The sequence below is a fragment of the Talpa europaea genome (genome assembly GCF_964194135.1).
Source record: "Talpa europaea genome assembly, chromosome: 1".
NCBI lineage: Eukaryota > Metazoa > Chordata > Mammalia > Eulipotyphla > Talpidae > Talpa > Talpa europaea.
In genome coordinates, this window is record NC_140073.1 from 41462364 (window position 1) to 41534452 (window position 72089).

The 72089-nt window shown below is 39.3% G+C and overlaps 3 protein-coding genes across 3 annotated transcripts in view; all 3 read right to left on the reverse strand.

The window, feature by feature from the left end:
* Window positions 1–14883: 14883 nt before the first annotated feature.
* Window positions 14884–16095, reverse strand: RBMXL2 (RBMX like 2; the record flags this gene model as incomplete). The annotated part of the gene is made up of 1 exon (XM_084248604.1): window positions 14884–16095. Exon 1 carries the CDS (start codon window positions 16060–16062, stop codon window positions 14884–14886), a length of 1179 nt encoding a protein of 392 aa, XP_084104730.1. The 5' UTR covers window positions 16063–16095.
* A 7860-nt stretch (window positions 16096–23955) lies between these two features.
* Window positions 23956–45422, reverse strand: NLRP14 (NLR family pyrin domain containing 14; the record flags this gene model as incomplete). The annotated part of the gene is made up of 11 exons (XM_084241409.1): window positions 44965–45422; window positions 44055–44234; window positions 41676–43269; window positions 40010–40174; window positions 36611–36778; window positions 31919–32089; window positions 31395–31565; window positions 29836–30006; window positions 26525–26695; window positions 24824–24994; window positions 23956–24088 (listed from the first exon to the last, which is right to left on the reverse strand). The coding sequence occupies exons 1-11, from the start codon at window positions 45263–45265 to the stop codon at window positions 23956–23958; spliced, it is 3396 nt and encodes a 1131-aa protein (XP_084097535.1). The 5' UTR covers window positions 45266–45422.
* A 26350-nt stretch (window positions 45423–71772) lies between these two features.
* Window positions 71773–72089, reverse strand: part of ZNF215 (zinc finger protein 215) — a gene marked incomplete at both ends in the record, with an annotated part of 9412 nt that continues 9095 nt past the window's right edge. The window contains 1 exon segment of the mRNA XM_084241473.1: window positions 71773–72089. This exon segment is cut by the window's right edge and continues 567 nt beyond it. Within this exon segment, the coding sequence (XP_084097599.1) occupies window positions 71773–72089 (317 nt within the window).

Consider the following 72089-nt stretch of genomic DNA (forward strand, 5'->3'; position numbering starts at 1 on the left):
AATCTTATTTAATTAAATATAAATATATATTTAATATTCATATTCTATTAATATAAACAATATTTATATTCATATATATTTATATATAGTGACATTCTTAAATATTATTTAATTAAATAGATACTTAATATAATTGTAATTATATTCTTGAGTCTTTCTATAATTTCAATTTTTCTATAAAATGCCTATTTTATTGAAAGCAGAGAAGAAAGTCAGGCAGAGTCTGGTCTTACCTAACAGGCCCTTAGTTGAGGATACAGAAATCAGAATTCAGAGGGGAGGAGGCTGCTACCATATGCAGGACAGAGTACCAAAGAGAAGAATATGGCACAGAGAGAACTACAGGTGTCTGCAGAGGGTCTATGTAGAGGATCAGGTCAAATATTGACCAGGGCATGTGTATGAAGAAAGCACCATCCAAACGGATTCAAAAGGAACAGTACCGGGTCCTCAAACCAGGCCATGTACAACTCCTCTTGACATAGCAGTGGACTAGCCCTAGAATGAGCACTCTTCTACTGCTATTAATTTTGTAATTAGTGTTCTGGCTAGCCAGCAGTTATATCCAAAAAAAACTGAGGTCTGATTAACTGCATCTCTTCTGGGCTTCATTTTGGGCCAATGAATATGAATGTTTAGAAACATGTGCAAAAGATGATGAGTGTTTCAACAAAGCACATTCCTCCCCCAAGGTTCATAATCTAGCTTTGTTGCTAATCCCTTCCAGAACAAATGAAACACAGAGGAATTAATCCAAATTTATTAGTTACATGTGGAGTGTTTACTCTACTAGAAATAATGAAAATAACCAAAGCAGTATTATTATTGAGGCTATAAAATACACTTGGTGAAAACTAATCTTTGTTTGGTATTTTAGTATATTCAAAATGCTCATAATATTTATGGCTTTCTTACATTAAATAAATGGCTTCTTCAAAGCTTCAAAAACAATTTTTCAGTTCACTTTTGTGATTTGTTTTTGGAGTTCAGCTGTCAAAAATATTTCATTGGACATGAAAAGGGAAATACATAACAGCTTTATCTAGACTCCACTTCAGTCTCTTATTTAGGTTCATTTTTGGCCTTCAATTTTTCTACTTTTCCAAAGCAAAAGCTTGTTTTCCACTGTTAGTGTGAAGTGTTTTCATTTGTACTTTTATATGTGTGCTGAGCAGCAATGACTAGCTTGTATTTTTCCTACACTTTATTGAAAGATAAATACTCAAAGAAGAGATCATAATCAGTATGACATATCTGCATTTCCAGCTCTCAGAACCTGCTTGCCCAGTAACAGGAGTTCAATTAATCTTTACTAAATAAATGAATGGAAGACTGAGGAAAACCACAAGCAGAGCAGTGCCCTTTCACATAGGCTGTATGTCCCTACCTTACTCTTCAATGAGCTGGACATTTTCTCACAAATCAATGAGTGTCAGGGGGAACTGAATTTCCAGTATGCATAAATGTACAGAGTGATTACTGCTCCAAGAACATCTCCCCCTATAAATATCATGCAAATGTTTTCTTTTCCCAGATCTCTAGTTTTCAGGAAAATACCCATTACAATACCAACTGTAGATTCTGAATCTCAACAAAACAGAGAGTAAGATCTGAAGAAAAAGGCTTGTAACAATTAAATTTACAGACTAAAAAGAAGGCTAAAACCATACACTACTACATGTGGTCTCAATAATGATTATTAATAAATAATGATTTGTCTCAACAAATGAAAACAAGAGCAATGTAATGATTGAGTTCTCTGGCATAAATTCAAGACTGGAGATAGAAAGAATCCTATTATGCATCTTGATGCTACTGGAAAAATAAAAGCGATAGTATTTTAATGTAATGGGGAAATCAGAACACCTGTTAGTTTCCAATCGCAATCTACCTGTGAGGTAACTGGAAGTTTTAGATGAGGGCAAGACTGAACTAAAGAGGAAAGTACAAGGAAAAGAAAAAAGGAAAATATAGACCAGTATCTGTTGAATAGTGACACAAAAACCTTCAACAAAATGCTAGAAAATCAAATTCAACAATATTACAAGGATTACACATCATGATCAACCAAAATTTACCCCAAGGATACAAGGATGGGTTAATCTATGTAAATCAGTAAGTGCAATACATTATATCAACAAAAGAAAAAAAGGAAAGGCCCCTTCAATAAATGATGTTGGAAAATGGGGATGCCTCACACAAAAGAATTAAACTAGACCATTATCTCACATCATAAACAAAAATCAACTCTAAATGGATAAAAGACTTGGATATAAAACATGAAACTATAAAATATATAGAAGAAAACATAGATGAAACACTCTATAACATAGGCTTCAGAGATGTTTTTGTGGATTTTGCTCCAATAGCAAGGAAAACAAAAGAGAATGTAAGAAATTAGGATGATGGATGATTGAAAACTAAAACCCATCTGCACAGCAATAAAACTATCACTGAGACAAAAAAGACACTCTACTAAATGGGAGAAAATACTTGCACACTATACATACAACAAGGGGCTGACAGCCAAGATCTACAAAGAACTCACACAATTCAACAAAAAGGAAATAAACATCCCAATCAAAAAAAAAAAAAAATGGACAGAAGAGCTAAATAGGCAATTCTCCAAAGACAGAGAACAGTTACAGATGGCCAATAGGCACACGGAAAAACATGTTCATCATCACTTATTGTCAGGGAAATGCAAATCAAAACTAGAATGAGATGTGATTTCACACCTATGAGAATGGCCCACATCAAAAATAACAGAACCAAGTGCTGATAAGGATGTGAAGAAAAAGGAACCCTCTTATAATGTTAGTGGGAATGGAGACTGGTCCAGTTCCTACAGAAAAAAAGTGTGGAGATTTCTCAAAATATTTAAAGTAGATCTAACATATGACCCAGCAATTCCACTCCTAAGTACCTACCCGAAGAACTCTAATTCGAAGGGAAACATAAACTTCTATGTCCACTGCAGCACTATTCACAATAGGCAAGACAGAGGAACAACCAAAGTGCCCAAATACAGATCTGGAAGATGTGCTATAGATTCATAATAAAATACTACTCAGATATCAAAAAAGATAAACTCTTGCCATTTTCAATAACATGGATGGAACTGAAGGAGTTATGCTATGTGAAATAAGTCAGAAGGATAAAGACAAATAACGGTTAGTGTCACTTATACATGGAATACAGAGAAACCAAACAAAGGGTCAGATAGAGCCAAGCTAACAACAAACCCTTGAAACCTGACTCTGGAACTGAGGCTATGAGAGGGAGAGAAGGGGAAGATGGGGACAAAGTGGGAAGAGCGAACAAAGGACCCTGAGGATGTGTGGTAGAGTAACAACACCTACAAATCCTGTACCTCTCAAACACAATGATGTCAACCAGCATTATCTTATTTAAAAAAAAAAAAAGACCGCCTTCCCTGGTGGCCAAGGGGTTAAGCACTGCACTACGAAGCAATCCACAGCCTCTGCAGCATGAGTTCGATCCCTGGCTGGCAAGGGAGCAACCCACATGGCCAGGCAGACCTCTCCAGTCTCCCCCGCTGCTCCCCTCAGCAGTGTACATCGGTCAGTCTGCCTGTTCTGCTCCCCACTCTGTCTCTGGTGAATCCTCTTACCCCCTGCACCTCTGGCCTGTACCCCATTTCTTGTATGCATAAATAAATCTTAAAAAAATAAAAATAAAAAAAGACAAGATATAAATCATACACCAATGGCTGCAGATAAAGCAACTGGCAAGATTCAGCACCCATTCATGATGAAAACCCTTACCTAGACGGGAACAGAAGGAACCTACTTCAACATAATAAAAGCTATGTATTACAAACCTACGACTAAAATATTACTTGATGGTGGAACAAGAAAAAGATAACCACTGACAACACTTCTGTTTAATTCAGTATCAGAGGTTTTCAGCAGAGCAATCAGAAAATTACAGGAAATTGAAAAGAGAATGGAAAAGAAATGAAACTATCATGTGCAGATGATATGGCATTATATATGTTTGTTATACACACACACACACACACACACAAGATATAGTAAAGACTCCACCAAAAAACTACTAAAAAGAATAAATGAATACAACGAAGTGCAGGTTACAAAACCAACTTTAAAAATCTTTTGCTTAACAAAAAAATCAACAAATAATGGAGAAGAAAAATAATTTAAATAAGTCCATTCATAACTGTATTAATAAAGAATGAAATATCTAGTAATTAGCTAACCCAAGCAGGTAAAGGACTTACACAATGAAAACTGCAAGATTCTAATAAAGGATACAGAATAAGACATAAAGAGATAGACATTCTGTGCTCATAGGTGGGGGCAATCAATTTAGTCAAAATAGCAACTCTAAGGAAAGTGACAAAAAATTAATGCATTCAATTATCTGATTAAAATATCAATGATACTCTTCAAAGAAATACAACAAAATATATTAAAATTTATATGGAGCCATAAAAGGACTCCAATGGCTAAGCAATTCTGAGGGAAAAGGAGAGAAATGGAGGCCTCATGTTAAATTACAAACAATAGCAATTAAAGCAACATGGTATTAGACTAAAAAGATACATGAAACAATAGAGCAGAATAAAAAGTCAGAAGTAAATCCACGCATATAGAAATACCTAATTTATAATAAAGGGGTCAGTTTCCACCCTACTGCACCTGGACTGCACTAGAATATGACTGCAAGGGTCTCATCTTCCCTGTTGTCCTTTGGCTCTCTGGTACCTAGCACAATGCTTGGTACATACAAGATGATCAATCAATAATTACTGAATGAGAAAATGTGACTATAATTTAATGATGCTTCCCCAAACAATTGCTTATGACCTTGTGGAAGAAAAACAGTGTTAATCAAAGTCAAGGTTAACACAGATAAATTATTTAACAATTTTTGTTAGGTGCAAAAATCTGTATTCAAACAAGTATTTCGCATAAGATAAAACAAACAGAACAGGCACATGTAGAGCCATCCACGCTAAGGCAAGTGTGGAGAGTTTGGAGCCCTACTTGCTGCCAAATCAGACTGGTTCAAAGTCACTCAATGCTGCTTCAGAACCCTGGAGGCTGGCAGGCACTCTGGACTCCCAGGACTCACTATGGACACCCTGAAGCAGAAATTCTGGAGCTGGGTGCCCAACTCTAAGTTAATCAAGCTCTCTAGGTATTCCCCAGGCAGCAATGGCATTTGGAGATCACTGAAGTAGAATACACCCAGGGAAAGTTAAAAAAAAAAAAAAAGACCATCCAGAAAAATATCAAATATGGTGAATGTGAATATTTTTAGTAAGCAGTCTCAAATATTCTGTTGTAGGCTGTGATATAACATCAGCCATCAGAGGAACAGATGAAATGGCCTTCATATAATCACTTCTCTGTGCTGGAAGTCCATGTTCTCTAAGCAGTTTTCTAATGATTAGTTTGTTTAAGGAAGTAACTGCAGGCGGGAAAGATTCATTGTTCACAAATAAGACACTCTGTTAAGCTTATTTAGTAATAGTCAGTTTCCTCTGCTCTGATTAAATCAAGATATGGACAAAGAGTCCAATTTACAGTATTTGGAATACTAAAAACAAAGTTAATGACATACTAAATTTAGGCTTATACCAATGAATTAAGAATAAAGGCTCAAAGGAGTATAGGTGGAGGGAAAGGAAAAGAAAAAGACTATGTAAATGAATAGAATACTGTGAGGGATTTTTCTCAATTTACATCCAAACAACTGCCACCAGAAAGTACTTAATATGAAGCCCCGAGATCCCCATAAAGTTGAGCTTGATTCTGGATTTGATACCAAGAATCACTGTAAGATTTTTTAAAAACAAATGCATTATCAATTCCAATTCAAGATTCATTGTGAGATTTCTTAGTTCAACCATAGCTGTCATGATTGAGGGATAGATGTTAATTTTAAAGAAGCTAGTGTTAAAAGTATTTAAGAACAGATAGCAAAGAATGTCAGAACAGTGACCCACATCTTTTCTACAGAGAAAGTGTGACACGTGAGTAATATGTAGATATTACGCACTGGATGAAAACAGGGATTGTATGGAGCTTTATTTTTTTTAAGTAATTCATATACCAATTCTTAATATATTTATTCTCATTAAATATATTCTATAATTTTGAAATATGAATGTGTATTAGATAAGGACAGAATGGCCCCCATTTAATAATTTTTCACAGTACCGAAGGGTGAGAAGTGAACCACATCAAATGACATCAAAAAGACCTAGGCTCTTTTTTAAAGGTAGTAGAAACTAATAAGTAAAATCTTAAGCACATTTAATTGGATTAAAATTATTCTATCAAATATCTGTGCCTATATGACTTTGGACAGATTATCTCCTCTAGGTTTTAATTTCCACATCTGTAATATGAATATAAAAATGCCATCTATTTCATAGAGTTGTAAAAACTAAATTATCCGAATGCCTGCTCAGAGGAATCACTCAAAAAATGTCATTCCTATTACTATCATAAGAGTCAGAAAGCAAATTTAGATGTTATGTAGGTCAAAATTATCTTAACTTTTCTCCATCTCTTATTTTTTGAAGTATACGGTGCTAAATAGGCTAAATGCTTGCATCATTTTCACTAATAAACTAAATATTTAATATCTATATTTACATATGACTGCAGAGACATAAAGATTTAAAGAAACCCCTATTAAAATATCAATGATACTTCTTCAAAGAAACAGAACAAAAAGTATTTTAACATAATAAAATTCATAAGAAGCCATAAAAGGCCTCCAAGAGCTAAGTATATACTTGGATACACTTCTGGTCTTTCCAGCTGTACAGAGCATTCAGTATCTGATTAGATGAAAATTTTCAGTTGCCTCTATACCATTTTCATCATATCCTGAAGGGAGGCTCAGACAGCATTTGGTCATAAAGCCATTAAGTCATTGGCTCTGGAGCTGAAATTCTAGGTAGCGGGGTATAAAGAAGCATGAAACTATAAACCTTAAGCTTTTGGTGCCACCTAGCGGTCTGTTTTCATGAGTTAACCTCTACTCAGAGTCCAGAAACACCTTCCTCTACCCAGCTTTTAAAATCTAATATTAAATACAAAAATGTACGCCTTCTCATATATAGGATAGCCCTCTGCATCCAACCTTCCTCTGAGATCCATCTTTCAAATGCCAGGAATATAACAGCTGAGCGCAGCTTAGATTACCAGTACTGTTTTCAGAAGTGATGGCTTCCAATTAACAATGAACTAACATGTAAACATATTGTGAGAAATATATCATATTATGAACAAATCAACAAAGATGAGGATAATCCTAAAAATAACTACAAATAGAAATAAATGGACCTAGCTGTATTTAAAATAGATGATACACACATCAGAGAGGAGCTTCCTTGTTTTAGGGAAAACGTTGAGATTCAGATCCACTGAAAACCCCCCCTCTGATAGAATTCACATGTTCCCCTACCAGGTTGCCCACCTCAATGCACTTATCTCTGTTTTTCACACTAGGCAGCTTGATACAGGACAATATATTACCTACACTAGACTTAGGTTCCTTAAGGACAAAAGACAGCATGTAATTCATCTCAGATTCAAAAAGAATGATTTTCTCTGTGAAGGTAACTGAGACTTTCTAGCAGAGCATATACAGGGTTGTCCTCCAGACAACCCATGCCTACTTCCTAGTGCCTACAGCCAACCTCCTGATTTTTTTTCCTTTTAATTTGACATCAAACTGCTCTCATATTTTCTGCGTTTCTTATTTTTGGATTCATATTTTATTGTCCTCATTTCTGCTCACCTGGTATGCCTTTTAAAATTGTTACAGATTCATGGGCCTCCCGGGTGGCGCAGTGGTTGAGCGCTGGCTTGTGAAGCTGCCCGCGGCGTCTGCGGCGCCGGTTCGATCCCCGGCTGCTCCCTGGCCACCGGAGGAGGGTCCCACGTGGCGCGCAGACCTCTCCTGCCGCCCGCTGCTCCCCTCAGCAGTGTACTTCGGTCCTTCTGCCTGTTGTGCTCCCTGCTCTGGCTCTGGTGAATTCTCTCACCCTCCCGGCTTCTGACTGTACCCAGTGCATGTATAAACCAACCAACCAACCAAACAAATAGATAAATAAATAAGACATGCCTCTAGAAAATTAAAAAAAAAAAAACAAAAAAAACAAAAAATAAAAAAAATAAAAGGGCCTCCCCGGTGGCGCAGCGGTTGAGCGCTGGGCTGCGAGGCTGCCCGCAGCCTCTGCAGCGCCGGTTCGATCCCCGGCCACAGATGAGGGTCTCACAAGGCGCGCAGACCTCTCCTGCCGCGCCCGCTGCTCCCCTCAGCAGTGTACTTCGGTCCTTCTGCCTGCTCTGCTCCCCGCTCTGGCTCTGGTGAATTCTCTCACCCTCCCGTGCTTCTGACTGTACCCAGTGCTTGTATAAATAAAAAAATAAATAAATCTTTAAAAAATAAATAAATAAATAAATAAATAAATAAATAATAAAATTGTTACAGATTCATCTGTGTTCTTCTACCCTTATCTGGTAGCTCAAATGCCCAGCAAAATGTTGATGTCAAAAAGAAGAGCAATTAGAAAACCACAGCCTCTATATACTGAGTTAACTTTATGTGCCACAGGCTTTAATATATTACCTCACTTGACCCTCACAGCAATCTACAATAGCTCACTCATCTTTCACATCTTAATTCAATCATCACTTCCTTAAGGATGCATTCCCTGACATCCTATACTACACCAAACCTTTGTTCTAAAGTATCTCATAGCACTATGTATCTTGCATAATGCTCATCATAGTTAAAATTTTTAATTTATTAATCAAACTCTATCATCTTTTTTTTGATTATTAATCGCTTCAAGGATGAATGATGTCTACTCTTGTTCAACAAAGAATCTCCATTTCTTACCTAAGAGATAAGGATTAAATTGTCCAAAACTAATCCTCAGCATATTGGCCTCCCAGGTAAGACTGGCCTTATGCAAAACTCAGACGAAACTGTTTAAAGCCCAGTTTTTAAGACAACAATTTTTTTTCAGCTGCACAGCTTGGGTCACAGTTCAGTCTAGAGTTGTGACATTAGAAAAGGGCATTGCTTCTCAGTCATGGATGCTGACGTGGCAAATCCTGTCTCTAGTCTGCCACGTGATTTCAACTGCAAGACTCTGACACCAGCCCTTCCACACCTTAGGTGTTACTCATAGTAACCCTACTTTGCAACTCCCACTTGTATTCTGCTGCCTTGTATTCTTCACCTCTGACAGCTGGGCTGACCAAACACCTACATGAGGAGTCTGTGTCCCATTTTTAACCAGTCTGAAGGAAGAGAGACTTTATTATCAAGGCCTAATTCCTGCAAATTCCAACCATAAGCACTGAACAGCAAGTGGGTTGGAGCTAAGTGTCTATGACACTTTGCTATTTTACCCAAACTCCTAATTATTCCAAAGTAATGGCTGGTACTTCCTATATGATACAACTCAAAAGCCCCACAGTCCAATGTAGGAGTTGTTTCCCCCACGCTGACCCTCAATCCTGATAGATCTCTGCATTCCCTAGATTGCATCTGGGAGGCCGCCAAATGCTAATGTGTGTCTGATTATTAATGAACATAAATTCAACACCCAAGTATATGTGCTACTGCGCTGTTTGCCTTGTTGGCACATTAGCACAGTATTTGACATAGAATGGGTACTGAAAAAATATTCATTAAACATTGGGTATGGTATAATGAGTAAACAGATGGACAACCTCGTAAGATAAGCATTCTTGTCTATATTTTATAGGTGGACAATCAAAGCAGAGTGATCAAGAAATCTGACCAACATCACACATGACTGGATTAGAATTTGAATTCAGGCTAGCAGATTCCATACTACTTATTCTACATCACTAAACTCTATTGCAACTCAGGGAGTTTTCTAGGTGCACCAGGCCCTAGGTCAATTGTTAAGTAATAACAATAACCATCACATTTTTTTAAATCCAGGCACTGTACCAGGTACTTTATTTAAGGGGTAAATTGATTACACCAGAGAATCGTAACTTCTAAACTCTGTAAGATTTGAAAGAATAAAGGTCTTGATAATAAAATCTATTTACCTCACTTCAAAAATTGATGCAGAATGGGTCTCTGAGCCCACTGGTAGAAGTCTTTGATCACCCAAGCTGTCAAAAAGTAGAGAAAGCAGAGACAGCAAAAGTAAATGGGGGCTAAAAAGAATCAAGTATATCTCCAAGATGTCAGGCTGCATGGGTGAATATAGCTTGAATACGGTAATTCACCAGTTGATCTTTTTTGAGAATTTCTAATACATAAGCAATTTTACTGGTCAATGGAAATAATTTCTAGGGAAAATTTTGTGCTGTGTTATGTATAAAATAGTTGTGGTCCTATCACTTTAAAATAAACTCTCACTGCCTTTCCAGGCTGTGTGGCCTGTGCTTTCCATGAATTACCTTATTTTAAACTTTTAAAAATTTGATGACATTATATCATCATCATTTGCCCATGACAAAACTAAAGGGCCAAAGTTTTTAATAAAAGTCACATAAGTAGCAAAATGAGAACTCATAGATATGACCAAAAGATGTCCTTTCTACAATAACAAGCAGCCTCCAAACACCATGGAGAAACGCCACTAATTTTGCCTAAAAGTTTTTCCAAAAATTTCCTAATAGATTCTGACATTTTTCATTCTTCTCAAAATTTTAATAAAATAGTGGAGGGCCTCCCTGATGGCGCAAGTGGTTGAGCGCAGCACTGTGAAGCTGCCCGCAGCCTTTGCAGTGACAATTCGATCCCCACTGGCCTCAGAGCCCACGTGGCGAGCAGACCTCTCCTGCCTTGCCCACTGCTCCCCTCAGCAGTGTATTTCAGTCAGTCTGCCTGTTCTGTTCCCGCTCTGTCTCTGGTGAATCCTCTCACCCTCCCACGCATCTGGCCTGTACCCCGGCTCTTGTGTAAATAAAAAAAAAAATCTTTTAAAAGAAAATAGTGGAATGCATTCCATAGAATCATCATTGCCCTGGAGTTCCTCTACGGTTATTTATTTTTTTTGGTACTTGATTCTCATTTTCAATGTCCCTCATAATACATTTAGACTCAGAATATTATAGAGTTCTTGGATGTGCTACACTGTAAGAGAAATTCACTTCAGAAATGTCACTACAAACAGTACTGGTTCTGAAAGGAATCCCCACTAACAATAGATTCCATGTTAGATTCTATGTTTGCACAGCAAAAGCAACCGTCTGATCCTGCTAGGTGAATTCTTGAAAATGATCCAAACAGCAGAACACAGTAACTGAACCCCAAAAGCAAATTTCTGATAAGGAAAATCATACCACCTTTAAGGTAAAAGTGAGGTGGCAAGAACCCCACATATCTGAAGGTTGAGAAATGTTAGAAAAGGTCCCAAGCAGAAGGAATAGTGAGAGAAAACCTTCCTCTTCTTACCTGGCTTGAGGCTAGGGGAAGGGGGAGCCACTAGCCCTGTAGTAGGAGTCTACCTCCAGCTGTTAAGAGAGCCCCAGGACCCTCCTTAGCCTGAGGCTGCAATTCAGGTTGGTGGGGAAATATTCAATCATTCAGTCAGTTGCCACATAAGACAGTCTGGATGATGCTGGAGTCCTGTTTTGGACAGAGGCAATGTGGGGATGGGGTCTCAGTAGTAGCTGGAGGTGTACTCAAGATAGCAAACACGTGAAACACTCTTTTCCTTAAATTACTCCCAGGTGGGTCAAGTCCTGTAAAATACCTTATGAGGCATTTCTATCATGAAAGCAAATACAAGCAAGAGTTCTCAACTCACTAGCTCGCTTGCTATTTTTCTACAAATAAACTATTTCCCAGCTGGAGTTCTATTTTTATATTACAATTTGTATTATAAAATATTTCAATATTATAGAATGAGATGTATAGACCTCAGAAAGTTAAGATACTAATGTTCATTTTTGCTTAAAAGTCCTCTCTTTTAAACATTAGCTTTAGCTTAATCCCATTTCTCAACCCAACCATCTTTTCATTCCTCCTCACTCTAAACATTCTCCCTTTTCATGTTTTGCTCTAACCATACCTTTCTTCTTATTACACCTATATTTACACAACTTGCCTTTCACACCAAAGAGTTTTATATTTACCCGTGTTGATACGTGCAGTTCTGGTTGATTCACGTTAGCTTCTACATTGAACTTCAAAGAAACCTCGGTTGATCCACTCCAGGTAGGCCGTTTCTACTTTAATATTCAAACAGTGCTGTAAAGACCAATCTGTTTATATTTCCTTATGTACATGTGCAAGTGTCTCTAGTTCCTCTCCTTGCAGTGGGATTTCTGGGCATACGGTATGCACCCTCCAACTTTTCTAGGCATGACCTGAATTATTTCCAATAGGATTGTGTCAATTTATACATCTATCAAAAAGATAGAGTTCTTGTGCCCACTATTTTCTAATTGATTTTTAAGCATTCTTTTGGAAGTTACTTCAACTCATTCTTCCAATCTATAGTTTGATATTTCACTTTACTAACAATCTTTTATCATAAAAAATACTTTAATCATGATGTGGGAGATGGCAAATTTTCCTTTTAGGTCTGCGTCTCTACCCCAGTGTGATACAGTTCTTCTTTATTTCTTCTAAGTGTTTAAAAAACTTCCTCTTCACATTTATATCTCCATCTAGAATGTATTTTTTGTGTATGCTGAGTTAGGGAACCATCTCATTTTATCTTTTTGCAGATAGTCACTTAAAGGTCCATCCTTTCACAAGGACTTAAAGCTATCTCTGCCATAGCTCATGTTTCACCCACAAGTGGGCCTGATTTCTAGACTATTTTGGTCTGTTGTGTTGGTCTGTTGTGTGTTGGTCTGTTGATAGCCACACCACTTAAGTTACCAAAATTTTGTAGTAAGTCTTGATACCTGGCAGGGGAGTCCTTCCTAATTACCATTTTTCAGAATTGCTTTGGCTCCTCTTGTCCTTTATTCCACCATATAAGCTTTAGGATTAGCTAATACTCCCATTAGTGTCTTTTTATTTTATTTTTTTACATTTTTTAAAATAATTTGTTGACCGTGATATGAAGCTTTTTTTTTTTTTTCAGTTTTGTAGTTAGTCAAATCTTATATTTAGTATTCCACCGCTGAGCAACACAAATAAATGGTGTTACTGGGAAAGAGGGGAGGGGAGCTGTGTAAGAAAAATGTTGTAACTTCATCTGATTTTCCAAATTAATTTTGTGAGGTTGAGAATAGTTACAAAGTCTTACCAACCGTGATATATGAATCTCCATTTACTTAGTCGTCTTTTATGTCCTTTGATAAAATTAACAATTTTTCCATAAAGGTCTTACATGTTTTTACTAGATTGAGTCCTGGATTTTTTTTTTTTTTTTTGGCTATTTCCTGCATTTGCTCTTCTGGTTCACAATTGCAGCCTGTAATTGACCTTTTATTATTTTGTTGAAAATTCATGTTTTTAAGTTATGTATGTGTGTTACAATCAAATCTCTTTCAGGTGTTCACCTTTCCTCCAGCAATTACACTGAACATGGGTCCTAATACTTTAACCTGATCCTTCTGTGGTTGCTAAAATCCCTTGACCGTACAATTAATTACCTTACTCTCTAGTAAATGAAGGAACTCCACAGGTACTGCATGTTTCCTGGCCCTGAACTTCAGGTGAAAAAGTAAACTGTGATCTCCCTCCTGAGGGCAATGTGACAGTTTCTCTTTGTCTACTCAAGTCTTTTCCCCACCTTAAGACTGTGGAATAGTCAACCCATTCCCTTGCCTTTTGTGGATAGAAACACCAAGGTCCCTCATAACAGGTAGAGATCCTCAGATGTTGAAATGCCAAGCTTTCTCAGGGATTCTCTGAGCCTCTGAGCTCTGATGCTGCTGATATTTGATTCCTCCAGCCCGAGAGGGAGAAGCAGCCCAATTCTCTCCAGAGGAGCCATCTGCTGGCTCTAGGGCCAAGCTCAAGCAGCTTGGAGTTAGCAATGGAAGCCATTAAAAATCCCCAAAATCCACCAATGGTGTATTTTCTACTTGTTTCTTAATAATTTGTTGGTGAACATAAACTCTATTGTTTTGTGTTTGTTTTTTCCAGCTCTGTGGTTGGTTGGCCAAATCTTTAATTTAGTATTCCATCCTTGTTCAACATTTATGAAATTTATGAATGGTACTTTTGGGATCAAGGGGATAGAAGATTCTGCAGATTCTCAAAGAAAAGGCAAAAAAGCAAAACATGATCAGCATTATCCATTTGCTTTTTTTTAGATTTACGGAGTTATTAGAACTTTCTTTACATAAGCATATGAGCTAAGTGGTTTCTGATGTTGCTGGTGCTCTTTTTTTTTTTTTTTTTTTTTTTGGTAAACACCGGGAACACTGAGATTCAGTTTGAAAGACACCTGAATTCTTAAGAGTAGCATACACCAATTCCTCCCCCTCTCCCCCATGAAATCTAATTGGTTTGAATGGACAGAATGATCCACTTTTCCACTGTAAGTGGGCAGATATTTGTAAAAGATGTTTGCCTCATTTATCACAGAAATTGAGAAGGAAGGAAGCCTTTAGGAGAACGTCTACTTGGAAATAGAACAAGACTAGTACGCAGATTCAAGTCAGACTTTTAACATGAGCTTGTTGAAAGAAATGTTAACAATTCCAAAACGAACTTAAAACGAGGTTTAACTTTTTCCTCTCAAAAGCACAGGAAAAAAAAAAAAAAACGACGGAGAGGACGTTAACAAGAAATTCTTAAAAGGTGAAAATAACTCTTCTTGCAGTAGTCCTTGGGTGGTTACCATAATAACTGGCTCTTCCCGCCTGCTTTCTTCGCAAACGCATCGGGTCCCAAGTCTGCTCCTGCTTAGTATCTGCTCCGGCCTCCCCCTCTCTCCGAGCGGCTTCCAGGGCGGCCTCCGCCCCTGGGCACCCAGCGGCCCGACCGGCTGTAAGAATCACGAGGGGGCGGGCACCCCCTCTCCACGGACGCGGGGAGCCCGCGGTCGGCCCTGCCTACCCGCTCGCGGCCCCGCGAGTAGCGGTCGCTCCGGCCGCCGGCGTAACTGTCGCGGCCTCCTCCGTAGGCGTCGGGCGAGCAGCCGCGGTACTCGTCGTAGCGGCCTCCCCCGCCGTAAGATGGCGGCGGCCCCCGCGCCGGGGCGGCGCTGCGCGGGTCCCCGTAGCTCTCGAAGGGGTCTCGGTAGGAGCCTCCGCTGGGGTGGTCCGCGTAGTCGCGGTCGCGCCCGCCGTAGCCGTCTCTGTCGCCGTAGCCTCTCGACGGGCAGTCGTCGCGGGCGCTGGAGTGGCCGTAGTCGCGGTAGGTGTACTCGCGCGGCGAGGGCGCGAAATCCCGCGGGTCGCGGACGCTCGGGTAGTCGCGGCTCGAGTAGCTCTCCCGCGGCGAGTAGCCCTCCTCCCGGGGGCCCAGGTAGGGGTCCCGGCGCGGGGGCGGCGGCTCCCGGCGCGGCGGGCCCGCGTAGCCGTCTCGCCCGCGCGGGGCCGGGGCCCGCCCGCGCATCCCGCCGCTGCCGCTGCGAGCCGGGCCCGACGGCGCGGCCCTCTTGGGCGGCGGCCCGGCGCGGCGCGGCGGCGGCCCGCGCTTCATGGGCAGCGGGGCCCTGGAGGGCCGCGGGTCGAAGTCGCCCGCGTAGCCGCCGTCGTCCGAGGGCCCGCCCCGGGAAGGGGGTCGCCGCGGGCCGCCGCCGCGCGTTCCCCGCAGGCCCCTCGGGCGGCCGCGGCTGCTGCGCGGCGGCAGCGGGCCCCGCCGGCCGCTCTCGAACGCCGGCTTGGTGGCCTGCGCCACCTTGATGGCCTTACCATCCAGGGACTTGCCGTTCATGTCTTTGGCGGCGGCCTTGGCGTCGGCGGGGCTTTCGAAGGTGACGAACGCGAAGCCCCTGGACTTGCTGGTTTCTCGATCTTTCATGAGCAGCACCTCGGAGATGCGGCCATACTTGCCAAACGCCACCTCCAGGGCCTTCTCGTCGGTTTCGGGGTTGAGCCCCCCGATGAACAGCTTCCCCGGGCGATCGGCTTCCACCATGGCGAGAGGTCGAGCGGGTCTGTGGCGGAGCGATTCGGACGATGGCACCGGTCGCCGCCTTCGAGTATGTTCTCCGAGGGCGAGGGCGGCGCCTACTGGTCGCGCTGCGCGTCGTCGCTGCGCAGGCGGAACGCTCGGGCGTGTGCCCCTTGCGTCGGGGTCCACCGCCGCGGCCCGGCGACCCCTGCTGCTTCTGATTGGCTGGGGGGCCCGGGGCGGCCCGTCGTCAGGGAGGGCGACCGAGTGCGGCTTCGCTTCTGGGCTCGGAGCTGCGACGTGGTCAAGCTGGCGCTGGCGTGGGGGCCGTTTGTTCACCCGTGAAGCGCCCCCGCAAAGTAAAAAGCCGTTAGGTTAAAAAGGAAAATCCCCCCCTTACTCTTCAGGAGAAGAATTATGCGTCCCAGTCCTAAAAGTGACCCAAACTTCTCAGAAGAAAAAGAAATCGAAAACGAAATAATAATAATTTAAAAGTTTAAAAATGGAGTTTGGGGATTTTTTTAAGAATACGATTTTTTTCTTTGCCCTGGCCAAAGGGGAAGAGAAGACTTGATGGTGACGGGCCAGCTGGTGGGCTAGGAAGAAAATAATTCTTTGGAGGCATCACCATCGCTCGCCCACCCGCACCCCCAACTCCCATTTTTCGGCGTTCAAAGTGCTCGTGGTTATAGGGAATTGAAACTCCCATTTAAAGGTATTGCCCAGGCTCCCTGGGTGGCACAAGGGGTTCAGCACCGCACTACGAAGCAATCCGCAGCTTCTGCAGCACCAGTTCGATCCCGGCTAGGGAGCAGCCCACATGGAGCAGACCTCGCCTGTCTGGCCTGCTGCTCCCCTCAGCAGTGTATTTCAATAGATCTGCCTGTTCTGTTCCCCGCTTTGTCTCTGGTGAATCCTCTCACCGCCTGCACCTCTAGCTTACACCTCAGCTGTTGTCTGCATAAATAAATCAATCTCTTAAAAAAAAAATAAAGGTATTGCCCAGAATGGCACCCTTAGGCCAAAGGCAAACGAGAACATTGGGACACTCGTGATCAAGTGTCGCTGAACACAGCCTTGGTCTCTTCTGAAAGAGGAGGCACACCTCTGCAAAATAAAACATTTTGATTCCATTCAAACAAATTACACAGCTCTAATGTGTTCTTTACAATAACCTCAGAATACAATAAGTATGCCTATAAACTGGTGAAAGTATTTTTGCTTGAGATTGTAATGTCCAAAACCACTTTTTGAAACTATATTGTTGGGAGGCTGTTTTTCAAAAAGTGGCATAAATTTTCAAAGGCTACAAATGGTAGAAAGTTAACTGACCAGCCATGAGAAGTCCAGCTGCATGAATCTACATATAGATGTACAAGTGTGGGGTACGTTGATTTATTGCAATAGCTTCATAATGTTGAAAGAGGTCAAGGGAGCAGGCATTTTTGTGATTTTTTTACTTTAGTGGGGACACTAAAATTTTAAGACTTTTTGTACTGTGATTCAAAGCAGCTATTGATGCTGAAGTGGTAGGTTTTGATTGAGTTGCCTGTTTTTAAAAACTGCTTGGATATTAATTATGATGCACATAAAGTAACGAACATTTGGTTTTGTACAGACATTATTTCCACTGTGGTGAGTAAGCTCAATATAGGTCATATCCTAAACTAAAAAAAAGAGAGAATTTTAAAGCACCTGTGAATAGGAGTTAAAGTTAACCCATCACCTCAATTCCTATAATAGATTGCAGTAATAGATTTTTATTATTAAATCACTAGGGTATTTTTTTTTAAGGGATTTTTTTTTTAAGATTTATTTATTTATTTATACAAGCACTGGGTACAGTCAGAAGTTCGGGTAAGAGAATTCACCAGAGCCAGAGCAAGGAGCAGAGCAGGCAGAAGGACCGAAGTACACTGCTGAGGGGAGTAGCGGGCGGCAGGAGGGGTCTGCGTGCCATGCAGGACCCTCCTCCTGTGGCTGGGGAGCAGCCGGGGATCGAACCGGCGCCTCAGAGGCGGCGGGCAGCTTCGCAACCCAGCGCTCAACCGCTGCACCACCGGGGAGGCCCAAATCACTAGCGTATTTCTAAGTTCAACCTATTGGGGATGTATTTGTCTTTAAATATAATAGTTTCAATTGATGAATTTTGTCTACTCAAATTTTATTTAGAATTTTTACATTTCTGAGTATAATGTAATAATGGTCTGTATATGATTGAGAAGAATATATTGATATAAACTCTACAGATTGGAATAGAAATCTTTTCTTATTTTGTGAAGTTCAATCTCCCCTGTCCCATTTTTATTTGATAGAATTGTCAATCATTGAAGACTATTTTTAAATTTTCCTATTTATTGTGGATTTGTTAATTGTTCTTTATCTGTCCATTTTTGCTTCACATAATTTAAGATTATACTGATAGATGTATAAAAATTGAAAGCTGCTATTTCTGGTGGGTCTCTTTATAGTAAAATCCTCATTAGTCAACATTTTTTTGTCTGATATTTAAATAGCTCAATATTTTTCAGGTATCTGTCAACTTATTGTGTACTATTAACTATACCCTTCCTACCTCTTTTCCCTATTTTTCTTGCCTCTTCTTGTATCAAATGAGTTGTCTTTGTTTTTCCTTGAATTATATAGAAGAAGTTATGCCATCTATTTCGATGAGTGACTACCTTTGTTTTTTATTAAAGGCTAACTTATAAAATCTAAGTTTATGAGTTTACTTATAAAACCTTAAATTTATTTTCTTGACCAATGTTTACATAATCAAACATCATGTAACCACAACCTATATCAAAGTCTATAACATTTCCAACACCCCCAAACTTTCCCTTTTGCCCCTTTCACTTCCTCCCAGAGTGAACCATTTTTCCTACTTAGCAATCATAAAGTTTTGGTTTTTCAACTTCATATGAATGGAATCATTTCTTAAAATTTACTTTAAAGGTTATCACTAAATCACCCTTGTGTTTTAAGATTTTTTCCTCGAGATAATAAGCCATGATTCCAATGAAATTTGTATTTTTGGGTTTTGTTTTGTGTGTTTTTTTTTTAACTTTAAGTTTTTTTTTTTTTAACTTTAAGTTTTTTTTTTTTAACTTTAACTTCAAAGAAAAGAGGATAAGTTGCAAGGACTGAGAAAAGATGACCGAGTTGATGTAGAGAGTAGCAAAACAGCGACATGTCTTGCACAATCACTGAAATTGTGTCAGTAAGAGGTGATCTGGGATAGCTGCAAATAGAGCTAACTAAAATAAATAATACAAGAAAATGCCAAAGAACTTCTAAACATAGCCTATCTCTTAAAAGGAAACATTAAAACTTATAGTGACTGAAAATTTGTACAAATTATCATCAAGCAAAAATACTTCTTATGGTAGCCTATTTTCAATTCTAAAATTTAGCCCTCTGAAATTATTTTTTCATTTTATTTTATAAATCAGTCATATAAAATAAATTTCTCTGTCTCTAGCTTATTTCACTCAGTATGGTGTCTTTGAGAGTCATCCATGAGTATAGCTGTATTCTGTTCTTTTTTATTTGACTTGGGCTTCAAAAGGAAGAATAGAGAGAGAACAAAAGAGAGAAATAGGCAAATAAAAAATAGGAACAGAAAAATGACCTCAGGGGCATGAGGCTATTGGAAAAAATACAGACAAGAAGTGGAAAATTTCTGAAAATGTTTTGGGAACGCGGGCTGGAACAACATACAATAGGCAGCATTGTGCTTTCTTAAAGACTCAGCACAGGGGCTGGGATCACCTTCAGGGACTCACCTTGTGCCGGTGGAAGCCAGACTAAATTTCAGTCAAGTCTCTTTGCACAGGGTTCAGATGGGTCCGATTCACAGTTCAGAGAGTAACTGATTTATGGTTATTATCTTTGATTTTGAATGCTGTTTAATACAAACCCACAGCTCACTACTGAACAGTCACAGATGGATATACATGATCCAGACATTCAACTGATTATTCTCAAGAAACAGCTAGCCCGGTGCATACTATCAAGTCTGTTTATTCTAAAAAGGGGTACAATCTAGCTAAATCACAGTGGAATACCCCACATGGAGCAGCTGAGGTGCTGTGTATGTTTGCAAGTCACATGGGAGTGGCTTTATAATAATCAAGATAGTCACCTGCCAAATATATGCCAGTTCCCCAAGTCACTATCAGTGCTATGAAGGGGTACCTTTTGTGTGAGTACCCATGCTACAAAATCAAACAACCTGAAAAGCCTTAAAGAATTTGTTGTATCAGCTCCCTATCACTGATCATACAGGTCTAATTAAAAATTAAATTAAGTAACAATAAAATGGGGAATGTCAAAGGGAAGAATCAAGAGACATCTCCCAGCAAGACAGAAAGCATCAGATGGTTATTAAGAAATGAATAAAATTGACATTATGGATTTATAACAAAGGTCTTGATACAACAATAGAACTTTCTGCTAGTCCTTTAATGTTAAAAGCCTTGAAAAGTCTTCTCTATTTCCCCATTTTTGGAGGAATTATAAAAACCTGAGGATAATAGTGTTCCATTTCAAGCCCAGGACACAGTGTCTTGCATATTGTGGGCTGTCATGAATGAGTGAAAACAAAGTTATCCTTCCCTCCAGGGAATATCTGTATTACTTTTCCAACTTTCTAGCAACTCAGTGAAATAAGTCATATTACAGGAAAACTGCTGACTCCCAGAGCTTGGTAATGCACTATCTTCAGGGGCTTTTGGAATAATCCCAGCCTCAGCATCCAAACACAGTTCCTAGATGCTATTCCTAGGTGAGTGTCCTGTGTTTCTAGTTGGCTGTTTTGAAGTACCTTAATTCTGGTGATTCTGTACGACAGTACAGTATAAAGGGACAAAATAAGCCCAGCATCCCAGGAAGCCAAAGCAGTGATCAGGGCTCAGCTTTTGCCAGCCTCACTATAGGCTAGGTCTGGGCACCAGCAACCCTGCCTGTCATTGTGGGGCAGCCACATCACATGCCCCTAGTTCAGCTAGTGCCAGTCAATCCAGCTCATTCTCTCCCTGATCATCTGTGTCCCTGAACCAATCAAGCACCCTCAGATTTTGGCATGGAGTGTTGGTCTGAGAGTGTACATGCCAGGGAAACAGGCTGCTTCAAACCTGTTATTCAGGAACAGAGGGTCAGGACCCTGGACAGCATTTAGAAGCCTCAATCACTTTGATCTTTTCCAGTTTCTAGATCTTTGCTGACTCTGGCAATTTTGCTACTCATGATAAGCCTAAGTCACAATCTGAAACTACTTGTCACAATTTATGAAACTACATATCTATATATTGACAGAAATCCATTTCCCCCAAAGTGGACACTTGTTATCATTCACTGAAATAATATATGTGCATTAAAGAGAACATTATAAAGAAGTCTTTTGGTATGCTATTGTTAGGATAAATGAGGGGCTGACTATGGTCAGATTCAGACAAAGTACAATGGTGGTTGCCAGAATACGGAGGGAACGGGAGTTGTTTAATGAGTATAGTTTCAATTTTGCAAAATGAAAACACTTCTGAAGATTGATTTCACAACAATGTGAATGTATACTATACTGTAAATAGAAATTTTTGTTTTCATTTGCATTACATATTATATCCTCACAATAATACAACACTACTTCTCACACTTCTGGTCACCAAATGTGTGTAAACAGTTTTCCATACATAAGCAATTTTGCAACATCAGCTGAGTGTCCTATAATTTGACTCAATTCTGACATTACACTTGGAGATAGCATCACTCGCCCCAGCCCCCAGCCCTGCCCCAAACACACATACTTCAGATGTGAATCACAATCCAAGGCCATTACCTGTGATTCTGACTCCACTTGAATATAGTTGTTTTTTAAAAACTACTTTGAAAGTGGTGTGAACGATAAGGAATAGAGAAAAATAAGGAGACCAGACAGGAAATGTTCACCTAAAATAAGTTGTATTAAGACTAGAAATTAGACTTTGCAATCTAATTTAGTCTTAATTTTCTTTTATTCTAAAAAGACATTGACAATAGAAGGTATGATGTGTTTTCTTCACATGCCACCAATTAACTGAAATCTCAAACACTGACTGGGTATCCCACAAATTTACTCAATTTACTATCTACCTAGAGATAGCATCAGATCCCAGAGGTTAAGGACCCAGTAGCACAAGACTGCACCCATTCAAATGCCAATTACAAGACCAGGTTACTAATCTGAGCTTCTGACTGACCAGCTATTTATAAATCAAAGTTCCTAAAATCCCGATTGGGGTCCATTAATTGGCTATAGTACTCACAGAACTCAGGAAACCAATTTATTAGGTTACCAGCTTATTACAAATTATGTTAAAAAGCACAAATGAACAGCCAGATGAAGAAATACACAGGGCAAAGTGCCTGAACAGCAGTATCTCTGTCCTGGCCCTGCAGCTGGATACCTTCTGACTCATGGTCCTGGAAGCTCTTAAATCCCTCCTTTTAGGTTTTTATGGCAGTTCATCACATAGTCACATAGTCATAGCTGATTAAATCTTTAGCCATCTGTGATTGATTCAATATACAGTCTTCTTGGGTCTCCGCTGGTGGTGCAGTGGTTGAGCGCTGGGCTGTGAAGCTGCCGGCAGCTTCTGCAGCGCCGGTTCAATCTCCGGCCACCAGCGAGGGTCCCACATGGCTCGACAGACCTCTCCTGCTACCCGCTGCTCCCCTCAGCAGTGTATTTCGCCACTCTGCCTGTTCTGTTCCCCGCTCTGGCTCTGGTGAATTCTCTCACCCTCCTGTGCTTCTGACTGTACCCAGTGCTTGTATAAATAAATAAATCTTATATATATATACACACACACACACACACACACACACACACACACACACACACACACACACACACACACAGTCTTCTCTCCCAGGTCAGGGGATGTGACTGAAAGTTCCAACCCCCAATTTAGGGTTGGTTCCCTGGCTACCAGACTTCCCCCACCCCCAATCATTAGGGGATTTCCAAATGTTACCTCATTAACAAAGTCAGTTGTGGTTGAAAGGGACTTGTTATGAGTAACAAAATGCCTATTTTCACCTTTATGGTTCTGAAGTAATTTCATAAACTGAGGGCCAAAAAAAAAAAAAAAAGAAAGAAAGAAAAAGAAATACAACAAAAGATGCTCCAACTGTTTTTATTACTTAGGAGATCCCAAGAGTTTTGGAAGTTGTGAGTCAGGAATCTTGGAGAAAAATCAAAATATAGCAATACATAACCAGAAGTCCTTCACAGATAATTTTATCATGCCATATTTCTGCCAAATGGAAGAACACCACTTTAGCTCTAACCCCCAAAACTGCATTTCTATATATCTTCACAATAGGCTAGAGAAAATATTCATTGCACAAGTGGACTCCACTTTCTAGCAAGACTTGTGATTCTCAAATATTAATGTATATAAGAATTGCCTGGAAATTGCTAAAAAGGCCAGTTCCTAGGATCCTCATCCAGATGACCTAATTCAGCAGATCTGGCATGGGAATCAGGATTCTGCATTTCAAGAAACACCCAAGTGATTTTTGACATTATCCGTCCCAAGACCACACACGGAGAAGCAATTGCTAGATTGTGCCAGGAATGGGGAGGCTGTGATCTGTCATGGCAGTGGGAATGGAGAGAAAGGAACACATGGTGCCTTAACAGTGTCCCCTGGCCCCGCCTCCAGTCTCACTTCTAAGCATCTCACATCTGAATTCTTAGGTTCTGAATTCAGTTAAAAACATCATGTTATGCTTGTTAGAGATTTATATTCTACATTTTATTTTAGCCTCTCAACTTACATCTAACACATCAAATGCAATATACCAGGGAGCCCCAGGTCCAATCACCTTGCAGCTTTCATTTCACTTTCTAAAAGTAATATCAGCTTCTTCAAGTCAGAAATGCTGCCACCAGGAACCATCTTCATTATGATCGTTACAGTTCTGCTTAATGATGAGGTGTGGGTTACTGACTCGCACATTTTCCAGCAGCTTCTGGGCTTTTGCATCAAATTCCTCTTTGCACAACCTGAGAAAACAAGGTAACAGCTCTTCTTGCACTCAGCTTTCCCACAACCCTTTACTATCTCTGAAGAGTTTATTTCCAAGTCATGGGTGGGGTGGGAAACATTGCTAAAAAGTAGAATTTAACATGGCTGGGGAGAGGAAAAGGAAATGGAGGGAACTGCTGAAGGAGGCACAGCGGTTGAGGGAAAAGTGAATACAGGGAGAGAGATTAAAATTTAAAAGGATTCTGCAAGTATATTTTTCTATTCAATCAAACTAGTACTGCAAATGATGAACACACCTAACACATGCTAATTATTGGGTTGTCAGAAAGGCCATTATGCATTTTTGCTTAAAAAACAGAAAAAAAATGTTATGACTTTTCTGACAACCCAATATTATGTGCTAGGCACAGTTCTAAATACTGGTGGCCCAAATCTCACAATAACCTTAGGGTATCATCATTGCACCCATTTACAGACAAGGAAACCAAAACACAGAGAAATTGGGGACCAGCACAAGATCAAGCATGCATGTGGTATGTGGCAAGGCCAGAATCCAAACTCAGGGAGTCTGGATCTAGAGTTCTTTCTCTTAATCACTATACTATATTATGTTTCTCAAAATTCATAAATGGGAGAAAAACAGGGACCTAGAAAATGCCTAATGATCGACAATCAAGGTCTAGAACAAAGGAGTGTCTTCCCAAATCCCTCTTCCAGGAAACTATCCCTGAAATAAGCCGATGAAGACTTACCCTAGAACCTGTAGTTTACAGTCAGGAGACTTCAAGACTTCACATAGTTTCATAATTCCTTCACACCCTAAGGTATTCTTTGTCAGGTTTATTCTTACCAGTCTCTGGTTGCTTCTTAGAGTAGAGGCGAGATTCTGACAAGAGAGAGATGTCAAACCACAAAATTCTAACCTGCAGGAAAGAGAGCATGAAGAAAAGTTAACTTTATCCCATGACAGGGAACAAGCACACAAGATATGTAAGCTGGGGGTGTAGGGCAACTCCAGAAACTTAAATACTGTGCACAACTAGTATAACTCCAAGAAATCTAAGTACTTACAGTATTCATTATCAGTAGGTATTTATAGGCTGAATGTATCACTTCTTATATCATAAATTACAATTCGTAACATAGGCCAGGGAATAAATAAATACGGGAACACACTAAGGAAAACTATGAAGTAGTTGAATCTTAAAAAAATCATTAAAAATATAGCAACACAAGTAAACTTTAGGTATCTGGGAGTCTTTATAAAGCAAAATATATGAGTCCTTTAGCACCATGCCACTTACACAAGTGAAAATGCATATGCCAAAAACTAGTATCTTTTACAAGGCTACCCACATTCCTATGGCATATTTCTTTTTTTTTTTAAAGATTTATTTATGTATGTATATAACAACTGGGGTACAGGCCAGAGGCGTGGGGGGTAACAGGAATTCACCAGAGACAGAGTGGGGAACAGAACAGGCAGATTGACCAAAGTACACTGCTGAGGGGAGCAGGAAGCGAGTCAGGAGAGGTCTGCAGCGCCATGTGGGTTGCTCCCTGGCCGGGGATTGAACTTGTGCTGCAGAGGCTGTGGCAAGCTTTATAGGTTGCGTCTTTTTTTTTTTTTTTCTTAAGATTTATTTATACAAGAACAGGCCAGATGTGCAGGAGGGTGAGAGGATTAACCAGAGACAGAGTGGGGAGCAGAACAGGCAGACTGACGAAGTAACTGCTGAGGGGAGCAGCGGGAGAGACAGGAGAGGTCTGCTGCGCCATGTGGGTTGCTCCCTGGCCGGTCGGGTATCAAACTCGTGCTGCACAGGCTGTGGACTGCTTCATAGTGCAGTGCTTAACCCTTGCACCACCAGGGAGGCCCATTCTGAGACTTTTTTTTTTTTTTTTTTTTTAGGGGGAGGAGGTTATTTTCTTTTTATTGAGTTGTATGAGTTCTTTGTAGATCTTGGATCGTAGTCCCTTGTTCTATATATGATGTGCAAATATTTCCTTTCATTCAGTAGAGGTTTCTGTTTTAACGATGGTGTCTTTCACTGTGTAGATTACACACTCCTTGAGCATTGATAACATTTTTTCAGATAGAGGGTGAATGCTAAAATCTTCCACTTAATAGGAAAAATTAATTCAAGAACAGATGGAGTAGCTGAAGGATGACAGAATGTGGAAGACCTAAATCAAGTACCATTACTTAATGTATACTCTGTCCAAGATACTAAGGATGTGGGAGACAGAAAGAATTGTAAAATATGGCTTCTACACTAAGAACATATAATACGGGGATCCATGCATCTAAATTTCAGATTCTCATTTCTGAGAATGACTTACATTTAGCCCCATACACAGAATTTATATAATGAAATTCATATACTAAACTTCTTATAGTTTATAATATCCACCAAATAGGTATCATTTTCCTAATGGAAGACTGAACTCACCCAAGCCTCTCAATATTACAGTTTGGATGGCTCAAAGCCTCAGTCAGAATTTTCACTCCATCATCCTGCAAACAATTATTCCCAAGTTCCAGGCTACACAGGTTTGGGTTGTTCAAAATAGCAGAGGCCAGATCAAGACAACATGCACTAGTGAGACAACAGTTCGTCAACCTGAAGGAAATACAAAAAGGAAATGAGACCCTCAGTGGTGGGATTTGGTTAGTGTATTCCTAGGAGAGATACCTAGGTATTTGAACCTCTTTTATGATGTTCTTTTCTATCTGCAATCCAGGACACTCATAGGAAGGTCCAACATTACCAGTGAAAACAGATGGAATTTCTTAATGAGCTGACATAAACAGTGGATAAAATTACTTTCTCCCACAAACAGGTTATCTACCAAACTTCCCAAATCCCAGAATAAACACTGATTAACAATACTAAAAAAAATGGGTATATTTCCCAAGGACCCCAAAGATCTCTATGCTTTCAATTTGTAATATTTTTTTTTAATTTTTTTTATAGAGGCATGTTTTTATTTATTTGTTTTGTTTTGTTTATACATGCACTGGGTACAGTCAGAAGCATGGGAGGGTGAGAGAATTCACCAGAGCCAGAGTGGGGAGCAGAGCAGGCAGAAGGACCAAAGTACACTGCTGAGGGGAGCAGCGGGCGGCAGGAGAAGTCTGCGCGCCATGTGGGACCCTCCTCTGGTGGCCGGGGAGCAGCCGGGGATTGAACCGGCGCCGCAGAGGCCGCGGGCAGCTTTGCAACCCAGCGCTCAACCGCTGCGCCACTGGTGAGGCCCTCAATTTGTAATATATTTTTGAAATAAAAAATGCTTCTCTGGAATCTATCTCAAATTGTTATCTTCAAAGAAGAAAGCTACATAAAAGATAAAAAGATATTTCTTACAAATGGCCAACAGACATATGAAAAAATGTTCAACATCACTTGTAATCAGGGAAATGCAAATCAAAACTACCATGAGATACCATCTCACACCAGTGAGAATGGCACATATTAAAAAAACTAGCAACAACAAATGTTGGCCAGGGTGTGGAGAAAAAGGAACTCTTCTGCACTGTTGGTGGGAGTGCAAACTGGTCCAACCACTATGGAGAGCTGTGTGGAGATTTCTGGACCTACTAAACATAGAGCTTCCATATGATCCAGCAATTCCACTCCTAGGTATTTACCCAAAGGACACAGAAACATCAATTCCAAAGGGCACCTGCACCCCTATGTTTATAGCAGCACTGTTTACAATAGCTAAGCTTTGGAAACAACCCAAATGCCCAAAAATAGATGACTGGATCAAGAAGATGTGGTACATATATACCATGGAATATTACTCAGCATTCAAAAAAGATAAACACATGCAATTTGCAGCAACATGGATGGCGCTGGAAGGGATCATGCTCAGCGAAATAAGCCAAAAAGAAAAAGAAAAATACCGGATGGTCTCACTCATAGCAGGAATCTAGAGAACTTAAATAAGGGACCAGGAAAATGAATATAAGAAAGTGAAAATCAAAATCAACAGAAAACTATGAACCAGAGACACTTTTTGGGGGGTGGGGGGCGGGAGGGGAAGGATTGGGGTCAGAATGGGGCGTTTGCAATTGTATGGGGGAATATAAAAATAAAATTTATTATTTAAAAAAATAAATAAATAAATAAATAAAATCTTAAAAAAAAATAAAAAAATAAAAAGATATTTCTTTCAGGCCTCTGTAGGGCATCCAAAAGCATTCACAATCCAACTGCACCCTGTTCACTAAGCCACATAACAAAATCCTCTTTATTTTTCAAGTCTAAAGTAACTCAGTCTCCTGTGTCACAGTCTTTTCTCCTTGAGAGTTTTGCCATAACATTTCAACAACTATGGAACATAATAGGGTTGGTTTTATTATTTTATTTCCCTGTCATCAGCATTACTTGAGGACAAGAGCATCACCTTAGCACTAACCTTTAATTTCTTCAGCATCTCTCAAGCTTGTAAATACTGGTTGAGGGAATTTGCATGGCCTAAATAAAGACTATCAAGGTAGCTAAGAAAGTATAAATTTGTCTATGTGTTTAGAGCAATACTAAGAAAGTGAGCTAAGTGACCACCTTGAGTGTGTAAGTTTACACAGAAATTATACCTCTGTCATTGAAAATGAAGGCATTGGATTTAATGAAAATTCCCATTATATAAAACTTTGTCATCCAGATCAATAATAATGATCAAGGAAACTTCAAGTATTGCTTGGGAACACATATTATACATGCTTTCCTAAAGAAGTACAGGTGCTTATTGGACCTGAGTGTTCAATCACCTTAGTGTTTACAGATGTGACAGTCAACTATTAAATTCATTTGGAAATCTAGTTATCATGAATTAGTCCAGTCAAGTCAGAGACCTCTGGGTTTACTAATGATCTTGTTCTAAAAAACAATGCTAGGGCTACACTCTCAATGACTCACCCAGACAACCAGCCCCTAGTGGGAAAAACAGCTAAGATTAAGTGACTCTCTGTTTTACTTCCAGCCACAATTTTTGCATAATGAAATATTAAGTATCATGCAGCCATTAAAATGATCAATGACTTATGTAAATATTCAAATTTGTTTCTAAAATACTACCATGTAAGAAGGAAACCACAAAGCCATGTCTATATGGTCATCACAATTACATATATACTACATATATATGTAAACTTACAGAGTAATAGAACATAATGGGAATAAAAATGATTGTAGTTTAAGAATGACTAAATTGTAGAATATTTTTAACAATTCACCTTCCAGGAAGAGCAATGTGGGGAGGGGACACAATGGACTATGGAACCTTGATGGTGGGTTTGATGCGCAGACATGCACTTGATGGGTGTGATCTTATGCCTCTAAATCATGTACAGTGTTGAAAGGCCAATGTCACCTCAATTAAAAAAAAATAAATTCCCTTCCCAATGTCTTTAAAGTTGACCTAATTATAAGCCTGAATTTAAGAAGGAAACTAGTAGAGCACAGTGGCAGTTTCATGGCTCGGAGGCCATTCAAAATAAAAATAAAATGGCTGCACTGTTCAGTCTGATGCCTAGCCCTCCTTACCTGAGGGAAAGTAATTATGAGGACTGTAGTAATTACTTACAATAAATCTGATGAACAGACTGCCTCAGCTTCTCTCAGGCAGAATCAAAGAAAGGGAAGCAAAAGAACTTTCTCAGACAGTTCCTGAGCTCTCAGGCTTTCTTTCCATTCTTCCCCTACGCTTAGACAACCTGTAGTTGAAGCTACACAAAAATTAGTGACAGAAAACCTACTCCAGGTCCTGAAGATTACAGCATCGATGCTGAAAGATATCACACAGAAGCTTTACTCCGTCGTCCTGTAGCAAATTTGACCCCAGGTCCAGATGCATCATACTCTTGTTGCGTAGAAGGGAGACTGAGAGAGACTCACAGCTAAGGGAAGTGAGATGGCAGTCCCTCAGCCTGAGGAGAGACAGAATCACTGCTTTACTCCCCAGAGATTTCTACCTTTGAAAAGGTTTCAAGTTACGAGCCATAATCTACTTGCTAACACTCCCTCTCAAGTCAGAAATCTTTCCTCATTGTCTCATTGGCTGTCTTACTTGGCAAACAGATTTGCACCAAATTGGGCTAGAAAGTGGATTTGTGTTCTTCAGAAATTTTCTTTAAATGCTAACTCCTACACATTGTATGTAAAATATAGTGTCCTACCGCCAAAGTGGCTACACAGAGCAAAGCAGAGTAGAAATAATCTTAATAAGTACTTTTTGTACATAAAATTGGCATGTCCAATCAGTAGTCAAAAGATACATTATGCTAAATGGTTCTCGGGCAATAGGTCTTATCTACGGGGGGAAGCTCAATTTTTATAAAAAAATAATTTGGAACAACTGCACACTTCAATTGAAAGAATTAAATCATAAATGGTGTGAAAAGGTAACATAAACGGATTTTTTTTAAAAAAGGTAGTTTCAATTATGAGAAAACTAGCAGTTATACAGTAGAAACTACTGCAACATCACAAAAATTTTAAACTTCTATAGTTTAAAAATGACCACAAAATTAAAAATACAGAACCATGCTAGGTATTTTATGACATAGAATAATATATGTGATATTAATAATAATATATAATATCCAGAAGAAAATTGAGCCTATGAAAAGTCAATTTTTATATTATCAAAGGACAAAAACATCTGAAAAGTGCTCAAATCAAATACTTTTTAAAGTTATTTTTGACTAATATTGGTCAAAAGGATTGTAGATACTTAGTGTACAAAAATGCAAGCCGAGAGACTGTTGAAAGAATACAAACAACCTATCCAGAAGGCAATTAAAACATATCTGATAAAATAACTTTGGTTCATCAATTTTGGGTCTAGGAAATTATCTAACAACATGAACAGAATGCTCACACTGAGATCCAGTCACACAAGGGAATGCTGTATCTCTGTTTAATGGTATTTATGTATAGTTACCTGTCCTGAGTCACAATACAGAATTGGGTAGGTTGCTACTAGTCCTGAATCCACCAGTTTCTTATGAGCAATTAGGCAAAATATGTAATCTTCCTAAGCCTCACATTCCTCCCCTGTACAATGAGGCACCTAGAATTCAGGTGACTAATTTGACCCCAACAGGTACTTTTGCACAGATTAAACACATTTAACACAGGGCCCAGCAGAGACTAAGGACACAATAAATGGCAATTATCAATATCCATATCTTCATCACCTTATCATTAACAGTGGAGAAAAAGCAAGGGTTAAAAATTATTTATAATAGTTTCCCATTTAAAATATATTTTGAAATGCATACATACTGAAGGATGAAAACTAGCAGACACTTACACAAGGCTCTGAAGAATGCACTGTGGGCATTTCAAGGCATCACTCATAAGCTTCACTCCATCATCTCCCAAGACATTTTCCGACAAGCATAAATGTGTTAGTCTTTCATTGCTGATGAGAGCTAAAGAAAGATCCTCACAACCAACTGCTGTGAGGCCACAGCTTCTTAAGCTGAAGGAGAAATACAGATGGGAAGGGATCCATGAATTCCCAAAGTTCACACTTCTCTCCTTCATAGGAAAGCCAGCTGGGACTTACAACCCCTATAACCTCTATTATAAAATCAACTTCATCAAATCTATTTAATTACAAATTCCACAGCAGCTATGTATAGGATATGATAAAACAAAAAGCTGGGGGTGGGGTGGGGCGGGGAGAGAATCCTGGAAAAGAATGAAAATTAGACAAGTAAGAAAGAAAATAACTGGAGTTCATCAAGCCCCACACAGTGTCCCATTCAGATCGTAATTAAACTATGTAAGAGGGAACAAAATGACTTTGGGGGGGAGAAAAACAAGACTCACGACAGTCTCTCTAGGTAACACTCTGGACGACTTAAGGCCTCGCATAACAGCTTCACTCCATCATCTAATAAATTATTGGTGGACAGATTCAGATATCTCAGGCTCTGGCTTCTGATGAGGGCCTTAGAGATACTTAGCCAACTAACTGCAGTTAGGTCACAGGATTCCAGGCTGGAAAAATAACACAGTGAAATAGAGATGACAATTCCTCAGAGAAGAATTAGAACCACCACTTACCCAGTCAGAGGGTGTGGTCTGCCAGTCTTTGGGGCCAGTTCTGAAAATCCAGCTCCCCTACATAAAAAGAGTTATTTAACTAAAGCACAAGACTCTGAGAGGTAACTCCCCTTACCTTGTTTTTCCATCTCCATCTCTCCAATTCCCTATGAAAATATGTATGAAAACATTCAAAAATATTTTTAAATGGTAACCTTTTTTTAACTTGGTTGAAATTTCCTCTAACTACAACATAGAAAATAAGTGGATTGAAGGATGGCTTTATCCTTGTCATCTTTGACTTCTGAAACAGAAGAGAGAGAGAGGCAGGAAATTAGGAGCAAAAGTTGTGACTCCCACAGCTGTCCCTCAAAGGCTCATTTATTCAGGTCAAGCTATGTTTTCTGAAGAACCTGGGCACCCCTGTTTTCTGAGGAACCAAGTCCTTAAGAGCCCAAACAGAAGCATATCAGAAAGAAGACTAAAGTGGTTGCTACAATATAAAGCAACAGAGGGCAGCGTGTACTGTCCATATTTTTAGAGTCATAAGACACAGAAACAGCTACAATCATTGACTATTAGATGTTATGGGGCAGTGGGGGAGAGGAAACCATTTTAAAATTCCAATTTAAAGAAATCATTTTTGAGCAGGGAAAAATGGTTGCCAGAAAATTAAAAGGTATTTTCATGCAAAAGTAAGGTAAAATGGGCCAAATTTTCCAACTGCAAAAGAAGCCAGTATCTGATTTCCAGTTTTCTCATCTTATGAGACCCTGAAATGTGACTATGCTTTGCAAACCAGGGTCGGGAAACAGCACCAAGGAGGTTCCTTGGTTCACTCCCAAGAGAACTATCTAGATTAATCAGGGCAACACTGCACCCATGAATCGGGGTTTGGAGAGAAACTAGAACACTCCTGGGTGACCAGCACAGACAACAAGAGGGCACAGAGGAAATTCATGCTTCTTTGAACAAGAGGTGAACAGAGAATATTACGTGGAAGCTACAATACAAAATGAAGCTCTGCAGCTCAGCCAGCAGCCCTGGGGAGGAGAAAGGAATGGTGAGGAGGTACACACCCTTGATGAGGGGAAACAGGTGCAGAGGAAATGCAGTGCTCCATGCAGGCCAGGTGAAAAAAACAAGGACACTCTGCTGGATGATGCATTCCTCCCTCTAGTGCAAACACTGAACTCTACCTTCTGGGACTGGCACTGACCTTATGAAATGCACTGGTATCCCACAGACTGCAGTTTTAGGTCTGGAACTCCAGAGAGGAGGGACATCAGTGGTGTCACAACACGAACCAGACCCTCTCCTAGCCCCAGAAATTCCACACCAGCAGTTGTCCCCTCCCATGTCCCTCTCTGACTCGGGAGATAAAAAATAAGGTCTCCAGACATGACAAGCTCATAGCTAATATCATTCTCTATGGTGAAAAGCTTTTCCTCTAAAACTGGTACAAGACATGGAAGTCCTAGCTAAAGCAATTAGGCCAGAGAAAGATATGAAAGAATTTCCTCAATGTCTTGCAGTGCTCTTGTAGGTCAATTATTACTTATGTTAATATTTGAAAGGACATACAAGTTGACCCCTGAACAAGACAGGTTTGAACCATGAGGTTCCACTTTTCTTAACAATATAAACTCATAGGATCCACAGGCCCAGCACAACACTGTAAATGAATCTTCCTTATGATTCTTAATATTTTTTCTCTAGCTTACTTTATTGCAGGAATACCATATGATACATAGAGCAGTCAAAATAAGTGTTAATCAGCTGTTTATATTATCAATAAGCTTCAGGTCTACAGCAGGCTATGCATTTTGGGAAGCCAAAAGCATGCATGGTTTTCAGCTTGGGCAGGAAAGGATAGCGCTCCCAACCAACCCCCACATTGTTCGCAGGTCAACTGTAAGTATAAATCTGGGCATATACATAAACAACCAACCCCTGTATAAATTGGAATCTCAAATTTTGGAGTCAGACAAGATTGCAAATACTCTATTAACTGGGTCACATTTTGAGGCTTCAACTATTATACTATTATACTTCATACTATTCTTAGTTATTAACAGTGGTTACACTATACCTAGTATTAACTTAATTAACATTTTATCTTAAATATATTTTAAACTTACTGATTTTGGAAACTTGGAGTCATATTTTAAAAATTTGTCACTGGCATAGATTTTCTAAAGAAATTTAACTTCAAAGTAGAAAATAAATGACATCCTTACAACACAATTTGTCAACATTTCTTTATACTATTCAAATGAAAATAACAAAATTAGTGTTTTATCTTAGATTCCATATAATTTATCTGTAAAAAGTTAGGATACTTGACTTAAACCTTGTTTGGTAAGATTATGCAGCCGCATATACACATGTCAAGAGTTATTAAGGTTGATGAATAAAAGCCAGTTTCATATTAGCAAACAGAAGACTGGCAATTTGTTCCTCAGCTCAAGTTTCTGCCTGCTGGATCATCTATGTAGATGGCAAACTTCTGGTTTCAAAGTCTGTTTATATACATGACAGCTCATTATATTTCTGAGCACTTCACAACTGTAAACAATTGTAATAAACCACAAGGGCTCCTCACTCCTTCAAAACGAAATATTTCTAATGTGCATACACTATCTACCTGGTAGAAAATGTTTTATTCTGGGTAATAATACTGCGAAGGCTGTGGATAGCTGTCCTTCTCAGGTGCTTTTCTCTTTATCAACTAATCAGTCTGTCTAGCAACTATTTCAGTGATCCCCTTCTGGAATATTATTTTTCTATTTCAAAGCTATTAAAGACATATAGAGTGTTTTCCATTCATACTGTTTGACACTCTTTTTCAGGTGGTTACTTTATAGAACCAATGATTGCTCCCTCACCTCACTCGTAACCCCCAGCAACAGAGCAACCCTCAGCAACACAGTATAACGAACTAAAAGAATTCTGGGCACAATGAGGCACTACCAGAATGCCCAAGGTGCCCCCCCCCCCATATTTGCTCAACATATTTTAAAGAGCTACCTTATAATCAGGCACACAGCGTGGAAAAACTTATCAAGACAAATAGGGTAGATTTTTCTCTTCTTCTTGGGATAAATCTTTAGTAACTATTACCATGAAATAGTCACACAAAAGTTAGTGATTTTGTGTACCTGTCCAGGACATACATGTACAAATGCTGATTTGAGTGACTCAGCAACTTTAAAGCTTTCTAAAATACTTAATTTCTAAATTTGAAAAGCTTCTCCAATAATTGGAGATATCTTGTGAAGCAGACTGGCAAAGACCCATTTATTAACACTTTCACTGCCCACATCATCTACCATCAGTAGGCAGAGCAAATCATCAAAATGTAATTCTGATATGTTAAGGTCAACGTGATCAATACCCAAACCAGAGTAACATGAAAGCTAACTGTTTATAACTCCTATAGCATGAAGTTTAAAGCAATCGTAAAACTAGAATTTTTCCCATGCGAAATGTTAGTATAGAAACTTACCAAGTACCCCCCATTGACCACCCACCTCCATTCCTGTAATAATGTAGTTATTACAAAGCTGATGCTGCCCAAACATTCGCTCAGTGCAGGGACAGATGACCTACTAGTTGACCCAGACAGATGGTTTCCTATTTGAAAGCCTAGTAACTGTGTCTACATCAAGGATTACCAGTGGAAGATAAAGATATAATTCAGACCTCAACTGATGAAGTGATCATATCAAGTTCTGCGGATTAGTCGAGTATAAAGGCATTTGTCTTGGACCCAAGGCTTACTCCCACTGCAAGAAAACATCTTTCACACCATTGAACAGGCTTTTGCTACAAATGTTTTACTCTTAGACAGAGCAATCAATTACCTACTTCTCACTGAGATTCCAGACCAATGAGACTTTAAAAAAATTTCAAATGCTAACAGAATTCATCAGTCTACTGCAAAAAAAAAAAAAAAAGTATTATTTCACACATTGATTATAGTTAGTTTTTCACAAATAAAGACCTACCTTGGTCCTTCATATATCAAGGTTCAGTCTGTCTCCTCAACTGTATCCAGAGATCAAAAAACTTCTAAGTGTGTAAAACATATAATGATTTTCTGGTTGTTTTGCCAGATATGGAATTAAATAACTTCACTGGAAAATAAGATCCTTCTTGAGACCTATCACACAATGTGTTAACAAGTAGGATTGCTAATTGTCTCTCATTTTCGTACACACACAAAAATCAGGTGCACCATTACAATCAACACTGAGTAATAGAGAGCAAGCAACTTGACAGCTGACAGTTACTATACTTCTCTTTAACAGGGTGATGTGAAGAGTTAGTACTCCAAGTAATCAGCCTGAGCTACTGATCCCTGATTCCACACCATGGAAATATATTTAAGCTAGCCCTAGGAACAGCAAGTCCAGGATGTGAAGTGTACAGGACAGACAAAAGTCTCAATGATAACAAATAACAAAAACTTACCTCAGATTCTGGAGTTTGCAGTGTAGGTGTTTCAAGGCTTCGCATAATGACTTTACTCCATTGTCACCTATATTGCTCCCTTTCAGGTCAAGGTGCTTGAGATTCTGGTTGTGAATCAAAGAATGGGAGATATGCTGACAACCATCAGGGAAAAAAAGAAATCTCAACCTTAGGAAGAAAAATATGCAAAAGGGATTACAAAACCATCTCAGTCCCTAGTTACAGTACCCTTTCTTTTCAAATCCAGCTTTTCTATATTATCTCAATATTCCTGCCATCTCTTATCTTACTCTGGGTTTCTCATATTCTAGGTCAGGTCATAAGTCCCAGTTTCAGGATGTTGGAAAACTGGGTTACAACACAGATGTCTATTCTGACAACTGATACTCTGAATTATTTGACCTTGGAGGAAGAAGGTAATAACATCAGAAAAAAAATCTAAGAAGGTGTTTTTGAACTCCCAGAAATGACTACTAAAAATTTCTGGGGTGAGACCTCCCTAGTGATGCAGGAATTAAAGTCTCAGCATTATCAAGCTATTCCCAGCCAATGCAGCAAGAGTTCTATCCTGGGCCAGCCAGGGAGCTAACCTGCATGGCGCAGCAGACCTCTCCTGTCTCGCCTACTGCTCCCCCCAGCAGTATATTTCAGTAGATCCTTCTGTTCTGCTCCCCATTCTGTCTCTGGTGAATCCTCTCACTCCCATCCCTGCACCTCTGGCCTACACCCCAGTTCTTGTATGCATAAATAAAATAAATCTTTTTAAAAATTACTGGGGCTGCCTCCCTGGTGGCGCAGGTGGTTCAGCGCCGCACTGTGAAGCTGTCTGCAGCCTCTGCAGTGCGGGTTCTATCCCGGCCAGTGAGAATCCCACATGGTGTAGCAGACCTCTCCTGTCTCGCCCGCTGCTCCCCTCAGCAGTGTTTTCGGTCATCTGCCTGTTCTGTTCCCTGCTCTGTCTCTAGTGAATCCTCTGACCCGCGCATCTGGCCTGTACCCCAGCACTTATATAAATAAAAAATAAATCTTAAAAAAAAATTACTGGGGGGTAAAAGAAAAAAAATGAACATATTTAAAATTTTTATTCTCTTTCTTTTTTCTATTATCATTTTATACATGGCATAGCTAAATTGATCATTTTATCTGTGGCATATAATCACAAATTTTACAAAGTGATATAATAGATTAAAATTACCAAATTAAAAAAAATTACTGGGGCTATGCCAATTCTGCAATTACATTGATTCACTGTATCTAATTCTTGAAATAATTCAAGGTGAGATCATCAACTACTTGATATGCATTAACAAAACATGTTATTGAAAAATGCACCATCATCTCATGTAATTTGTTAGGTATATAGAGACAGCCCAAAGCAAAATATGAAGTAAGTTAAATTGCCAATTTTCTTACTATTTTCCATCTCAATGCAGTATTGTTAGCTCGATCTGCTTCTTTTATGTGCCTCTGCTTATTTCCCAAACTCACAGTGCTCACTAACTGTTAAAATCTCCCTTTGTATTAACACCTTCCCTGCATCCTCACCCCACTTCCAACCAAGCACATCAAGAAAACAGCCTCCCTAGTGGCACAAGGGGTTAAGCGCAGTGCTGTGAAGCTGTCTACAGCCTCTGCAGTGTGAGTTCGATCCCCGGCCAGGGAGCTACCCACAAGGCACAGCAGACCTCTCCTGTCTCACCTGCTGCTCCCCTCAGCAGTGTACTTCAGTCTATCTGCCTGTTCTATTCCCCTCTCTGTCTCTGGTGAATCCTCTCACCTCCCATACCTCTGGCCTGTACCCCAGCTCTTGTATGCATAAATAAATCTTTCAAAAAAAAAAAAAAGCTTTTACCTGTTTAGCACACAAACCATCATCACCTAGTAAAAGTACCTAGTGTACCCACTAAATATATTCTCACATATTGGAGAAAAGGGACTTGAATAGGGCAACACTAAAGTGGGAAAGACTAAGAGCTGTCTTAATGGCAGCATCCTCTCCTCCTAAGGGACCTTGCATTTTGAAGCCACTATGGAATGAGTGAAAAGGACCTCCAGGAACCTCTTAACAACAACACATACACAACTGCCTGCTGTATTTATACACAAAACCAGACTTAATCCACTTGCTTGAGATCTAAAGGTCAGATCTCACTAAAAACAGATTCCAAGGGAAATATCTATTGGAAATATCTATTGGGTAACTATTGGATACCCAAAAGGAACACTAATCTTCAGTGGTAATGGAGACAAATTTTGATCATTTGTTCAGCATTCAGTACATGTTAGTAAGCACAACTAGGCCTCTGGCACACAGATGGACACTCAAGACAAAAGAAAACAGAATCAGTTCCAGCACCCTGCAGAGCCAAAACACATGCAAACAAGCAAATGTGAAAAATAAAAAGGGTCTCTAGAATCAAATTAAGATGTAAAAATGTTTTTAAAAGACTGAAGTAGCAAATGTTGGCAAGGATGAGGAGAAAAACTTTCATATAGTGCTGTTGGGAATATAAAGTAGTTACAACTACTCAGAAGAACCGATTGGTGATTTCTTAAAAAGTCAAACATACATCCATAAACTAGAAATTCCATTCCTAGCTATTAACCTAACAGATGAAAACATGTTACCAAAATAGACTTATACAAGAATATTCAGAGCCTTATTCATAAAAGGCAAAAATTAAAAATTTACCCAGGGTCGCGTTAACAAGAGAATGAATAACAAACTGTGTATCAGAGTGGGATGCTAATCAGCTATAAGAAAAAAATTACTGAAACATGTACCAAAATGGATAAACTTTAAAAAACATTTTCTTGAGCAAAAGAACACAAAAAACACACACTGCAGGAATCTAAGTAATTCCTAACACAGACAGGTTGGAAAGTGGTTTGTCTTTGGGACCAGATGGGGTGAGAAGACAGGACAGGAGTTCAAGGAAATGCTGAGGTAATGGAATTCTTTTCTATCTTGTTTTGAGTATTGGTTACGGAGATGCACAGAACTGTCAAATCTCAACGAACTCAACATTTAATATCAGTGAATTTCATTGAATGTAAATTATTCCCCAACAGAAGAAATTAGGTATGTTCCAGAATTTGTCTCTGAAAATGCTACACTGACCTGCCTAGAATGTCTTAGCTCTTTTATATTCATCTAGAAAATTCCTAACCAAGCCTCAAATGCCCATGTGAACAGCTGGTATAGTCTGTGAGGTTTTCCCCAAAGCAGGTTAGTTATGTTCCCACATCCCGAGTTTCCCCTAGTTTGTGTTCTTCGAGTATTTTAAGTGGATTTTAAGTATTAGTTTACTATTGGTTTCCCCTTAATTAGTAGGAATGGGAAGGAGGAAATGAAAGAAATTGCAATAAGTCCATTAAGTTTTCTCATGCCATACTTACATTAACTTTTTTAGTTTACACCTTGGGTGCCTGAGTTCTTGATAAAAAGCCTTCATTGCTAATTCATCAAGGCTGCTATGGCACAGGTCCAGTTCTCTCAAGTGTTCATTTGTATGAAGCACAGAAAAAAGATCTTGCCAGCAATGAGTAATGCGACCACCATCCCTTTGCCTAAATAATTGAAAAAAAGGAAATATCAATAAATCTAGTTCAGTTTGGGAAATGCTTTAAAAAGGTGCACTTTGGAATTGGTGAGAGCACCCAAATCAGCTCTGACCTGGGACAGTCCACCAGGAAGTCTTCCTCTTGGCATTCCAGAGGTTTTCTTTGCCCAGCAGCTCCCCCACACCCTCAACCCATGCAAAATAAAAACCGGAGACTTCTCTTTGGAGAAAAAGTTTACTCACAACTCCCCAAGGACAATGAAGACTGTGGCCCCCCAGCCTATAATACCTACTTCCACAGTTTAGAGAGAAATGAAATGTATGTTTTTTTCAAGAGAAATGTTTCTGTCTTTTGAACACTTGAAGCTGATATTTGACAGCAAAACATACAAAGACCCTCATTTGACTCAGATAAAATGTTTTTGTTTGGCCTTTTGAATGAGGATTGAGTCAAACAAGTGGAAAAGTTGGAAAACTAAAGATTTATAATCAGATGTATAACTTCAGTCAAGTTTTATATAGTGTTAATACCTGGTTTTTTTTAAATAAAATAATATCATCTACCTAGAATTGTTGAGAGATAAAATGAGATGCTAGTTATTGTCTGACGTGTGCTTGAATCAATAATTGCACACTTCCTTTCTACATTGACTAGTGTGAATCTCACTTTTACCTTAGAAGAGATATGGTTTTAACCAGCATAATTGCTGATTAATTGTATACTTAATTGTATACCAGATAATTAACCAGTTGTATACCAATAAAACCAATTGTATACCAGATAATAAACCAAATATTTTAGTGCAACCTGGAATTAACCCCGTAATTCAATTCTCCTACCAGACTTAGATGGATAGAGTTGGAAAAGGAACTGGAAGAAGGGGTGAGGACAAAGTAATAAGCCTAAAATGCTGAAGGTTCACTTATTCCTTCAAACATTTAGCACCTATTTCTTACCAACATTTGATTCTCTCTAGTTAGATGTGAAAGGGCATAGATATCTCCTACTATGTCAACAATCAGAAAGGTGAGGTAGGTCAGCAGATTACAGTAGAGCAGAATCCAAACAGCAATGTACACAAGGTTCAGAAGAAACTCTTGGTCCCTGTTCTTCTGGAGGGCATTACTTAGAAAGGTAAATATACACACCATAGTGGACACAAGTTTGCCCTGTGCTACATACCTCCTTGAGGACTGAAGCACTATTTCCTCGTTATTGAGAGTTTTGAAAGGTGTTAATTCTCAGTCATGTCCCTCTCTAGGGATTGCTTTCAGGCCAAGAGAGCCATTTCAGGCAAGTTTATACCCATTCTTCACCAGTAGCCGAGGCTGGCCAGTAAGGGGTTTAAATGTCTGGCCTCCTTGACTCAAGGGTGAGACAACTCTAAAGGATTGCCCTGGCTTTGGGTCCTCAAATAAACAACTCCTCCTCCCTCTGAGGAAATCTACCTCCTTTACTCCCCTCACAGAATACTTCCAGAGAGCTGATCAAACACACTTACCAAGTTTCAGCTTCCGGGCTTAAGTTTAACAGCATCTTCTCAGATACCACATTTACAGACAGTTTAATGCTCTGTAAACGTTGACAGTGCTTGAGGCAGAATGAAAACACAAGCAAATGGACTTTCTCACAAATATTAATGACAATCTTTTGGAAGTATCTCATTGCCTGGCTTATGAATGCTTCATCTTGACTCTCATATAGACAGAGAAACAACTCCAGAAATTCCAGCTGTGATGGAAAATAGTCATTGGTCCCTAGTATTTTCATCCACTCAAGAACCTTCCTTTTTATCTCCAAAGACATCTTACAGTTAAGGTTTTTTTCCAGTTGTTTTACTCGATCTTCATTCATAAGGCCAAACAAAAAACATTTTATCTGAGTCAAATGAGGGTCTTTGTATGTTTTGCTGTCAAGTAGCAGCTTCAAGTGTTCAGAAGACTGAAAGGAGTGATCCGCGATACCCAAACTGCCTTTCAACACATAGAACACAGCTGCAAAAAACTCCTGTACATGGAGGTGGGTGAACAAATAACAGTTTTCATGTTCTGTGTCCTTCCGAAGAATATGCATATCCAGGAAAATGGAGACATCAGTCTTAGTTAACCCATGCTTTCTGAGATTTTCCCTGTAAAAGACATATGTCATAGTCCATACTCCTTTGGCAGCCAAGTGGCACAGCTTTCTCAGTTGGATCTGGTTGGGTAGACAAGGGAAGTCCCCATCACCTTGCGTGAACAAGCTAGAGATATAGCAGGTAAACAGAGCCGTGGCCGTTTTGCAGGTCAATGTGATATCACCACCCTTCTCCATTTGCTGCTTCAGACAAGTACAGACCACCCAGCACACTCGGGGAACTCTGCACATACTAAAAAGCATCTCGTTGTTTCTCAATGAACTGAACACTTTTAAGGCCCACTTCTTTTCTTCAAAAAACTGGTAAATATACTCCTGTCTTGCATCCTTAGCCATACCCTGTAGCTCCACAGAACACTGACTCTTCAACAAAGGCTCTAGTTTCTTACATGTCTTGAGTTTGGTCGTCACCAATAAGGATGACTCAGGAAGCATCACTTTCCTCAGCAAGCTACTCATGAGGAAAGACACTGGATGGACCTGGGCCCAGTCTTTGCACAGGGCAAACTCAGGTTCCTCAAAGGCGAAGTTCAGCTCATCAAAACTATCAATAATAAAAAGGAGACTGCTTTGCTGGGACATAATCCTTTCAATGGGGCCTTCTGTTCTGGGCCAGTCCTTAGATATCATTTGAAGAAAGGTTCTCTCTCTCATCTGGTTAATTTCTCTTGCATTGAGATAGAAAACATAGGCAAACTGCTGAAAGAGATTTCCCTGCGCCCAGTCTAACATGGCCTTTCTCATCAAGGTTGTTTTCCCAATTCCAGCAGCTCCTCGAAGCACCACTGTCTGAGGCTGCTTGCCAGTTGTGATGTCCACGTCAAACAAATGTTCCAACAGTATTTGGTCTGCCTGAGCAGTTCCATGATGGAAATCTGCAGGCTCTCCAAACGAAGACTTCTTATTCCAGGTGAGGCAAAATATTTCCTTTATTCGAATTCTGTATCCTGTTCCCTTACCTAAGTCAGAATGGAGCAGGAAAAGAAAAAGATACACATGATCTCAAAATAATTCCACAAATTGCAATGTTAAGAATATTGGACTTTGAATAAGGAACAAAACACGATATAGGCTGAAATCAAAGTGCAGCTGGCTTAAACAAGAATGTATTTCTGTAGATTAAAAACCTACTTTAGAAACTGAAAAAAACAAAACTGACAAACACACAAAGAAATGAATTTGTGATGGAAAAATAAAAGTTAGATTCACTCTAAAAATATTTTCTTTGAACTTTTCCTCCACGGAGGTGGGGGGTGGGGAAGGAAGATGATCTATGTGAACAACAGAGTACCATCCAGATTAGGAAAAAAAAGAACAGGGCAACAATCAACAATTAATAGTAGCTAAGGAGGACCTGAAAACCTGAATCTACAGGTCAAAATAATGTACTCTATACAGGGAAAACATTAATAGAAACAAATACTGAAGCATAGCCTGGAGAGTATTTTGAAGAGAAAAAAATTTGAATGAAAATTTGGTTCCATCTTTACCTGGTTAAACCCATTCCTCTGTGAGACTTCAATTCAAATGTCACCATCTCAAGGAAGCCATCTCTGAACCCAATGCTAGAACAGTTATATCTTCTATACATTCTCCCCAGTTTAACTGACTCGTTTTAGGTGATAAAGACAGGGAACATGTCAGATAGAAGTTGTTAACAGTTGTTATCTGGGCAATAAACTCTGATCATCCTTCAAAAGCTCAAACTCCTCCCCAAGTCTGACAAAAAGATCATCTCACTCACCCAGCACAGCATCCTGATCACCTCGTAGCTCTCTGGTCCTGGCTTCCTCTGGTCCTTTGGTCTGAGCTGTCCCTGCAACAAGTTCCAAAAGATCATGATAGCTACCAAAAACAAGGAGACCATTGGTGATGGGCAGAATGGCAGCTGGGATCCTCCTCAGTGGTCCAATTTTATGATCATCTGAGTTTAAGACAATCTAAGACTGAAAAGTCTCAGACGCTACTAACTTAGCTGAGGGGAGGGGTGATGTAGTGTGAAAGGTACTAAAGTAGGAGACCTTTTACCACACCTCACCCTGCCCCTACCTTCTAAGTCCAGAACAAGTGGTCTAGTCTACATCTTGGTTTCCTTGTCTATACTGACCTCATGAGGATATGGTGAGACTCAAAGGAAATAAAGAACATACACTTTGTAACCCCCCCTCCAAAAAAAGCCTTGATTATGAGTAATGAATTATAGATCTCTATTATATTTCATATCTTGGAATGACCACAGATACTGGCTCAGCTTAGACTCCTTAATTTTTTGTCCATTTCATATCTCAGCAAAGATATGAAGTCATATTTGAGATTCCTTAAAATGTAGCCTAACTTAAGACTTCATTTGCAATTTAAGCAAAAGAACACTAGATGGGATAGCTCTTGTTATTCAATTCCTTTAATAATTTTGATTAGCACAAAATGAATAAATTACTCCAAACGAGAAGCCAAACTGAGAAACTAATCAAAACCCACCTGCCTTTTCAGTGTTCCTCAAATGATCCAACAAGCTCCCAATGTACTCGACCACCTTGGAGCTTGTGATCCACAGAATCTTTGAATTTCTATGTCCCTTTCACAGAACCATCCCAGTGGGCTTCAGGGAGCACTTTCTCTGCCCTCTACCCAGATAGGTCCCTAATATCACTCACAGTTGAACTCTGCTTTTGCTCGCTCACACAGGTCCTTCAGGTTCATCTTGCCAAAGATTTTGAGAGCCACATTCCAGGCCTGCTCTCCTGGGTAATACTCATTTAGCAAGTTAGCCAGATCTTCCCGCTTGGCCTTCTTCACTTCAGTCCAGGGTATCTGGCCATGCCCGGGATCCATAGTCTCATTCTTTAGTAGTAACTTGAATTGATTTAATTCCTCTTTGTTTAACTCCTCCAAATACCAGAGTAACCCAAAATCCAAAAAAAAAGAAGATGAAAATGAATCTGTCATCTTGTCCATGGGCAATATTCAGGTTTCCATGGGAAAAAAAAAAATCAAAAGAACATGGAATATATGGGACCTATGGAAATGAAAGATTAGAAAATGAAACATCTAGAAAAATATTGATTCCCCCAAAAGTGTTGAACCCCACTATCTTAAGCACAGTACTAGCCTAGTACCCACTGTAATACATTTTCTATCACAAAAAATATTCCTCTAATATGGATCACTGAATGTTTCTTACACCTTCCCAACAGTTTCTCCCAGTTCCACCACTTAGGAGCTATAAGAAATAAAGAAAGGCTGTTTGTCTCTCTGAACCTCAAAGAATCTCACAACCAACCTGAGAGGCAGATGGTCTGAATCATCTGACACAGATCAGACTCCTATTAAATACTGGCAACTTCCCCTACCTCTGGTCTTCACCATCAACACCCAACATGTATCTTAACTATATAAAGTGTTATTGTGCCTCCATCAACACATCACTTCCCTTGAAGCATATGCAGCTGGAATATACCACCATCAACCTCCTCTTGTGACATTCCTGGTCACAATTTCATACACAGTCACTAGGGTTTGCATTCCTGGCTCACAAGCTCCTTTCACATTCCTTCTCCAACACCACATACATTCTGAGTGAATTCAAAGCTAAAGACCACCCAAAACAGGGCCTCCCCGGTGGTGCAGGGGTTGAGCGCTGGGTTGTGAAGCTGCCTGCAGCCTTTGCAGCGCCAGTTCGATCCTGGCCGCCGGGCGAGGGTCCCACATGGTGTGCAGACCTCTCCTGCTGCCCGCTGCTCCCCTCAGCAGTGCACTTCAGTCCATCTGCCTGTTCTGCTCCCCGCTCTGGCTCTGGTGCATTCTTTCACCCTCCCGCATTTCTGACTATACCCGGTGCTTGTATAAATAAATGAATCTTTAAAAAAAAAAACTAAAAAAAAACACCCTAAACATCATTTTCTCTCATCCTAGACCTCAACTCCCATGACCTTATTTCAACAGCATTTCACTCTGATGCTCACTCAAGATTTTATCAGAAATCGCCATTCAGACTCTTAAACTGTAAACTTCCCAACCGATTTTCTACTAATACCTTCCAGTTAATGCATAGTTGTGATAGATCAACAGTGATAGTTCTTTATGAAAGTTTTCTCTAGTTTTAAAAATAGTCATGCAAGTTTAGTTTTAGCCATGTCTTACAGGGGCTCAGGAAATGAATAAACTTGCCCAGGTTACAGAGTTGACAAGTAGCCTATCAAACTTCAAAGCTCATTCTTTTTCTCCTATATACCATTGTCTTTTATTTAATTTTACTTTCCTAGGCACTGGAAATTCAAATGAATTCTGTGGGGCCTTGTTCTGTGATTGCTGAATCTGTGAACACTAGGCTAGGGGAAGAGAAAAAATATTTACATATATATGCATGTATGTATGTATGTATGTGTATGTATGTAAATGACACTGTTTTGAGTTCTAGGAAGCCATAAAAGAAGGAATTCTTTTCTTTAAAGGGTAAGGATAAAGTCTTTGGGAAAGTGACATTTTATCTATGAACCAGGATATTCCCTCATTTTCATAAACTCCTGCCTGATTTTTTTTTTCTTGATTGCTCTAATGGAATCTGCTATAGCAGTTTCTCAACCTCATTATTACTAGCATTTTGCCTAGATAATTCTTTTCTTGGGGGACACTGTAGGTACACTGTATGATGTTTAGCAACATTCCTGGCCTCTACCCACTCGTAGTCATTAGAACCTTTAATCTCCCACAGTTGTGACAAATTGTCTTGCTGTAAAATGTTGCCAGGGCAGCAAAATGCCCCTGGCTAAAACTACTTCCAAAGCCTGCAGAGTGTTAGACTTACCAGTCCTTCTCTCTTATATTAACATAATAAATCAAATAGCAGGCAACTCCGAAAAAGATAGCCTGATGAGAATTTTATGTATGATAGAAGAAATACTGTATTTGGGAAGGGAAACATTCACTGCAGATTACAACAATCTATAACCCATTTAGACAAAAATTAAGTATCCTCACAGAGTAGATCAGTGAATGGTTAAGACTTCAAGCCAAAAAGGAGAACAGAATACTCAGTCACTTTAGGATAGTGATGACACTGGCTTGGGTATAGCAAGGGAAATGATCAAGAATATTAGGAGTTATATTGTTAACTACATTGAAACTTAAACCTCTTGTCCATACATTCCAAACATAAAAGGTAAACCCAAAAGAACCAAAACACTTATAGGAAATTTGGCAGAAAAAGACTTTAAGTGAAAATTGGTAAAACAAACGAAACATCAGAACTGATGACATTAAATGCTAAAATTGGAGATAGGCACCCAGGCCTGGATCTTGGTTTCTAATACCATTCCCAATAAGAGGAATCATAGCTCATTAGAGAACGTGCTGATTCTTGGACTGGGAATAAACAAGATAAGAAATGAGTTTAGCTTTTCCTAGTGCCTGAAAGTAAGGAAAAGGATGGGGGATGTGAAAAAGATGACGGAAGTCAACCCGAAAAGAGTTCCCAGGAGTCAAATAATGTAGTATTGAATCACAACCCGGGTACAGAACAAATATCTGCAAGTCCATATAGAAATAACTGAATAAGGGCCTCCCCGGTGGCGCAGTGGTTGAGCTCTGGGCTGCGAAGCTGCCCGCAGCCTCTGCAGCACCGGTTCCTTCCCCGGCTGCTCCCCGGCCACCAGAGGAGGGTCCCACATGGCGCGCAGACCTCTCCTGCCGCCCGCTGCTCCCCTCAGCAGTGTACTTGGGTCCTTCTGCCTGCTCTGCTCCCCACTCTGGCTCTGGTGAATCTCACCCTCCCCCGCTTCTGACTGTACCCAGTGCTTGTATGTATCAATCAATCAATCAATAAATAAATCTTTAAAAAAAAAGAAAGAAAGAACTGAATAAATAAATTAATGGGAAGAAACAAATTCTCTTAAGGAAGAATTCCAAATACTTTATGTAGCTATTTCCTCTTTCAGGAGGTAGATCTTCACTCCAATCCATCCTACCCACAAATGTGGACTGTTGTGATTTGTTAAGTGAAGAAACCTGACAAGCATTGGCTCAGCCAGGTGAACGAGGTGGACCTCATAAGTTATTGCTGATGCTGACAGTGTGTACCAGGGATAGGATGTGATGAGAATGGCACTGTGATGTTACTTTTCAAAACCTAAAATTCCATTCTAACCATGAGGCAAATATCACCAAACTCTAAATGACATAATATAAAACACTTGACCAGTACTTCTCAAATTGTCAAAATCCTCAAAAACAAGGAAAAGACTGGGAAACTCACAGACCAGAGGAAGATAAGGAAACAAGAGGGGAAGGATCCAAAACTAGATAAAGAACTAAGGAAAAAAAAAAAACTAGTAAATCTGAATTAAGTGTGACTTAGTAGTCTTAATTGCTTTAGTTGTAATATCCTATAACTCAAGATGTTTTTAAAAAATAGAGGATTTATCAAACTCTAGCCTTGCTTGTTAATTTTTTTTTTTAAATATCTGTAATGGTACTGACTTTGCTTGCTTTACTTGCATTGTGATTGGCCTGAAGAGTTGCTGAGAGGGCTCGAGGGGTGGGCTGGTATCTCAAAAAGTGCCTGACACACTAACCAAGCTGAGTTTCCTATGGGAACATCTGAAGTAAAACTTTTTGTTCTGGTCCTTTCTGGTCGAGGAGCAAAAAAAAAAAAAAAAAAAAATAGAGGAAATATATGAGAACATAAATCTAAAATTATTCTAAAATAAAAAATTTTAATTGGAAATATGCATACCCTATGGCTCCACAATTAAACCCTCTGAAGAAATCCTTGGAATCTATACACAACAAGAGACACACAGAATAGCCACAGCTGCATTAGTTGCAATTCCTAAGCACTGGAAAAGATCCAAGAGTCCACCTATAGTAGAACCAATTAATAAATTGTAGAAAAATCACACAATGCAATTCTATACAGCAATGAAAATATATGATGTGTAGCTACCTGCCACGAGTCTAAAGCTCACAAACATAACCAGGGAAAGATGCCAAAACCAAGGATGGTGTACTTTACGACTCCATGTATTAAAAGACCAAAACTGAAAAACAGAAAACTAAACACTGTTTATGGGTACAACTGTTACAGTATTTTTTAATGGGCTAGGGATGAGGCATTAACTACCCTAAAAGTCAGTGTACTGTTATGTCTGAAGGGAAGTCAGTGAGATGCCCGGCTCCCTGGTGATGTTCTGTTCCTTGAATGGGGATCATCTCTTAGTGATCACTCACTAAGATGCACAATCACTTGTAATGTACTCTTCTATCTGAATTACAATTCACACTAAAACGTGGTTTTAGAAAGGTTCATAACACCAGCAAGACATAATGCAAATAGATCAGAAAAACACTAACCTGTTCCAAGGTTGTAATCCGCTACCAAGTATTTCACAAACTGTTCAAACTTAAGCAGGTATCAAAACTAATACAAACCAAGTGATTTCACTTCACAAATATCAAAAGACAAAAAAAATACACTAAAAAAAACCATATAGAAAGAAATGGACATGTTGTTAGTATAAATGTTAACTGACAAACTGTTGGGAAGTTTCATGGCCATTAACTGTGGACATGCAGTGACTGCTTTTCAATCAGCATCCTCTGATTGAAATAATTACCCAATGGAAATAATCCCAAATACAGATTTTCTTTTTTACCTAAGGGTGTTTATTTAGAATAGTAAATAGTTGTCAACGAATTAAAATTCCATGTGCCAACTGAAAGAGATGTGTACAAATATAACACACTTGACTTAATGCAGCAATATGCAACACACAGTTAAAACCCTATGAGGATAACAACTAAGGAATTAAAACAAAGCCTCTGCATTAAAAAAAAAACTTATTAATCATGGCTGTGTTTTCGGTTTAGGACAATTTATGACAACTTTTTAAAAATCAGAATACATTCCTTCCATACACAGAGAGAGGAAGGCACAATCGATTTGTCACATTCCTAAGATAACAATAACGACCATCTACCACCTGTACTTAAATGTGGCGACTGGAAGATCACTAGTAACCTCTGCAGAGAGAGCAATTTTAGATCACGGCTGGGGCCGGGGTGGGAGTGATAAAGCCTCACTACCTATAGGTGGCTGAGGCAGGGAGCAAGCATGCGCTGTTCTTTCTAGAACTTTGCTAGGAAGGAGAAAGATAACCGGAGATAAAAAGTTTTAGGCTACCTCCCCTTCCTAGGGAGGAGACCTGAGTAGCAGAGTGGTGGAGTAAACCAGAAGCACCGGTGCAGTGAATATTCTCAAATGGAAGGAGGAACACCTGCTCCCGGAGGGACCAACGTCATCCGAATTCAGCAAACCTGGGCAAAGTGGAGCCATTCGCACGACTTAAGCTAAAGAGAGTTAAGAAGTGGGCACCGTAAGCGAGCTAGAGACCCCCCGCACCCCCAAACCCCGCTAAGTGGACTCCCTACCGCGCGCCGGGCCGGGCCCCGGGCTCGCCCACGCGCCAGGGCCGCCCCCGCGCGCCAGCCCCGCGCTTCACCACCCCGGGGGGCCCCGGCCGCCGCTCCCGGCCCCGCCAGCGGTCTGCTCGCCCTCCCTGGTTTTCCACGCAGTGTGGGCGCTGGAGAGACTCACGGAAAGTACCTTTCTGCTGCAGAGCGGGCAGAACGCCGGCGAAGAGGCTACTCCACGCCGCGGGGCACAGTGGACAGTGGCCGTGGGCGGCGAAGGTTAAATCCCTGCGCTGAAAGCCACGCGGCGAAGCGGGAGAGGGGAACGTGCCGGCCGCGCCTGGACGCGGACGCCGCCGACGCGCGAGTGGAGAGGCGCCGGCCCCTCGCGCCTGTTATCCCGCCTCCGCCGCGCGCCCCGGGGCGCGTGAAGGGGCTGCGTGGGCGCGGGGGCGGCTGGACCCTCCCGGCCCGGCCCCGCGAGGCTCTCCTCCCATTGGCTGGCGGGGCGAGGGGCTGCTCCCTCTCTCCACGACTCTCTCCGGGTCTCTCCCCCGGTCTGCGCCCGACTCGCCCACCGCGCGCTCTTGCAGAAGAGACTTTGCTCCGTGGGGGACCCTCTTCTGCGCGCGGCGCTCCTGGGGCGCACGGCGGGCTTCCTCTGCTGATAACCAGTCGCTTGCGGGGAACACGGGCTTTGGGAGCCGGCCCTTAGCATGGAATAATCTTTCCAGACTGGCTGACTCGCAATAAGTAGCATCCCGTATTCATCCATCCGGTAATGCGTGTGATTAATGCGTACCGACCTCGTGCTTACGGCAGTTTTCAGAATAACGAGGGATTTTCAAGGGTAGTTTCGGCGTAAATGTGGAGTGGAAACCTAACTGAAATTGGCACAAGAAGACTGGAAGGGGAAAAACTCGAGGAGACTACCATTTCAAAGTTTTGCCCAAAAGGCAGGAGAGAAATAAGACAGTATCATGGGGGGTAGCGTGGGAAGAGACCCAAGAGATGTTTTGTTTTTAACAGCATACTTGACTGTTGATAGAAAAGGTCCAGTAAAGAAGGGAAAATCGATGTCCCAGGAGAGGGGAGTTGCTGGAATGAGGTAGACATGTGGGCAAGAAGCAGGGAGAAGCAGGTCAGAGTACCTGGGTCTCCTTAGAAGAGCTCACTGTTCTGAGCCTAGACTGACACACTCAAGACACCTGCCATCCTCCTTCAACCCCGGGTCTAAAACAAAAACAAAGAAATGCTTGAGCAAGCTAGAACTCAAGCACCTTCCAATAGCAGGAGCAAACACCCCAGGATAAAGATCTGCACTGGAAACATTAAAAATAAATAAATAAATAACTCCCCAACTGTGACCCCATCTCAAGTACAATGTGCCCAGCACTACATCTAGTACTTAAAAATAGCCTAGAGTGGACGTGGACAAGGCTACAAGAAACACTAAGATCTCAGAGCGGGCTTAGAGGAGGGGGATCATTGTGGATCCCATCACACAACTCTGGCACCCACAGCACAGAATGAAGTTTGAATTCCTGTATTTACAGGAGGTGATCCTCTGGTGCCCTACTGCCCTGGTCCTCTTTTCTACCTACTACCCTTTGCCAGGGCCAGTCCTCAAATTACTTGAACAGGTGCAAAGACAACAGTCTGAACATCTATGCCTATTACAATACATAAAATATTAAAAATGAGACAGAAGACCTTACCACAAATGTTGGAACAACAACAACAAAAAAAAAAAAAACCCTAAGAGGTGCCCCAGCCCAGCAGGACTGCAGAACATGACAGGTAACAGTTCTAATGCTGATGGAATGCAAAAAAAAAAAAAAAAAAAAAAAAAAAGGTGGGGAAATAAAACAGCAGAAGAAAGATAAAGAAAATATGAGGCAGTAACAATTAGAAACTGGAGACACTATAGTGGATTTAAATCCTCACACATAGGACTGTACTGCTATTCTCCATGTTCTTAGCCCATAAGGAAAGGCTGGAGAGAGGACCAACACCAGGTAGCTAAGTGCTCTGAACTGAAGCTTGCTCTCCACAATCCCTAGATGTCTAAAAGCAGCAGCAGAAAATAGAAGAGCTCTTTCAGGTGGTGATTTTGGAGACTCTTCCTCCCATCCACACACAACTTTAACAGAGAGCTACTGGCCTTTTCTGTGAATGATCTGATGAAATGGGAGCCTTGCTTTCTTTTTATGAAAAAGGCCTGATGGAGTATTCACCAACCCAGAGACAGAAAAGATATTATCTGTGTCTGGGGTGAAGAGTTTTAAGGATTAGTGTTCTAAATTCATTACAACCAGTTGTTTGAAACAAAGTCCTGGCTTCCCTTTTCCTCTCAAAATATGCTGAAACAAGTTGAGGGACTCCAGGAGACTCAGTTACACCGCTGAATTCTCTGATACACAGTAGTTTGATCTCAAAGTGAAATCATGGCTAAATTGCTTTCAGATTCTGTGAGCACAAAAGGAAAAAATTACCTAAACTTTTTTCTTTGAGATTTGTTTTTACATAATAGAAGAACCTTAAATGTTATATATATAGCCACCAAGGCCTGAAGAAGTTGTGTTCTTTTGAGTAAACACTGTTTTTACATGAATGCCTTTGGTAAGGTTTGTGCAAGCCCTGCAAACTCCATATCTAAATCCTTAGACTCCTATCAACAAAGACTTTTCTAACTGGTTTGGATGGGTGGGATCCTTATTTGTTCCAATGTAACTATTATTCTATGTTTGCTTTTTCTGATCTTGGGCACTTGTCTCCTGAGTTAATTCGTTCCCTCTACCTCCAAAAGGCTGGAGACATTAAAACTTCAGATGATTGTAGTCCAAGGATAAAAACAATTGGGATTACAACCCAGTGACACCCAGGCATATCTCTAGTTAAGAAAAGATTCTGCTCCTCAGTGGGCCTCCAAATCTCCAACTATATTTGGCAGGAAGCGGTATCAGAAGGTGGATCTCTGTCCATTGCCCCTCAAGAATGAGAAACAGGACATAGAATGTCACCAGGCCCAGTAACCTTAAGTACCTTTTCCTTGCTTTGTTCATTTTGCCTTGCTCCTGGCTTTTCCTTTTAGCAGACACCCCTGGTCCTCGCTGTTACTGAAGACAAAACTACAGAAAGCCAGGAGACAAAAGTGATTGAGACCAAGATGGAGGTAGAAGACAAGGGTTAAGCCACAACCTTACTACCGTGGGAAAAAGCATGCCCACCAGACCCATGACAGATTCATTTTATCAAGGCCAAAGTCGGAAAAAAACAAGCTTGAATGCTGCTGCTCTAGAAACCCCAAGACTTCTCTAAAATCCTGAGGACACAGGCTCTACCCCTTCTTAGCATTCTCCCCTATAAGTTCCTGCTTCTTCCCAGCCCAGGGAGAAGAACTATAGAGCTTGAGTCCCATTCTCCTTTCCTTGGTCAATGAATACAACCCTCTGCTGCTTAAATCTCTATTCAAGTGTGGTTCTAGGGCTTGCTCAGATGTTACATGATTAAAATAGCTCAACTGATTGAGAATAAAAGCACACTTTAAATGAGGATATCAATTAAATAATGACACCAATAGCTAACATTCCATGTTTTTATGTGCCAGGAAGGTTGAAAAGCAAATTACATGGATTATCCCACTTGTTCCATGACAAATAGGACTAATATTCTACAAGTTGAAAGCAGCCTGGCAGAGCTGCCCACCTCCAGTGCATGTTCTTACTAGTGAGTGTTTGCATTCGGGATTTTAACTATAAGTAACCATATAAAAATCTTCATCTTACAGATGAGGAAACCAGAGTGAAAGAGATTAAATAAGGTGCCTAACATCACCTAACAGGTAACAAGGACAAATTTTAAAGTCTATACCATGCCCTCTCTGAGTGTTTAGACCAGGGAGGGGTCCATGCACAATGGTTTTCCAAATAATGGCCTTCAGAGTTGTAATCAGTTCAGGTGCTCATTTAATGATGGAGATCAGAAAGGTAGACCTGAACCACCCACCTCTGCTCCATAGTGAACTGTAAATACAAAGTTAACATTTGTAGAGTACTTCCTATATGCCAGCACCGGTTTAACCATTTTAACTGCACTCAATTCTAACCACAATCCTGTGAAATATTTACCACTATTATGCCTATTTTAAAGGTGGGAAGCTGACACAAAAAGATTAAGCCTTTGTCGTGGTCACATCACCATTAAGTGGTGTAATGATACTAGGATTCAGCGAGTTCCTTGCTTTTAAAGACTACCTGAACAAAGTTTCCTTGCCTAATAAAATGTATGCTGCTGCTCCAGCTCAAGTTGAGGGCATATGCTTAAGGAAATGAAAAAATTTTCCTAAGAAACACTCAATTAGACAAGGGAAAAAGCACGGGTACTTGAATCTCTTTCTGCAGTTCTCAGAACCCCAGATGGGGCTCTTTCCCAAGGTGCCACCTGGGAGCCACCTAGTCGATCATCTCTGCCTGGGTCTCCACAGGCGCCTAGGACTTAACAGGGAGGTAGATGGGGAGAAAAGGCCAACCAGACCCGCGCATCAGCAGGAGCGAAGTGGGTTCACTAAACCTTAAGCTGGAATTTGCAAAGCCTCTTCCTGGTTGCGTGGCTCCAATCTCGAGTTTAGGGACGGAGTTAGGGCGGGTTAGTGAGGTGTCTGTTGTGCCGAGGAAGCGGGACATTGGGCACTACTACCCGGGTCCCACAAAGGCTGGCCTGGCCGACAGCCAGGGTTCCCGTGGGGCAAGTCCTGCGCTGGAGGGTTGAGGGGGCCAACTCTATGGGACCGGCTGCTCATTTCTCCGAATCACCAGCCCCGCTCCTTCCCAAGGGCCCTAAAACCACCTAGAACAGTCCTTCTACCAAGACGTTAGTTTCGGCTCGGAAAGCCCAGGCGCACGGCCCTTCGCCCTCAGCGGGGCGGCGCCGAGCACCGCCGCCTGCGCCGGGCCAATCCGGGAGCACATCCTCCTGCGGGCGCCTTCCAGCGCCGCCCACGCCGTCGCTATGGAAACGCTCCGAGTGTCTACTCCGAGCCCCGGGGCTTCCGTTTCGGTGTAGCGGGGCTGCGGCCATTGTTTGTGTAGACGGAGGGCTCGGGCTGGCCGCGCCTCGCAGGCTGCGGACGCGCCGCGGACTCCCCGGAGCGCCGAGGCGGAGCGGGCAGGGCCGGGCGCTGGGGCCGCGGGGAAAGTGGCCGCAGAGGGAGGGTCAGGGGCTGAGCCGCAGCTCGGGCTTAGAAATCCCGGAGACACCCGGGTCGGAGGGCTCTTCACGGCTGCCCTGCGCCTGCTGAAGCCGCATGAGAGGAAGGAGAAGGGCGGACAGCTGGCCCTCGGGCCCCGAGCCGGGGCTCCCTGGTGGGAAGGCTGCGCGCGCGGGCGCGGGGCTGGCTGGCGGCTGGAGGCCGCGCGCGACTTTGCTGCAGGAGCGAGGCCGCGAGATCCGCGCCCCAGAAAGGGAGCAGATCCAGTTCCCCCGGGACCACTAGTTCGTTGGAATTCGGGACGTAAGTTCCTGCAGTCCTTGGCGCATGGGGAGCCCAAACGTGTTCTCTGGGGACACCGTGAGCCGTCTTTTTCTCTCCCGGGATAGAGGGCTCGCAGCTGCTTATCCTTTTCCCCAGGGACCTGTGATCTGCATGGCAGGACCCGGGTGGTAAAGGCTCATGCCCCCATTTTACAGGTGAGGGTAGTGAGGTTCTGGGAGGTCTAGAAGTTTTGCAAAGTTCTACAGGTAGTTGGTGACAGAATTGAGACTCTGATCAGGTCCTTAGAGCCCTAGGTCTTGACTCCTCTAAGACTGGGGGTGCTATGATAGTAAATCCAGTATTTCTGTGGTAACGAGTAGGGGAGGACAATGAAATTAACTAAACAGAATAAAAAGCATGCTTGAAGAATGGAAAGAAACTAGGTGTCCTATTATTTCTATTCTTGTTACTATTAATAAGCCAGGAAAACCTTGAGACTCGGGTTAAATTACGTAGAGAGACGCTGCATCCCTGGAGCAGAACTGAAAGATCAGATTCTGTCCCGTCAGACCCAGACTTGACTTGTACCTTTGAAATTTCTTAGAGGGTCAGAAATAAGATCCAGGATGCCAATCCTCATAAATCTTCCATTTGGTCTTTGAAAAGAAACAAATATGGGGGGGGGGTGCTTTTAGGAGATTTGGCGAGTGTAGTGAGTTTGGGAATTTCTGGTCATGCCCTGTCTTTTATCCCCTCTTTCTTCTGCCTCAGCTTATCCACCTCAACACTCAAAGTTGCCCTCAAAGAGGAAGGAATGTTCACTATTTTCCTCATAGTCTGATTCCAGGTAAGATTGTCTTTCATTTATAAAATGCCTGGAATTCTCCCTGGGTAGTGGGAGCAGTGGAAGGGGCCGGGGGATGTATGGAGCAGACTGAATAGAAATGCTCCTCACTTACCGGGAAGCTTCCAAAGCCTCCTGAATAACTGCTGCTGTCTTCCACTCCTGTATTTTCCCAACACTTGATCATTATTCATCCATTCATTCATGTCTGCTACATCATGTGAACTGTTCTTGGTGCTCTGAGATAAAGAAATGTAAAGTTGTCTTTCCTTAACGTTGGGGAAATAAGCCATAGGATGCTAACAATTTCTAAAGTTTTACACATTAAACAGTGCCAAAATGAACAGCACTTAAAAGACAGGGAAAGGAACTTAGATATAAATAATTATTATGAATACAAAGATATCATTCCAGACAAGAAGACCATCATTTAGTCTCAGGCAGAATTTGAGGCAGTAAACTAGTTGCAGTAGAGCAGAAGTATGAATGCATAAGGTGAGGCCACATTGTGGAGGGTTATTAATGTTTAATTGGTTACTTATTCTTGAGCACTGTTCAGTCCCCTGCATATCAACCAGATATTGACATTAGGATGTATTGACTTACCTTAATGTACTTAAGTTTGTTTATTTAATATACAGACATTAATCCATACATTGTATACCGACATAAACATATACATGTGTACTAGTATACACATATGGGTTTATGTAAGATACTTACATATAGAGAAATTAGTATATATAAAAATTTTGAATCATGACAAATAAATACACTCCTTGAAGGCAGAGAATGTTCCCAGTATACAGAAATTGTGCCTTGCATGTATTAAGCACTCAGTATTTGTTGCATATATGAATGGCAGTTATACGTATATTTTTTTTCATTTGACATATAATGAATGTTTTTCCAAGTTTTAATGACTACACAATTTTCCATTCCACGTGTATTACATGCTTTATTTAAATTTCCTTTTATTGGGAAAAATATAAGTATTAACTAACAATAGCGTCGTGTTTTAAAGATTTATTTATGCATATAAGAACTGAGGGGGGAGGGTGAGAGGATTCACCAAAGACAGAGTGGGGAGCAGAACAGGCAGATCTACTAAAATAAGCTGCTAAGAGGAGCAGCAGGCAAGACAGGAGAGGTCTACTGTGCAACAATAGTGTGATAGTGTGAGACTTCACCCCTGCGCCACCAGGGAGGCCCCGAACTAACAACTGCTAATAAATGTTCTTATGCATCATTTCTTAAGTCTGTCTCTCTTTTTTTATTTCCTTAAGTTATACTCTGGAAAATAGGATAACAGAGTCAAAGTATACAGATATATTTTAAGTTTTGAAAAACAAGTTCTTTTTTAGAAGTATTGCATGAACTAACTTCTGTAATCATTTGATAAAAGAGCCTACTTTGTTAAACCTTTGCCAGAAGAGAGTATTATTTTTAAAATTATGCCTTAAATTATATCCCTGTAGTCTTTAGTTAGGTTAACCACTTTTTTACATATACTTATTGGTCATTCGTAGTCTTCTTTGATAAATTTTTCCTACCTGTTTTGGTTTCCATTTGATAAAGGCACTTAATATGTAAACTATATAAACTATTTGCTTTATGCTTTACATATTTCTCCTCATTTGTCATTTGCCTTTTACTTTTAAGAACTTAGTTTAAGTTTTATATTTGCATAAAATGAAATTATTTCTTTTTATTTATACTTTGAAAGCTCTTCTTTATCTCTAAATCTAATACATACTTTCATTTTTCACTATTTTTTATAGTTTCTAGTATTTTAAAAGTTTAACTCTTCAACCTATTAATCATTATTTTGGTGTGAAAAATGACAGGAGCACTTAAACATTCTTATTGTTACCACTTTCATAGTTTTCTAAAACATTTATTTTGTTGTTGCTACCTTTTCATATACCAAATTACTGAATTTTTTACACATAAGCACATGTATCTAAATGAACCTTCTAATAATTCTTTGGGTTGTCTTATTTTCTGGACCCATTTCTCAATTCTTGATCTGTGTATTTAATCTTGTTACTGTAAATGTACTGCACTTCGTAGGCAATGAAGAGGATTTAGCCTTTTGTTTTTAGTCATTAAGGATAAGGGAAATAACTAATGTACGGGGAATATTCCAGGGAGTAACATCAAAATGGTCTCCCTCTTTGGAAAACAGAAAATAAAAGTTACTTGCCATTAGTTTTAGATGCTGACTATATTAACCTTTCAGTATGTTTTATTAGTATAGCATATTAGTCAAAATATAGGCTTTTAACCCATTACTCGTGCTTTTTTCTTGCCACTACCACTTATTTATGTGAACTAGATTGAATTACTTAACCAATTACTCATGTGTGAAGTTGGGAAACAGCTCATATAGGTTTGTTAAGAAGGTTAAACAAGATCATCCATGTAAAAAACCTAGCACAATGCTTGACGAAACTTACTAACAGATTGCTGCTTTTATGTTAATTATTTAAATATAAAGCATATTGATATAACTTCTAGTCACAAAGATATAAGAATTGAAGAAGGGAATCTAATGGCTATTTGTCTCACCATCATTAATTAAATAAGCCATTTTCCCCCCTCAAATTTGATGTCACCTTTATCATGTTTAGAATTTTTTGCTATACTTGGGTTCATTCTTGGATTCCTAGTCTTTTCCATCGATCTTTATTCCTATATTAACCCCATGGTATTATAGAGACTTTATTAACATTTTAGTATGCCATTGATTTAGTCTTCCCTCATTTTCCCTTTTTTACAATTTTCCTTTTTCTTGCAAAAACACTTGAAAATTAATTTTATCAGCATCCCTAAATTTATGTCTTAAAGTACATTAAATATATATGTTTAGTGAAAATCAAATTACATTTATTTCTCCTAGCTGACTTTGAGATAAGTGTTTTACTATTTTTTCAACCCATTTTTATCCCTCAGAATTCTAAAAAAATATATAGGTTCTAAGTATTTCTGTTAAGCTTATTTTTAGGAATTTATTTTTTAATTGTTATTACAAATCCACTTTAAAAAAAAAAAAAGATTTATTTATTTATTTATTTATATAAGCACTGGGTACAGTCAGAAGCGCGGGAGGGTAAGAGAATTCACCAGAGCCAGAGCAGGGAGCAGAGCAGGCAGAAGGACCAAAGTACACTGCTGAGGGGAGCAGCGGGCGGCAGGAGAGGTCTGCGTGCCATGTGGGACCCTCCTCTGGTGGCCGGGGAGCAGCCGGGGATCGAACCGGCATTGCAGAGGCTGTGGGCAGCTTCGCAACCCAGCGCTCAACCGCTGCGCCACCGGGGAGGCCTACAGTTTGTTCTTATATAGCTAATCTGTTTTTACAACATCATCTAGTAAATAACCCATTCTATCCTCATTGATTTGCAGTGCCACCTTTATTCTTAATGTTTTTATTTATAAGTAAGTCCATTGGCTTGTTATTGAGTCCTACCTTCTCTTCTATTGGTTTGTCTATTTTAATTTTAGTACTGTTCTTTGTATGTCAGTATCTTATAGGGCAAGTGAGCCTGCTTGGTTTATTGAAGTCTTTTTGGATTTCTTTTTCATCCCTGTAAATTGTAGTGGGAGAAAGTACATTATATTTCTCAAAAAATCTAGCTGGAAGTTTGAAGGTTATTGAATTTGTCTTCTCATCTGAGAACATGGAAGCATGCATCTCCTTGTATTCAGATAATTGCCTTTCTTTATTGGAATTTGAAATCTGTCTTCAAAGTTCTTTATTCAGATTCTTGGTTAAGTGGGGTTTTTTTGTTTTTCATTTTGCTGTTTTGAATGGTACCTTATTTTCTAGCAGTTGATGGCCGATATAGAGTTATGCTGTTGCTTTATTGTATTTGGTAATTTTGCTGAACTCATTAATTTATGATTTATGTGTATAGTCTTGGTTTTTCTGGGTGCATGACTATAACATAATGACATTATTTTTTTCTTCATCTAATCCTTATGCCTCTTCTTTCTTTTCTTATATTTGTTAGACTTGGTAGTACTGTGTTGAATGTAGCAGTGATGGTTGTCATTCTTATCTTGTTAACCACAGTAAAGGGAATACGTATAAAGTTTCTCTATTAAGCTTAAAGTTTGATGTATGCTCTTAATATAGAATATTTATAAATTTAGAGTTTCTTTTTATTCCCAATTTTCCACAATTTTTTTAAGATTATATATAAGTATCAAATGTTATGAACTTTATCACATAATTTTTCTGCATCTGTTGAGATAATCATTTTCTTCTGTAGCATATTAATATTATAGTGAATTATGCTGATCAATTTTTTGTTGAATATCTTTTATTGCTGTAATAAAACATGCTTAATCATGATACATGTTTTCAATATATTATTCAATTCAGTGAACTGTTATTTAGGATTTGTGGATGACTATAATATTTATGAATGGGCTTAAAATTTTATATTTTGTATTGTTCTTATGTAGTCTTGAAATCAAGATTTATGTTACCTGATAAATGTCTTATTTTTTTATTCCTTTGTCTGTCCTCTCACTTAGATTTCTTCTCCTGGAAAGTCTGATTTTTGACCAGATGGCTGTAACATTTGAAGATGTGACTGTCATTTTTACTTGGGAGGAGTGGAAATTCCTGGATTCTTCTCAAAGAAAGCTCTACAGAGAAGTCATGTGGGAGAACTACACAAATGTCACGTCAGTAGGTAAAGTAAGGCCAGCTGTTGAGGAATAGAGTTAGTTTCTTCTGAAACCAATTTTGTTGAATATTTTGGTTCTTTTATCTAGGTGTTATATTGAGATGGAAGAAATATTCTCAAAAATCTGTCTTAAGTCAGATGACAATAGAAGAAAAACAAAACAAGACATCTTCCAAGACACTAGGCATGTCATTAATAGGTATTTGTGATTATTCTTACTTGTTTTCAGGATTACACTTCAAAGTATAGATATCCTCACATAGTCAATTTTGTGTGGTCCTAAATTTGCTCTTTCTAAATACTATTTGTACAAATTAGCTTTTGCTGTATAACTACCCCAAACTTAGTGACTTAAGGCAAACTTTATTATTTTTCATAATTCTAATTATTTAGATGGGTCATCTGTCATGGAGCAACTGGATAGGGCTGGATAGTCTAAGAGTAAATAGGACAACCTGACTCTCACACATCTGGCAATTGATCAGTATCAGTAGGGATAATGGAGATGTGTTAACCATATGTCCCTCTTCAAGCAAGCCAGCCCAGGCTCCTTTACATAGTGGTGGTCACAGAATTTTCAAAACCACAAAAAGGGGGCAAGCACACACACTTTCCTTTCCAAGTTTCTGGTAGTACCACTTTTGCTACTTTCCTAGTGACCAAAGCAATAGAGTCAATGTGGAAGTGGAACACCTAAAGATGGAGATCAAGTTGAGAGTTATTGCAGCCATTTTTTCCCCACACAGTCAACCACATTATTATAGACCAAAATAATAGCTATATTTTATTCTTTAATAATGCCTCAAATAGAATAATCCAATTAAATCCATCTTTAAAACTATTTCCGAGATACTATTTCTAGCAGTGCCTGGTAAGTAGTAGATGGTCAAGATATGTCTGTGAAATGAATAAGTGAGTGAAAGTATACATATATGAATGAACAAACAAATGAATTTCACCCAAATATGGAGTAGTCTAAGTCATAACCCTTCTTTCCCATTCCCAAATATATATTCCTATAATTATGACTGAGATGCTTGGACATTTTAAAACTTAACCTTCATCTCACCAATGGATTATGTGCTTATTCTTCTAGAAAACTGGAAAGAGAGCTACCAAACCGAAGCAGGATTTGGATATCTACAACATGAAAATCTTTCCTGCTGGCAAGCTTGGAGGAATGCTGACAGTCAGATATATGAGAATCAAAACTATATGGAAACCATTCTAGAAAAAGATTCCAAAGACCTAAAGCAGCAAGAACTTTCCCATCGTCAAGAATGGTTAATACTCTCCACACAAATGCCAGAGTATGGGAACTATGAACTGACTTTTGAAAGCAAAAATTCCAGGAACTTAAAATATACAAAGTTTACACCTGGGCAGTCTTTAGAAACAAAACATACTCAAGACTCTGGTAGAGAAATCTATGTAAATGATTTACATGATTTTCAAGGAAGCAGATACCATCTTGATATAGCCAGGAAAAATCTCTCCATAGGAAAAGAAAAGAAGCCCAGAGTTCAGCATTCCCATGTCCCAAAAGAAGAAGCCCTTCCAGAGTACATTGGGAAGATACATCAAGATGATCTCCTGAAACACTCTATGGAAGAGAAATGCTGTGGGTGTAGTAAATGTAAAGAAACTTATTTTTGGAATTCACAGTGTCTTTTCCACAAAACAAATGAATTTGGAGAAAAGTTCTATCAATGCTCCATCAGTGCAGCATGCTTCTCTCAGAGACCAGACCTATGTAGACACCCAAGAATCCACATAGGTAAGAAACTATATGAATGTGAAGTTGGTGATAATTTTAGTCAAAGCTTAGGTGTTCACTTTCATCAGAGAGTTCACACAGCAAAAGTACCTTTTATATGTAACATGTGTGGTAAGAACTTCAGTCAGATCTCAAATCTTCACAATCATCAAAGAGTCCATACAGAAGAGAAACTCTATAAATTTCAGTGTGATAAAGACCTCAGTAGAAATTCCTTACTTCATATTCACCAGAGACTTCACTTAGGAGAGAAACCTTTTAAGTGCGATCAGTGTGGTAAGAGTTTTAGTCGGAGTTCAGTACTTCATGTTCACCAGAGAGTCCACACAGGAGAGAAGCCATATAAGTGTGATTTGTGTGGTAAGGGCTTCAGTCAGAGCTCAAATCTTCGAATTCATCATTTAGTTCATACAGGAGAGAAGTCTTACAAATGTGAAGACTGTGGTAAGGGCTTTACCCAGCGCTCAAATCTTCAAATTCATCAGAGAGTGCATACAGGAGAGAAGCCTTATAAATGTGATGACTGTGGAAAGGACTTTAGTCACAGCTCAGATCTTCGCATTCATCAGAGGGTCCATACAGGAGAGAAACCCTATACTTGTCATGAATGTGGGAAAGGCTTCAGCAAGAGTTCAAAGCTTCACACTCATGAGAGAGTACATACTGGAGAGAAACCCTATAAATGTGAACAATGTGGTAAGGGATTCAGTCAGCGTTCACATCTTCTCATTCACCAGAGAGTCCATACAGGAGAAAAACCTTATAAATGTGATGATTGTGGAAAGGGATTTAGTCACAGCTCTAATCTTCACATTCATCAGAGGGTCCATACAGGAGAGAAGCCTTATCGATGTGCAAAGTGTGGTAAGGGTTTCAGTCATAGTTCAGCTCTTCGAATTCATCAACGAGTCCACACAGGAGAGAAACCTCATAAATGCCATGAGTATTATAAGGGATTTGATCAGAATTCACATCTTCATAATAGTCACAGAAGAGAAACCTTATAATTCTATTAACAGCTTTCATTAATCTTAACCATAACCTGAATTCCAATAAATGATGTTTGGAAGAAATTCTATTAACAACCTAAGTAGCCCCAAGCAACGTTTACAGTTTCTCCCTAACTCCCACTAAGAATCCTGTTCCTCAAGAGGAGCTCCTTAGGATTCCTATATATTTAAAATTAAAGTGTATTTTCTTTTTCTACTAAAATATTATAAAATTTATACAGGATTTAAGGAGGGAACTCTTTATCCTGTTTCAATCTATTCTTTGTGTGTGCATGAAATCATACTATATGTTTAACTTTGTATTTTTACTGACTTCAAATTTTGGTCTGAATTGAAATTGGGTAACTATGAAACAACATCTCTAGAAAGCCACAGGGGGGAAAAAAAAAGGAACCAAGATTGAAACTCAAACTGGTAGAAAATTATTGCTCAAATGTTGGAGAATTACCTTTTGAGCAAGTAGAATTCAATTACTTATGATAAAAGATAGGAAAATATTGAATGACCATGTATCTGAGATAGGATGGCTTAGAGATGTTATCTCCCAACCAGAAAACTCAGGGACCATCCTTTTGTTGCAGGCGTACTACACTTCATGTGACCATTATGCACTTACCCTCTCCCACTTTTCCACATTTGTTTATGGATTCAGACACCAAGTAACAAGAAGTACAAAATCTACTTTTTCTCCATAAGATGTAAAAGATGTGGACAAAAGTTAATAAGGGTAAATGCTAGAAACTGAAAATACTCCATTTGTTTATAATTAGAAATCCAAGCAGACATTGATCTAATTGCTGTAGAGTGTTTCTGTCTGCTAGAAACAAAATTGAAACTCAGAGCCATGTGCAAAAAATGCACTCACAAGATTATTATGTAAGGAGAATTTGGCCATTATAAAAATGGAATAGAGTCAACAGGAATAAACAAGTCTTAACTACTGATATACAAATATGTTTAGGTATCTCTTACCAAGAAAATAAGTTTGTATTTGTTTAAGGAAATAAGAGGAATTTGTGATACCAAACAAAGGGATATCATTGTAAAGACTTAGATCTATACCTCTGAAAATTAGCTATTTGTTTCCTGAAAAAATTAAAAAAAATTGGTGTCCTCAATAGCATAACAGAAAGCTTGAAATCAATAGAACTAGAGTAGAAGTCTATAAGTAGAGTCTCTAAGATTAAAAAAAAAAATGTAATGAAGAGAGGATGACAGGAAAATTTTAAATGCACTATCAAAGTAAGACAGTAAGGAGTAGAATTGGTAATGCAGAATATCAAATACTATAATAAATACACTTGAGATGACTTTATTAAGGATAATAAGGTGAAAACAATAAAACAAGACATATAAGGTACAGAGAATGGAAATTCATAAAAGAAAATACTTGGAATAGAATCAATGATCAGAAAAATTAAGACTTTTTTTTCCTGAGCTAAAAGTATATGCCCACTAGATTTTAGACAAGCCCAAAATAAAAACAATGCTTAGAAACAGCATAGGGAAAAAAGAACAATTGAAAGCATGCTGAAAGAAAAATTCTGGTTATCTACAAGATCTAAAAGACAAAGGATAAAGAGGTTTGCAACCTGAGTGTTAAAGGAACAACACCTTCACAACTTTGAGATTAAAAAACCCTATCAAGTAGATTATCTACTATATGTGCAGATAACAAGGTAGATAAAGAAACAAAACATATACATGTGCCTTTCATAAAGAGAACTTAACATGTGGAAGCCAAGGCATAAAAAGACTAGTGAAGAACACTAAAGGCAGTTAAGTAGGCAGTGAAGTAAACTTTATAAAAGTTAAAATATTTTAAATAGTTGTACAGGAAAATAATATACAAATGCTAAATAATAAAGATTATATATATAATATATATATAAAATCTGGATGGGGGAGTGATCCAATAAGATGCAGAATAGCCAATTAAGTTTAATTTCATATAAACTATATTTTTAGTAATAAAAATGTCTCAAATATTGCATGGGACTTACATTAATTTGTTATGAATTTCAAATTTATCTAGGCATTCTGTTGCCTGAAAGTTAGAGAGTATGGATGAAAGTGGGAAAATGCTAAATTTATTTAAATAGGTTAAATCCCCCTTTAAGAAAATTTAAAAACTTATTTATATGCTATTACTAATGAAAAGATTAAAACAAAGTAATAATGATTATAATATAGGTGAAGGTTTATTAGGCAGTCATAAAGAAGTGCTTATAATATTTCTAAAATTTTAAATGAACTAATTTTGCACACTAAGGTAGGAAGAAATGAAAAATATAATAGTTTCCTGAACTCTTGCAATAAGATGATAATGGATAGGGAAAAAAGGTTTAGAAAAAGGGACAAATGAAAATGTAGAATGAAAATAATGAAAAACATTTAATTGAATACAATAGAAATAGACAAATCTTAAGGTATTTTTAGAGGAAGTTCCTAAATTATAGCTTTAAATTTTTTGATTTTTTTTAAAAATCAAAATCCTTATGAGATTTGAAATTTAAAAAGATCTAAAGTTCTTGAAGAACAGACATTGGAAAAGAAAAAGATTAATGAGATTGCTCCAAAATTATGAAGTTAAAGTAATGGAGAATTTGATTGTATATTTGAAAAAAAAAGTTCACAATAATTATCCACTAAATAGTTGAGACCTGTATATGGATTGCCTATGCATAAATATTCATACATATGCTTATATACTTCACATGATAAAACTCTATGAATGAAAAGATCATTCAGTAAATGTTGCTTAATTAGCCTGTGAAAAATTAGACTTTTATCTCATGACTACATATGTATGTATGTGATATATTGATTATAAAGCACAAGTCTTCAAGCCGTGTTCCATGAACTTCCATACGGTTTCATGAAGACTGGTGTGCATCAAAAACAAAACCACCACAAATTTAACCCCACTTTTATCTGATTCATAATATTAGCAAAAGATTTCATTTCAAAGAAACCCAAAGTTCTACCCCTTTGAACATGTTTAAAATACACTAGCTTTGGTTTTTAATATGGTTGAAAATATGCATTTTTGAGTCAGATGAGAGTTCAGAAAAAAAATACCCAAGAATTTGTATACATAAACGTTGCGTTCAGAATAGGAAAAATACTTGTCATGATAATGAGTTATGAACTTTTATAAAATCAACAAGATGTACACCTAGTAAAAAAATTGGCAGAGGACATCAATAGAACAAAGCTATGAAATACCACTTTATTATCAAAAATAATAGCTATTTTCAGTGAGAGTATAGAGTGATAGATACTTGTACACTATGTTGATGGTAAACTCACTTTCTGAAATTTATTTGACCAATCATGAGCCTTAAAATTGATACTCTTTCTTGTATTTAGGACTCTCTCTCTCTCTCCCTCTCGTCTCCAAGGGCAGAAACCTCAATATAGGAACTTGCTGTAGAAAGCCATTAGACATTGAGGCTACTCTTTCAAGAGTGTATTTCTTTCTCTTTGGATATCCACTTTTCTCCCTGCAGACTAACCTTCCTGTCTACTCATTCTATCCGCACTTAAAATTGTCACATCTCTGAATACAATGTTGTTTTTCTTTTTCCAAATTCCATAGCCCACCACTAACTTGTAATTTCCTGCTGGGTCTCTGTTCAGATTTCTGAGTGGGGGAAGAAAATTAGCTATCTTTATTATTACTGCCTCTGGACAAGCCTGAGACCAGGGTAAACTATAAGCTACTCAAAAGTATTTAGATTGGTTAGTTTTGCATCAGATATTTGCTCTGATTCCTTCCTGGGGCCAGGGTGAGGTGATATGGCATGTAACATTGTCATTATGGTCTGATCTTCAGGTAGTTTTCTTCAGAAATTGGTGAGTTTGGACCAAGTGTTCTAAAATATAACACACAATGATAAATGTTTATGATATTATTGCAGTTTTCTTAATGCTGCCCTACCTCCAAAATAGGGAAGTCAAATACATTGTGATGCATCTATAGGTTGGAATGTTGTACAGTCATTAAAACATGTATTTTCAAACAATATTGCTATAAGAATATACTTACGGTGTTAAGTGAGGAATACAAGATACAGAACTGTATATGGGGGTATGATTCTTTATATTTATATATATATTTCCAAGGGGAAAACATTGGACACAAACAAAATTGAATATATACAAAATGTTAGTGGGTTTCTGTGATAGGATGGATTGTGGTTATCTTTATGTTCATACTTTTCATGTATTTTTTATATTTTTATTGGTGTTTTATTTTCATAAACAATAAAAATCATTTTACATAATTTTTTAAACATTAATGGTTACATATTTCAATGTGTCTGTATCATAATACCTAATTGTCTCAGACATGTGTACTACAATTACATTTTCTCCCTTATCCTTTTTCTTAAGGAATTACACTTTGATTGGTTTTCTTGTTTTTTTTTAATACAGTCCTCATTATTCATAGCTTTTGGGTCTACCAAATCTACTCACTAAAATCTATTCTAACAAGCCTGGTTCTATATCACTGACATAAAAACACTGAAATTAAAAAAAAATTGAGATGTTATATTGACAGGATAAGGGGAGTATAAGGCATGATTTAAGAGCACCAAGTTCCCATCTCTCATAGTAGAAAATCTGAAGGTAGTAATAAAAATTGCCAATCAAGAAATAAATGTAGGGCTTCCCTGGTGGCCTAAGGATTAAATCTCAGCGCTATCACCACTATGACCTGAGTTCCATCCCATCAGGAAGCTAACCCACATATGGCACAGCAGACTTCTCCTGTCTCACCTGCTGCTCCCCTTAGCAGTGTATTTCAGTATATCCGCCTGTTCTGCTCCCCACTCTGTCTCTGATGAGTCCTTTTGCCCCCCTGTACCTCTGGCCTACACCCCAGTTCTTCTATGCAAAAATAAAAATATAAGCAAGTATTTAGAAATAAGGAGGTAAATATCTGTGGTTGAAGCTCAAATTGTGGAAAGTTAATTATTCTGTGCATTAGAGGCTGAGATGGAGCAGACAATGGTGTGGTTAGCCAAGGCTTAACCTGGATCAGTAGTTCATATACGAAGAAATGTATAGCTTGATGGCTGTTCAGATACCACATCAGGTACATTGTACCAAAAATGTGTTCATTATAAAAGCTGAGTCCCAATGTTTGCCTTCTGTAGGCTCCATAATGGAGAACATATTCCTTTTAATAGCATGTGACATAACTTTATGGCACAATGTTCTCAGTCCATCACCCACTCCTACCACATCGTTGGCTCCTGACCCATGACACGTAGATCCTAACAGTCCTCATGGAAGAAATGCAAGTGCTCCCTGTGGAGATACCTGTACTTTAAGAGTTACTAGACCTTGGTAATTATTAAATCTAACATTTTCAATTTATTTCATTGTATTAACATCAGCTACCATATCGTCACCAAATGATTCCCACTTTCCATTAATTTCCCTTTTCTGATTTAACTCAGCACTTTCAGAGCACTAAGAATTGTGGAGCTAACAAGAATTTTAGTTTTTGCCCTTATCTTAGGATGAAGTCCAAGCATCTAAGGTGGCTAACAATGTTTTTGTGGTCTGGCCTTTGCGAGCCTCTCTCTAGCATAACCACTATATATTCCTGCTCTGTTCTTTTTCAATGCTATATTCTAATGTAGAACTTCTATTTCCTGAACTTGTATGCCCTTGTCCCTCCATACCTTTACACTCCTTATTTTTCCTTTATCACCTCCTTAATCTCCATCACACACAAACTATAGCTAATTTCCACTCTTCTTTCACCTTATCTGTCCTTGAATGTCTGGTAAAATTCAAACAAATATATTGATGGAAAAAGACAGGGATGTTACTGGCTGAAAAGATTCTCTAAGAACTAAATTTTAAATGTACTCCAAAGAGGTATTATTTGAAGCAACATATGTTTAACTTAGGTAACTTAGAAGATATTGTATAGGTCATTTATTTTTGGAAAGCTAGGAGATTTAGGAGGAAAAAAAAGAATTTTAGCTAGACCAAAATAGCTGTTGAGAAAAAAAGATTAAAAAATGAAAAAAGTCCTTTTATCTTTTAATCACCCAAAATTAAAATATTAAAGAAGTGAAATACTAGAGAAAATGAGAATGTTAAAATCCATTATACTAAACATGTCAATAATGGCTTTGATGAATGAATGAACTACACTTCAAGAATTTCTTGCAGTCAGAATTTTCTGTGGTCCAGATCCTCTAAAACTGCCGTACATTTATGTGACTCTCCACATCAATTATTGGTGTAGTCTGTTTACTAATGCATCTTGTATTGTGATGTAAAAGATGAACACATGCACACACAAGAATTTTTCACATTTATTAACTCATCATAAGGGTTCACTCCAGTTTCCCTTTTCTACTTTTGAATAGGGTATAAACTCTTGACAAAAAAACTTCATTCACTAGGAATGTCTCCAGTAAGAACATTTTGGGCAAGATAAGCTTCTTGACTCAGGAATCCTTTGTAGTTCTTAAGTAGCATACAGAAGAGGCAGTTCCATTGCATCAATAGTGCAATTTATTGACTTGCTGATGTTTGGGATAACTGATAGTCCTAACACTATGAATGTCTTTTCAGCCTAGATCCCAAAATGCATTTTCAGGAATATTCATATAAACACATCCACCTACCACTGCAGTTGAAATCCCTCTTCTAATTCCAGTCCCCCACTCAACACAAGGACAACCAAGGGTATTATCAGGAGTGGAGTAATTTCATGTCACTGCCTCCTGCCATTAATTTAGAGTTCAGTCCTTAGAAGTGTCTCCGATATTACTGAGATACTGGTTTCTCATGATCTTACAAGGACTGGAAGTTCTGAATTTCATTAAATATCAACTCCAAGGGTATTGTCTGGCTCCCTAATCTTCATCAATGTGTCAAGTGAAGATATGAATACCTAGGTCCCAGTTATTAAACAGGAAAAGATAACGAATATCAGACTAGTTGATAGGCGCAAACCATTGCTTAATTCCAGGCCCTCGTGGCTTCATTTGGAAGTCTGGAAAAGACTTTTATCCAACAACAGATTTTGATCCAACAACAGATTTTTCTCTAATATTAATTGTGTCTTATCAACTAAAGACTAACAAGTGTTTTCTTATATTCACCATATTCATAGAATTCAATATAAATTCATGGATGTTAAACAACTCCTGCAACCTGACTGAAGTTAAACAACCTGACTGTTGTTAAACAACCTCCTGCAATCCTGCATTTCTGGTTGCTACAGGACTTCTCGAGAATGAAGTTTTTGGTGTTTCATAAGGTTTGATCTCCGGTTGAAGGCTTTCTCACATTCCTTACATTTGAATGGTTTCTCTCCTGTATGAATCATCTGATGTCGAATAAGGGAGGAGCTCCGGTTGAATGATTTCCCACAGTTACTACATTCATAGGGACTATCTCTAGAATGCAGTCTTGAATTGTTATTAATGTCTTCACTCATACTGAGCATTTCTTCACTTTTATTGCCTTTGTAAGCGTTTGCCTCAGTATGAATATTCTGATGTTTAGTAAGGTTTGTACGTCGGTTGAAGAATC